This window comes from Silene latifolia, chromosome 1 (assembly GCF_048544455.1).
Source record: "Silene latifolia isolate original U9 population chromosome 1, ASM4854445v1, whole genome shotgun sequence".
In the NCBI taxonomy this organism is placed as follows: Eukaryota; Viridiplantae; Streptophyta; class Magnoliopsida; order Caryophyllales; family Caryophyllaceae; genus Silene; species Silene latifolia.
This window is the reverse complement of record NC_133526.1, coordinates 86,884,523-86,956,611: the sequence shown is the minus strand read 5'-3', so window position 1 is coordinate 86,956,611 and position 72,089 is coordinate 86,884,523. Positions and strand designations below refer to the sequence as shown.

Sequence of the window (72,089 nt, the reverse complement as noted above, 5' to 3'; positions counted from 1 at the left end):
AGATATATTGTCCTTTCTTGTTTGATGATTCTATGAATCATAGAAGGTGAGATGCAAGCCGGCTATGGTTGATAGAGTTTGGATTCCTGGATATTATGTGATTCACATGATAGTGTAGTATGAGTCGGTCTAGTATTCACATGCTAGGACTATGTGTTGTTATATTGTTGTTCACATGATAAGCACGATTGTCTAGCATCTATATGCTAAGGCTATGTGTTATTCACATTCATATTCTTATGTTTACATGTTATATTAATTATGACATTTCGTGGCTGGGAGAACTCGGAGTTACTCCCCACTGACTGTGGCTTTCGTATTTGTATAAAATGCGATCGACAGGTATGGTGATGCTTATATGGGGTTCATGGACGAGCTAGCGAGCAAAGTAACCTTGGGACTTACTTAGTTTTGGTCTTATTTGTAGAGACTCTTATACGAGTTTTTATGTCACATACATTTTAGGGACACATGTCTCCCTCTTTACATTTGGTTTTATAACTTTGCTATTCGCGACTTTAGCGATGGTTATGTTATGAAACTTCTATTTAGACCTTGTATGTTTTGACACCTTTCAATTTAGATATCTTTATAACAGGTTCAGGTTTTAAAAATTACAGGTTTTTACCCAAATGAACCTATTAGAAACATATTCATGCAGTTTTATTCTAGAATTACGTGTTTACTTTTCCGCAATGAATGAGGGTGTCACAGTTGGTATCAGAGCATATTTGCTCCCGACGCACGTTTGTGCACCCCCAATATAAATAACTTGACCTTAAAATAATAAACTTGAGAGATGGGTAGGATGGGTAGACTTAGGACCTTATGTTGTAGTCTCTTTGTGATTGCTATTTGTTAGGTGCTAACCAATGTTCTCTTTTGTAAGATGGCTCCTCCAAGATCCGTAGATAATGTAATCTTGCAAGCTCTTACTCAGATGTATGTGCTATCATTGTAAGAGACTTTGCATTGACTATCGTGAACTCAATCGTGTGACAATCAAGGACAAGTATCCTCTTCCAGGAATTGATGATCTCTTTGACCAATTAAGTGGTAGTTCTACTTTTTCCAAGATTGACCTTCGATCGGGTTATCATCAAATTCCGGTGCGTGAGTCCGATATTCCTAAGACTGCTTTCAGCACAAGATATGGTCATTTCGAATTTAAAGTGATGCCTTTCAGATTGACTAATGCTCCGGCTATCTTCATGGATCAAATGAATCGTACCTTTAGTGAGTACCTCGATAAGTGTGTGGTGGTGTTCATTGATGATATCTTGATTTTCTCAAAGAATGATGAAGAACATGCCCTACACCTCCGTATCATCTTAGACATCCTACATCGTCAAAAGTGGTATGCTAAGTTCTCGAAATGTGAATTTTGGTTGCATCAAGTAACTTTTCTTAGACATGTCATATCCAAAGATGGTGTTATGGTAGATCCTTCTACGATTGAGGCCATTGTTGATTGGAAGAGTCTGAAAATGTGACTGAGATTCGAAGCTTTCTCGGTTTGGCGAGTTATTACTGTCGATTCGTGAAAGATTTCTCTAAGTTAGCTATACCGATGACTCAATTGTTGAAGAAGGAGTCTAAGTATGTGTGGACCGATGAGTGTGAGAATGCCTTCTTAGAGTTGAAGACTAGGTAGACTACCACTCCGGTGTTGACCTTACCTGAGGATCGTGTGGACTACGATGTTTATTGTGATGCTTCAAAGCATGGCCTAGATTGTGTCTTGATGCAAAACCGAAGGGTTATTGCTTATGCTTCTCGACAACTGAGGGTTCACGAGGTGAACTATCCGACTCATAATCTTGAATTAGCCGCCGTGGTACATGCCTTGAAGACATGGAGGCATTACCTTATTGGAGTTCATTGCTGCATTTATACCGATCATAAGAGTTTGAGGTGTATCTTTACCCAGAAAGAATTGAATATGAGGCAAAGAAGATGGCTAGAGTTGGTGAATGATTATGATGCCGAGTTGATTTATCATGAAGGGAAAGCAAATGTGGTGGCCGATGCTTTGAGTAGGAAGACTAGTCACTCTGTGAGCACTATCCGTGTGTTACCTAATGAACTTACCACGGAATTTCAAAAGTTAGGGATAAGCCTTGTTGGGAAGGGCTTTGACTATCGTAGTGCCTTGAGTGCAGAACCCGACTTTTACCGTGAGATCCGTACTTGCCTACCTGAGGATGCTACTTTAAAGTCCATTCGAGCAAAAATCCAACTTGGGCAAGCTAAGGATTGTGTGGTGGATAGTGATGGATACCTTCGTTACCAAGGTAGGATGTATGTTCCGAGAGTAGCTGAGTTGAGGAAGAAGATCTTTGATGAAGCTCACCTTTCTCCTTACTCTATTCATCCTGGTGGTGACAAGATGTATAAAGACTTGAGATTACAGTTTTGGTGGCCTAGGATGAAGATTGATGTCCTCGAGTATGTTAGTAAGTGTCTTACCTGTCAGAAAGTGAAGATTGAGCATCAGAAACCCGGGGGTTTGCTACAACCTTTGGATGTTCCCCTTTAGAAATGGGAGTCCATCTCCATGGACTTTGTGATGGCTTTACCTAAGACTGCTAGCGGAAAAGATGCGGTTTGGGTGGTTGTAGATCGATTGACCAAATGTGCTAGGTTTATACCTATTAAGGAGACATGGAGATTAGATGTCCTAGTTGGTGCCTACGTGAAGGATATAGTACGCTACCATGGAGTGCCTAAGGATATAGTTTCAGATCGTGACCCGAGATTCTCGTTCCGTTTTCGGGATCGCTTTGCAAGAAGCCATGGGTAGTAAGCTCGATGAGTACCGCTTTTCATGCCGCTACGGATGGACAGACTGAGAGGACTATCCAGACTTTAGAGGACCTCCTCCGTGCTTGTGCTTTAGACTTCCACACTTCTTGGGAGAAGTGCTTACCTCTTGTTGAATTCTCCTACAACAATAGCTATCATACTTCTATCAAGATGTCACCTTATGAAGCTTTGTATGGTAGGAAGTGTCGTAATCCTGTCTGTTGGGATCAAGTCCAAGATTCTCATGTGTTGGGACCCGATTTGGTGACTGAGACCATCAATCAGGTTCAGATCATTCGAGAGCGTATGAAAGCCGCTCAAGACCGCAAGTAAATCGTATCGATGCCCGTCCTCGACCACTTGCCTTTGAGGTTGATGATCGAGTTTTCCTTAAGGTGTCACCTATGAAAGGGGTGAAACGTTTTGGTGTGAAAGGAAAGCTGAGTCCCAAATACATTGGACCTTTCCGTGTGCTTGAGAAGATTGGTCCCGTTGCTTACCGTTTAGAGTTGCCCCCGAATTTGAGCAAGGTTCATAATGTCTTCCATGTATCTCAGTTGAGGAAGTACATTAGTGATCTGAGCCATGTTATTCAAGAAGAAATCCCAGATTTGGAACCTAACTTGGCCTTAGAAGAAAGGCCGATCCGAATCCTCGAAAGGGCAAACAAGCAACTTAGAAACAAAGTGGTGCCCCTAGTTCGTATCCTTTGGCGTTGTGGAAATGTCGAAGAGGAAACTTGGGAGCCTGAATCTTCTATGTTAGCTAAATATCCCGAACTCTTCTCGTGAGGTACTTTCCGTTCCTTTATCTAATCCTTGTGAGTTTTAGCTATCCTTTCGAGTGTTCCTCTCCTTCCCTGGAATATTCTCCGCGTTAGTAGTCATTGCTTAGTTGTATAAGAGCCGTAGTTAGAGTTTAGTCATGATTAGTGGAGTCATTATCCTTATTGAAGAGTTTCGAACTAAAGGTTTTTGAAAATGTTTTAATGTTTTCCCACTGGTTTTAACGTCAATGAGTGTTAAGGCTCATTATTGGAGACGTCCGATAATTAGTTTTCTCAGTTGTTGGCGTAAAAATGTATTTTTGTTCTGATTTGGAATGTTGGTGTTCTCGGGCGACCGACGAGGACATTTTCGTTCCATTGAAAGGACACGTATATTTTCATAAGTTCATGTTTTGAAGATGTTGATTAATTGATTTAAAGAGAAAGACCTACATATATACAATGTTCCTTCTTCTAAGTTTCGGGGACGAAACTTCTTAAAAGGAGGGATGATTGTAACACCCCGTAAATTTGAAGACCTTTATTATATTTTAAAAGTAATATTTTAATCCATTTTAATTTAATATTAATTTATTTGAAATAATAATAATTTGATAAAATATAATTTTATTTTAGTTTGAAGTAATGTAATCACTTTTGATAGTTTAGAAATGTTTAAAAGTAATTTAAACTATATTTAAACATTTTACTTTGATAAAATAGATTTCTGATAAAATTCGTAATATTAGGATTTTCCCATTTCTTACGGTCGTTGGGTAAACGAGTTTGGATATTGGGCATATGAGTACTTAATCTTTTAGTAAAATAGTGTTTAAGAACTTTAATATTCTCGGAAATCGCGTTCGACGAATATTTCTAATTACCGTCGAAGCAAACTCAAAACGTAAACAATTGACCCACCTCTCCATGCCATTTGGACCGGCCCTATCCCCCCATTTGTCTCCTCTTTCAATTTTCATTTCCTCCATTCTCAATCTATCTCCTCCTTCTCTCAAACACCAAAAAACCTACCAAAAATCCTCCTTACAAACCCTAAATTCTTCATAAATCCTTCATTTCTCCACCAATTTGCATAAAACTTATATATTTGGAATCCTCTCTTCCATCTTCATCTACTAGTAAGCTTTATTTTCATTTCCCCCAATTTCGTTTTGGGTCTTATCTTTTTTGGGTTTCGAATTTAGGACTAATTTATGTGTTTTTGTTGTTCTTATAGGTGAAGAATATGAAGATGAGTTAGGAGACTCATATATTGTGGAAGATGATGCATAATTTCGGTCTATAGGATCTTTCTCAAGTTTATTTTGCTCTCTTTCTAGCTTAAGGTAACTATTCCGAGTTACTCGACGAAATAATGTCACATTAGTGTTGTTTGTGATGTTTGGATGAATTAATGGTTTGATTTTAAGTCAAAATCTTGTGCTTGAATCCATCAAGATGTGTGATAATTACATTCTTGTGGTTTCTATTAGGTATTATTGTTGTAACATGTATATTTAAGAGGAATTTGGGATGAAAAATTGGTAGAAATCGACTTTGGGAAAGTGCAGGAAATTGTCGTGCAAAAAGTCCGGTGGCAGGGGAAAACCGCAGGCTCCGGCACCCACCGCAGGCTCCGGCCGACACCGCAGGCTCCGGCCACTATCGCAGGCTGCGGTTTAAGCTTGACCAGTTTTCGTAAAATGGACATAAGTTCTTCGTTACTTGTTTGTTTGAGGCTTATGACCTACCGTTAGAACCGTAAGAGGATAAGCTATCATCTCCAATTGGTTTCACCTTATTTAGATATTTAGAACTCAAGTTATGACCGTTTGAAGTTGACCCTTGTTATAGCCGAGTACTAAACTTGTTGTTATAGATTGGGTTTTGAGTTTCTTGTTGGGTATGCATCTTAACCTTGGTTCTAACACTTGTGTATGGTGTGTTGAGACTCTTTTATCATGGGAGTACTAATTTACCGCGATGTGGGCCAAAATGGGCCAAGACTCTGAGCTGGGCCAATTTGACCAAATGAGTTTGGTCAAGCTAGGTTTAAACCGGTCAGGCTCGATTTGACCGATGACCCGTCGCGGGACTAGGGTCGAGGATTTATCTTTGAGTATGATTGTCTTTTCATATGTTGGTTGTTGGATGAATTGGTTGCCTTATACTTGAGTCTTCTTGCCTTGTTGCCATTTTAGCTTGTTCTCATGAATTATGAGATTAACTGTTCGCTGAGTTTTGGATTACTAATGAGATTGTGGATATTGTTGGATTGTCAGCTGAATTTATATTTTTGTAGTCTTTCACAAGGAAGGATGTTATCCTAGAGTCCTTGATTTGAGTATAAGTATTTATGTTGCCAGTTTGGACTCTTTGCCCCTCTTATGGTTAAGTGGGTGTCCTACTTGTCTTGTGTGGTGTTGGTATCTTAGACTATCGTCATAGATAGGCCCTTATAGTCTTTGACGAGTGTATGTTCACCGCTTAATAGCCTTTGTGTCTTAGCTTGGTGGGTTTATATCCAAGTTAGGGTATGACTTCCTGACGTACTCTTAGAAGTATGTAGTCAGCTTAAGTACTAGCTAACCCTTTGGTGGACTCCTTAGGGGTACTCATGTGTTGTTATCATGGGTCTTGGATGCGGTAGTTTTCCGCATGTCGCTAGGTCTGCGCAGATTTAGGACTAGAGTGTTTACCTTACCTCGTGGTATAGACTCGAGTTACAGAGTGACTATTGACTGTACTAGGAACGTATGCTTGTCTCTAGATATATTGTCCTTTCTTGTTTGATGATTCTATGAATCATAGAAGGTGAGATGCAAGCCGGCTATGGTTGATAGAGTTTGGATTCCTGGATATTATGTGATTCACATGATAGTGTAGTATGAGTCGGTCTAGTATTCACATGCTAGGACTATGTGTTGTTATATTGTTGTTCACATGATAAGCACGATTTTCTAGCATCTATATGCTAAGGCTATGTGTTATTCACATTCATATTCTTATGTTTACATGTTATATTAATTATGACATTTCGTGGCTGGGAGAACTCGGAGTTACTCCCCACTGACTGTGGCTTTCGTATTTGTATAAAATGCGATCGACAGGTATGGTGATGCTTATATGGGGTTCATGGACGAGCTAGCGAGCAAAGAAACCTTGGGACTTACTTAGTTTCCGTCTTATTTGTAGAGACTCTTATACGAGTTTTTATGTCACATACATTTTAGGGACATATGTCTCCCTCTTTACATTTGGTTGTATAACTTTGCTATTCGCGACTTTAGCGATGGTTATGTTATGAAACTTCTATTTAGACCTTGTATGTTTTGACACCTTTCAATTTGGATATCTTTATAACAGGTTCAGGTTTTAAAAATTACAGGTTTTTACCCAAATGAACCTATTACAAACATATCCATGTAGTTTTATTCTAGAATTACGTGTTTACTTTTCCGCAATGAATGAGGGTGTCACAGTTCTCACTAAGAGCTTGTCGACGGAATTTCTGCAAGACAATACAAGGTTCAGGAGTCCACCACTCATCGGTGACTCATCCCGAGTTCGCTCATGCGACACCAAGGTTGTCGATTCTTAATCCCTACATTCACACTCGCACTTACCTCACCAAAATGTTGCCATCTATATACTAACAATAACTATCAAGCATTAGATAACCGCATAACATGCATCAAGGGAATTAGATTATCATTTTCCAAGAGGTGTTAAAACACGCAAATTCATCCCTACACATATGAAATCTTATAGCATGCAAGAGTCTAGCAGTAACCATATCATTCATGCCATCATACCACATTCTCAATATCGTTCACCCTTACTTGTAACCACCCACGTAGTGACCAACCGAGGCAATAGGCACTAGTTTTGATATGAGGGCGCCCACTCATACAAAACCAATCTCCCATTGGACTCGTGTCGGGTTCATTTTTAATAGATACACCTAGTTCATTTTGGTTCATTCGTTTAGGTTCCAAAATCGTTGTTCTGATACCACTTTGTAACACCCCAACTATCCGGCCAAGATAATTGAAGCGTTACCGTCTCGGTTTCCCGAGGTAGTGAAATCGGAGATACCATCTAAGAACAATTTTATAAATAGAATATTTAATGGTTTACAACGAATAATGAATAACTAAATATTACAAGTCATGACTCCTAAGCTAATCTAATCAAAGATGTCTGACTCGGAGATCATCAAGCCTCGTCCCTTCTCCCGCATGCTACCAGAGCTAACCTGTACATAACTGCTCCCCATATGATCGGAAATATCATATGGATCAACACAGGCCACCCCGAAAATAGGTGATATTTACACGGACACAACAAACGTCAGTTTCAACGATAAATGCAAGACATGACATAATAAGGAAATATGCAACATGTTGTTTATATGAATGAGACACGAATGACTTAACCTCATACCGGTACCGGGACACGCCCATACGTACCCATAACCATCATACCGGTACCGGGACACGCCCAGACATACCGACCATCACACTAGGTACCGGGACACGCTGCGTACCGGGTCCGGAAGCCAACCGGATCCCCTGCCAGACGTCGTGTCTCAACCACACGCGTCCCTCCGTACTCAAGTCATTAATGTGCACATTCCCCTTGGAGTGGGAAGCTCCAAGGGGTGACCCGAGCTTAAGACGGTTTTCCAACCGTCTTATGTCTCCTCAACAATCAAAGACCACCATCAAAAATCTCCAACACAATCCATTCACAACTATACATAGAAAATGGAAAAGCCACATTAAGCATATGACTAACTCACGAATTCCATCCCACATATTATGAATAACAACCCTTCCAATACCCACATGACATACTAACCAATTCATGAATGCATATGACAAAGAAAAACATACAAACATGCTTATACAACATTGAAACCGAGTAGGATAACCTACATTTAAGCATAATCCTCAAGCTAATAGAAATCACCAAGTATCCATCTCATAAAATCGTCTCATCCAACATAAATCATGTAATAACTATCACAATTCACTCTATACTAAATTATAACATGAAATCCCTCATTATAAGTTACTAATTACTTATTTTACCTAATTAAATACTAATTAACCTCTCTTAGTAAACCCTGACTCGAATTTACTCATAAGACAAAGAAGAAAGGGTGAGATTTCTACTTACAAAGGTAGATCAGGGCATAGGAGGCATGTTCCACCATTAATCTAAGCTTGAAGGTTGAGGGAAAGGCATTTGGGGTGTTTTAGAGGGAAGGGAGAGGGTTTTAGTGTAAGAAGGAAGAAGAAGGAGAATGAATGGGATAAGGTTGGATAGAATGGAAATCCGGAAATATCATCTCTCGGGTATAGCTCAGCACACTCGACCGAGTGACCAGTTCACTCGACCGAGTGGCTCTCACTCGGTCGAGTGTACCCTCACTCGACCGAGTGCCGACTCACTTGGTCCACTTGAGGTATTACTCGGTCCACTGGAAGTCCACTAGGTCTAGTTTAGATCTTACTTGGTCTTATCTGAGTACGTGTGGGTTCCCTCACGCGTCCATAGGTCTAAGTACGGGTCCCACAAATACCGGGTATTACATCCTCTACATCCAATATACCCTGGACTGGTTCGAATCCACCACCCGAGCGCGTCACACCAGACCGCCTTTGGACTTACCATGAACCGCTTTGGTTGCCTCCATTAAGCCTCAGACGACATCGTCGGGTGATACGTGCATATTCTATACACTTTATCTGTGGTTCTGGCATGTATTTTTATGCATAATTGGTAGCTTAAGGTTGCTATTTCTCCCGAAACGGTTTACTTTGCATTTTCTATGATTTATTGTAGGAATGCGTGGAAGTAGGCTAAATCAAGCCAAATTCGTCCTCCGGAAGCAAGTTCAAGGAAGCCAAGAAGAAGGAGAGTCGCATTTACTCACCTTGGGATGCATGCAAGGAGTGAAGAGTTGATTGGAAGCAACAAGGAGCCATCGCTTTCAAGCATTTTGATCGATCGACAATGCTTTTGATCGATCGACCACCGGAGCTCGATCGAAGCTCTTGTTCGCATACTCATTCGATCGACCACTCGGCCTGTCGATCGACCGATTCAGTGATAATTATTTCTCCGTGTTAGACTTTCAAAAGCCCAACTTGTAATTAACTTTGGGTATCTTTTTATCGAGAGAACGCAAAGCAACTTTTAGGTTATGGTTTTCATTCGGAAAAAACTTAGTTTTGAGATCTAGCTTGAGACGGAAACCTTTGATTGAATACTTTGTCCTTGAAATTTGATTAGTAAGCTTTTTATGCAATTCTTCCTCTTTCTTATTTTTCCTTGTTATTTGATTCTTGTTTCATCAATTAATTTAAGCAATTGAATTTCTCTCTTTTGTTCTAGTTAGATTCCATCATGTTAAATTTGTTCTTTATTATTAATTTCGCAATTAGTGTAGTTATGATTATGTGTAGGTGATTCCTTTGATTGGGAACAAGGTGAGCCATGGTATTAAATTAGGATTGTTGTGTAGCATGAGTTCTTCCGTATTGGTCTTGTTATCTTTTGATAGATTTCTTTGCTAGATTGAAAGATTGGTAATTTAATTTATCGTTAGATTTAGAATTTCTCTTGGGTGAAAGCTTTGATAAATTCTAGAGAATTATTAGACCGTGAGGTTATTTGAGCCTTGATCGAAAGACTAGCTTATCTTCCCTGAGACCGTATTATAAGACTTCTGTTGCTTGACTGACCTGTTATTTGCCATGGTGAACCGAAGTTCCCGATCCTCTTTTTATCTTGTTAAGAATTTTCATTTTAGCAATTAGCCAGTTAATCAACCAAATTCAAAAACCCCCAAATTATCAGTTACTTTTGTAGACTGAAAAATAGCAAACAAAATCAACCTTGTCTCTCTGTGGTTCGACCCTTACTATCACTAGCTATAGTTTTAGTTTGGAACTATAAATTTAATTTTGGTACTAAACGACGGTATCAAATTTTGGCGCCGTTCTTGCGGGAGACGGTGTAATTCTGTTTGCTTTATTTTAGTTTATTTTTCTTGTCTCAAGGAACTTTTGTTCCTTGAGGCCGTTGCTTACCTTTGCTTCTAGTTTTGCTTTTGCACAGTTAGAAGACAGGTTTTTGAGAGGAAGACTTGAGTACTCTCACTTTGGAAACTATGGCTACGATATATGATAATTTTCAGCCAAAGAAGCACCACCTTCCAAAGGGGCGCCAGTTACCTACCCCTACTACCGGTAAATTCGAGTTTCGTTCCTCTTATATTGATTTAGTGGAACGGAATCAATTCGCGGGTCTGCCAGATGAAGATCCCTTGAAGCATATGGAAATTTTCACAGACTATTGCTGTTCCATACCTATACCGGATGGGGTAACTCAAGATGAAGTCAAGGGGTTCATGTTCTTGTACTCCTTGAAGGATTCAGCGCGAGATTGGTACCGCTACCTTGACAGGGTAGCAGCTGGAGTCACTGATTGGACATCTTTAGCACTAGCCTTCTACAAGAAGTACTTCCCGCTTTCAAAGACGGATGCCTTGAAGGGTAAAATCACGAGTTTTCAGCAAGGAGCCGACGAAGATTTTTGTGAAGCATGGGGACGTTTCAAAAGTTTGGTCCGAGCTGTCCCTCATCATGGTTTCCAGCAATGGTATCTTTGCAACCTATTTTACAATGCTTTATATGATGATTACAAGATCATCTTGGATGCAGCTGCTAATGGTAGGTTCCAAAATAATACCGGTCAAAGCAAGGGTTGGAACACTATCGAAGAGATGGCAGTCCATAAAGCTGAGTTTGGAAGTTCACGTGGAAAGTCACGAAAGCAAAGTGAAGAAATGACTGCTGTTGTGACACTTATGACTTCCATTTCTACCCGTCTCGAGAGGCTCGAAATTTCTGAAGCTTCCAAGGAGAAAGTTGAAATTCCTGTTCAAAACTCGGATGAGATCGAGAAGTTGAGAGAGATGGTCCAACTCCTTTTGGTTCAAGTGGCGAATATGGAAGCAGCCGGGATTGAGTCCTCACGGAATTTTGTGAAACAATTGGAGAATATGGAGGCTAAGCAAGCTGCTAATTCTTCAAGCAAATGTGAAGGGCCGGTTGAGACGATCAATGCCATCAATCTCAGAAGTGGCCTTTCTTATGAAAGTCCCGACAAGCCAAAGGAAGACTCGGGAAATGATGAAGAAGCTCGTTTAAATTCTGGTGCAAAAACGAGTCTGAATGCCAGTACTTCTAGTCGATCGACCAATATTCCCAGTCGATCGACTGAAGTGTCAGACAAAATAGTTTCTGGTCAGAAACTATTCACACCCAGCACATCCAATCGATCGACCAACATCCTCGATCGATCGACCGAGACACTGATGAAGTCAATTCTCGAAGAACATTCACGCCTGACTTACTTGGTCGATCGACCACTCATACGATCGATCGACCGGAACTCGAGCAGGATGCAAATCGGTCAACTAGTCCGCATGATTCTTCACTCATTGATGATTTGACGGGGTTTTAAACCTACGGAAGCCGAAGGTTTCGATCCTACGACGGTGTTACGATCCGTATCTGGAGCGTCCGAAGGCTACTAAGTGGAGCGTAAGTTTGGTAAGTTTCGGAGATGGTCAGAATCTCGAGGTAACGGTTCCTTTCATCGATTTAATTACCGGTACCCTCTTACGCTAAATTTATGAAAGATATTTTGAATCGTAAGAGAAATTTTCGTGATGATGGTAATGTTGCGTTTGTGGAGGAATGTAATGCTCTTTCACAAGTTAATGTGCCACCCAAATTAAAGGACCCGGGTAGTTTTTCAATTCCTTGCACTATAGGTAACCACGTAATTGGAAAGGCCCTTTGTGACTTAGGGGCCAGTGTTAGTGTCATGCCGTATTCTGTTTGCGAAAGGTTAAACATTGGTAGACTTAAGGTGACCGATATTACCGTTCAAATGGCAAATAGATCGACTCAGAGACCTATAGGTGTTCTAGAGGATGTACCCGTTCGAGTGGGTAAGTTTTTTATTCCTGTCGATTTCGTTGTTTTGGACATTGTAGAGGACAGTCAGATACCTATTATTTTAGGCAGACCGTTCCTACATACAGCTGGGGCTGTGATAGATGTCAAACGCGGAACCATCACCTTAGAGGTAGGGGATGACACCATTGAGTTGATCTTGCTCACAAGGCAACCGAACCGCTTGATGAGGATACGTGTTATTCCATTGATATTGTTGACAGGGTTGTTACTTGTAATTGGAGGGAATCCTTAGCCAAGGATCCCTTAGCTGATCTAACCCATTTAGATGAGTGTGCAGGTAATACAGTGGAGAATGCTGAGGAGCCAGATGCTTTGGTTGCCTCAATGGAGAGCTACGAGCTCAATGAAGAAGAAGATGAGATACTTTTGAGCCTGGCCAATGATAATTTGGTGAACACTTGCTACACCATTGAAGCTGATTCTGTCTATGTTGTAGAGGTAAAGGTGTCAGAGCGTAAGCCACTTCCTCCTAACCTTAAGTATGTTTTTCTAGATGATACGGAGCAATATCCAGCTATTGTTAGCTCTAAGCTTAACGATGACCAGCTGTCTGCTTTGATGTGTGTACTTAAGAAAAACAGGAAGGCTTTGGGTTACACTTTGGATGACATTAAGGGCATCAGCCCTGATGTCTGTAAGCACAGGATAGAGTTGGAAGAAGGCCACAAGCCTTATAGACAGGGTCAACGCAAGTTGAACCCGAAGATGCAGGAAGTTGTTATGGCTGAGGTGATGAAACTACTTGATGCAGGTATTATTTATACAGTTGGCAACTCCAAGTGGGTTAGCCCAGTTCAGGTGGTCCCGAAGAAAGGAGGGACTACCGTGGTTAAAAATGATAAAAATGAATTAATACCAACTCGAGTAGTGACGGGGTGGCGGATGTCATTGATTATAGACAGTTGAATGCCGCCACCAAGAAAGACCATTTCCCCCTCCCTTTTGTTGACCAAATGACTGAAAGACTTGCTTCTAACAAATTTTTCTGTTTTCTAGACGGATATTCAGGGTTCTTTCAGATCCCTATTCATCCGGACGATCAGAGTAAGACTACTTTTACCTGTCCACAGGGTGTTTTTGCGTATCGTAGAATGCCTTTCGGATTGTGTAACGCCCCTGCTACCTTTCAGAGGTGTATGATGGGGATTTTTTCTGATTATATAGAGAATATTATGGAAGTATTCATGGATGATTTCTCAGTTTATGGCAGTGACTTTGATCGTTGTTTAGCTAACCTTGATAAAGTCATGCAGCGTTGTATAGATGTTAATCTTGTTTTAAACTGGGAAAAGTGTCAGTTTATGGTCAATGAGGGAGTTGTGTTAGGGCATCTGATTTCTTATAAAGGTATACATGTTGACAAAGCAAAGGTACAGGTGATTGAGCAATTACCTCCTCCCGTGAATGTTAAAGGAGTGAGGAGTTTCCTTGGTCACGCTGGTTTCTATCGGCGTTTCATCAAGGATTTTTCAAAAATTGCTAAACCACTTACACAATTGCTCCTTAAGGATCTTTGTCTTTGAATTTCTTGATGAGTGCCATGTCGCTTTTAACGGGTTAAAGGAGGCCCTAGTTTCTGCGCCAATCATTCAATTACTTTGATTGGGACCTCCCATTTGAGATCATGTGTGATGCCAGCGATTATGCGATCGGTGCGGTTTTGGGACAGCGAAAGAATAAAGCTTTGAATGCCATATACTATGCGAGCCGAACTCTGGATGAGGCTCAAGTCAACTATTTTACCACTGAGAAAGAGTTTCTAGCTGTTGTTTTTGCCTTAGACAAATTTCGGTCTTATTTGTTAGGTTCTAAAGTTATTGTTTATACTGATCATGCAGCGTTGAAGACTCTCTTTATTAAGAAAGATGCGAAGCCGAGGCTTTTGAGGTGGATACTCCTTTTGCTGGAGTTTGATTTGGAGATCGAGAGATAAGAAAGGAGCGAGAGAATGTGGTAGTGACCACCTATCTCGTTTGCGGTGACAGAAAGGGAGGATTTGTTGCCTATTAATGATTCCTTTCCTGATGAGAGTTTGTTAGCTATTACTACTTCAGGGTCTTATCCACCTCCGTGGTTTGCTGATTTTGCTAACTTTCTGTGGGTAGGATACCACCCGAGCTTTCATGGCGCAGAAGAAGCGGTTTGCCTATGATGCTAGACAATATTTTTGGGATGATCCTTATGGTTTCAAGGAATGCGCAGACGGTCTCATCCGGAGATGCGTACCTCAGTGGGAGGTGAAGGATATCCTAGAGGCTTGCCACTCTTATGCTTATGGTGGTCATCACGGTCCGTCCGGGACCGTAGCTAAGCTACTCAACTGGTTTCTATTGGCCTACTTTACATGCCGATTGTCGCAGATTTTGTTCTTTGAGTGCGATGCTTGTCAAAGATCGGGAATATTTCCAAGAGACATGAGATGCCACAGGTAGGCATTCTTGAGGTTGAGATTTTCGATGTCTGGGGCATTGATTATCAAGGACCTTTTCCGAGCAGTCAAGGTAATAAATATATCCTCGTAGTTGTAGATTATGTATCCAAATGGGTAGAAGCTATTGCTACTCCCCATTGCAATGCAAAGGCCGTGATTAAATTGTTTAAAAAGATTATTTTCCCTCGTTTTGGTGTCCCTCGGGTTGTCATTAGCGATGGGGGAATGCATTTTAAAGAGAAACAACTTAGTGCTTTATTGACTAAATTCGGTGTCCAACATCGTAGAGGTTTGGGGTATCATCCCCAAACTAGTGGTTAGGTTGAGGTTTCTAACAGAGAATTGAAGGAAGTCTTAGCTAAAGTTGTTTCTAAATCACGGAAAGATTGGAGCCTTAAGTTGGATGATGTCTTATGGGATTATAGAACTGCGTTTAAAACGCCAATCGGGATGTCACCATACCGATTGATTTATGGTAAGACATGTCATTTACCTGTTGAGTTAGAGCGTAAGTCTTGGTGGGCTATTTGTGATTTGAATTTGGATCCTAACCTCTCTCGTGAGAAACGCATGACACAGTTGAATGAGCTAGAGGAATTTAGGCTGCTAGCCTATGACAATGCAAGGATCTACAAGGAGAAATCAAAGCGCTGGCACGACAAGAGAATCATCAAGCGCGAGTTCCATATTGGCGATAAGGTACTTCTTTTTAACGCTCGTATCCGTTTATTTCCTGGTAAGCTGAAATCCAGGTGGACCGGCCCCTATACGGTCACAGCCGTCACAAAGTTCGGATCAGTTGAATTGGAGACCTCTGCTGGAGAAAGGTTCAAGGTTAATGGCCAATATGTGAAGCACTATCATGGATCAGATGCATATGTTGGGAAAGTCGAGGTATTGTACTTCGACCCGCTATCAGATGATGAAAAGTGAGGTAAAAAGGTCGTGCGGGACCTCTTAAACCAGCGCTAACTGGGAGGCAACCCAGGTTGTAATTATTTTGTAATTTAGGACTTCTTTTTTTTGTTATTTCATTCATTTTGCATTTCAAGTTTTCTTGTTTTTGTTTTCTCTATTTTCTTTAAATTTGCAATTTCTTGGTTTGGAAAACTTGCGCGCCTTTGATAATTTTTGCAGGAATTCATTTTATGCAAAGTGCGTGAGTGGTTTACTGGATGTTGTGTGAGAAAGACGGGCAATTATGATGGCAGTTGAATTTTTTTGGCGAATTTAAAGTCTAAACGCGGCGTTTTGCGATCGATCGACTGTCCATTCGATCGATCGACCGACGAGGAGAGTCGAAGCTCTTTGTGCGAGGTAATCCGGTCGATCGACCGAGTAAAGTGGTCGATCGACCACTTCGCGGGTTCAGAATGAAGCTAATAAGGGAAGTCTTCATCCCTTACTCTTTTATTCTTTCATTTTCCCAAAATCAGAAAAGGCCAAACCCTATTTCCTCTCCCTTTTTCGCGTTTTCAACTTCAAATCCGTCTCACTCTCTTCCTTTCTTGCTTTAATCTTCAAGGAAATCATCAAGGTATGTTTCTAATCTTATCTTTATGACTTTTATTCGAGTTTTGCTGAAGTTCCATGCGAAATTTTCGAGTAATATACCCTTGAGACGAAAAATCGATTTGGGGAAATCGATTCTAGGGTTTGATTTCTTGTCATCCTTGTACTTTAATTGCTTAATCTACTCTTTCCCCCTTGTTTTTCAACGCAAATAAGCAGTTAGGACGTGTTTTAAGCCGTTTCCCCCAATTTATTCGAAACCCTAATTCGCTTCGTGTTTGATCTTGATTCGGGTTTCGGATATTGACATTGCTAAGGGGTTTTTCGTTGCTTATGGGCTGTTTTGCAGGTAACAACAATGACAAAGGGAAAAGAGCCAATGCAAGAGGGACAATCGAGCCAAGGGCCAGCTAAGCGGCAACGAGGACCGCCACTACTGATAGAAGCTACCACGGATAGTCTACCTGACTATCCGCAGGTTATCTTTGCTGATTCTAAGCAGCGTGCTAAGTTTTGTCTATTTGTTTCGAAGATGAAAGTCACAGCTACCCGGTTTCTCCATAAAGATACTTTGGAGAAATTAGGCTGTTACGAGTCGGTAGTGTCCCTGCTAAATGGGACGGGTATGACAGGTTTAGTGGACATGGCTGAGTTCACGTACTATGTTATGACCCTTGAATTCTTTTCCTCTTACGCTTTTGACTCCAAAGCCTTTGAGGCTGATGCGACCAAACCCCGCATTTCCTTTCGACTTTTTAATGTCAATTATTCTCGACACTTGCGATTTTGCGGGTTTTCTGGGTCTTTACTTCGAGGGCAGAACCTCGGACCCCTCTGACACTCACCGGGTCATGTGGTCTTGTATCGGTGACACTTACGGGTCGAGGAGGACGGGCACTTCCGTCCACTTGCCCCCTCTTCGTTATTTTCTACGGCTAATGGGTAATACCATTTTTTGCCGTAAAGAGTCTAATAATGTGAATAATATTGAGCTTTCGATTTTGGCGGGTTATCTGAACGTTGAGCGTCGGACAGCCCGCATCTATAACATTGCCTACTTGACTGCCGCTCACTTTCAGACTGTAAGTGAGGGCACCTTGACCACCATTGCCTGTGGCGGATTGGTGACACGTATCGCCAACCGCCTCATTTTACTTTTCCCTCGACAGGAGGACCCCATCGACCCTGAGCTGCGTTTCATGGACCTCCGTTACGCGAGGGGTGTCTATTGGGTCAATAGACAGATGCGGTGGAAGATTGACTCTTTCATCTGTGACCGCATCCCTCCTTTGGTTACCCTCCCCCCCCCTCACTCTCGTTCGGGGGCGGCTCGCCGCCCCTGCCTAGTTACAGGCTTCCTCTGGTGGCGGCCACTCCTGCCGCTAGCACTTCGAGGAGGGCTCGTGCCTCCTCTTCACAGGCACCCCCTACCTCCACTACCACCCCTCCTGCTGGTACATCCACTTTTCTACCACCTACCCCTTTAGTTGTCCCTCCGGTCATGGACCAGAGGGCAATGTCACGTGTCTTGGGTGATTTGTGCAGGAGCTTCAACGAGCACAGATTGGACACGGCCATCGCCCTGTACCCGGTCTACGACGAGCTAGCTCGGGGGGGGGGGGGTGATGCTTCCACAGGGTGACTGGGCTCACCCTTCCTACTTTGTTCCCCCTGTGGGTGGCTACCCTCAGGCTGCCAGCAGACCTACTCCTACCACCACCACTACTGGTCCCTCCACTTCCAGGAGAGCCACTCCCTCCGTTTCCAGGAGAGCTACTCCTGCTGCTGCTGAGGAGGAGGAGGAGAGTGACTCGGGGTCCGACGAGGACAGAGACTCGACTACGAGGGTGGAGATTAGATCTTTGGTGACCTCCCGTTTTTAATTTGGTTTGGGGAGGTCGTATTTTGTGAGTTATTTTCCTTTCTCTTTTCGCTTCCTTTTACTTTTTATGCTTTTATTCTCCCATTTTTCTGCTGGTGATTTGCTGTTGACCACAATGGGGACATTGTGCGTTTTGGTTTGGGGAGGGTATTTGCATATGCCTTTTGTTTTGCATCTGCATTTGTTTTTTATTGCATTTCAGTCACATGTTTAGTGCATTTCTGTTGCATTTGTTTTTATTTTCACCATTCAAAAAAAAAATTGAAAAAATTCATAAAAACCAAAAATATCACGTTTACTTTTGCATATAGCTGAGTCGGATTGGAGTTATTAATGATGATTTTGCTCTATTAGTCAAATATGCCATTCCTTGCCTTTTCATTTTCATACCGCTTAGCAAGAATTAAAAGTGATCTCTCAAATTTTGTTATGGAATCCATTTCGGGCAATTAAACTTGACTCATTACTTTTGGCAAACTACTTATACCTTCTGAGATATAGAGCCTACAACCGGTGACATTTATGACCGGTTAATTTAGGATTGAGAGTAGTTACTCCCTTCATTTCATGTTTTGCACGTGTATGAGTTTTGATTGCTTATTGCCTATACGCATTGGTTTGTGGTCGGTATTGCATGTTTAGAGAACTATTGCATCCTCCCCTTTCTCATTTTACCCCATTAACTCCACTATAAGCCAAAATTGCCAGTTGCCCTCAACTACATCCCATACTCAGCCTACCATTGTGCCAAGCTAGGAAGTAGTAGAGGAATTTGTTGATTTAAGCTGTTTTGGTTCGCTCTTGTAATGTTGGAGCGGGTATTTTTGAGAAGTGATGGAATCAATTCAGCCTGAAAACAGAAAAAAGGGATTCAGAAAATGAAAAAAAAAGGGATGAGTTATTTACCTGGGCAGAATGCTCTGGAGTGTGCAGGGTGGTCGATCGACTGCCATCATTGGTCGATCGACCACCAGTTCAAAATTTAAAAAAAAAAAAAAAAGGAGTCTTGAAAATAATAAGGTCTTGGCTGAAATAAAAACACGCCTCATGTGCTTACCTCTTGATTTGGAGGCGTTCGTTTGGATTTTTGTGTTGCCTAGTCAATAAAGGCATGGTCTTTTTGTTGAGTTGGAAGAACGGGATACGGGTTCTAATGGTTCATTAGGTACTAGCTTGGCTCTTACCTTCACTCTTCCATAATTGTTTTGCCCCTTCTTTCCCACTTAGCCTCACATATCCAAATTTTGCAATAGTTCGGCATGTGATAGTCCTTGACGGTGGTTATGTGTATGTACGGTAAATAGAATCATTATTCATGCTAGTCAAGCATGCATGTTTTGTCGGTCGCAGTCTAGGTGAGAGACTGTATTTTTCTTCTCTCTCTTTTACATATAATCTTACCATTTGCTTTGCTAAGAGAAGAGTGATCCGGGAGAGTCCGATTGTATGAGTCTTGCAAGGTCGAACGCCCGATTTAATTCTATGATATGCATAAATTTGTTCGCTTGATTTAAGCTTTGCAGTAGTTGACTTTGGGCATTAAATGGTTTGGCATTGACTTGTAGTTAGCTCTGAAATGTACTCCGTTCCATTTAGTTTTTTATACGGGTCATAGTGCTTGCTTGGGGACAAGCAAGGTTTGGTTTGGGGAGATTTGATACGTGCATATTCTATACACTTTATCTGTGGTTCTGGCATGTATTTCTATGCATAATTGGTAGCTTAAGGCTGCTATTTCTCCCGAAACGGTTTACTTTGCATTTTCTATGATTTATTGTAGGAATGCGTGGAAGTAGGCTAAATCAAGCCAAATTCGTCCTCCGGAAGCAAGTTCAAGGAAGCCAAGAAGAAGGAGAGTCGCATTTACTCACCTTGGGATGCGTGCAAGGAGTGAAGAGTTGATTGGAAGCAACAAGGAGCCACTGCTCAGCATTTTGATCGATCGACAATGTTTTTGATCGATCGACCACCGGAGCTCGATCGGAAGCTACTTGTTCGCATACTCGATCGATCGACCACTCGGCCTGTCGATCGACCGATTCGAGTGATAATTATTTCTCCGTGTTAGACTTTCAAAAGCCCAACTTGTAATTAACTTTGGGTATCTTTTTATCAGTAGAACGCAGCAACTTTTAGGTTATGCTTTTCATTCTGGAAAAAACTTAGTTTTCAGATCTAGCTTGAGACGGAAACCTTTGATTCGAATACTTTGTCCTTGAAATTTGATTAGTAAGCTTTTTATGCAATTCTTCCTCTTTCTTATTTTTCCTTGTTATTTGATTCTTGTTTCATCAATTAATTTAAGCAATTGAATTTCTCTCTTTTGTTCTAGTTAGATTCCATCATGTTAAATTTGTTCTTTATTATTAATTTCGCAATTAGTGTAGTTATGATTATGTGTAGGTGATTCCTTTGATTGGGAACAAGGTGAGCCATGGTATTAAATTAGGATTGTTGTGTAGCATGAGTTCTTCCGTATTGGTCTTGTTATCTTTTGATAGATTTCTTTGCTAGATTGAAAGATTGGTAATTTGATTTATCGTTAGATTTAGAATTTCTCTTGGGTGAAAGCTTTGATAAATTCTAGGGAATTATTAGACCGTGAGGTTATTTGAGCCTTGATCGAAAGACTAGCTTATCTTCCCTGAGACCGTATTATAAGACTTCTGTTGCTTGACTTACCTGTTATTTGCCATGGTGAACCGAAGTTCCTGATCCTCTTTTTATCTTGTTAAGAATTTTCATTTTAGCAATTAGCCAGTTAATCAACCAAATTCAAAAACCCCCAAATTATCAGTTACTTTTGTAGACTGAAAAATAGCAAACAAAATCAACCTTGTCTCTCTGTGGTTCGACCCTTACTATCACTAGCTATAGTTTTAGTTTGGAACTATAAATTTAATTTTGGTACTAAACGACGGTATCATCGGGTCGCTGACGATCTTCTGTTGGACGGCCCTGTCTCAAAGCCGTGAGACCCTGTCGCTTCTCGCGAACATATTAGCTCTCCTTCGAGCTATAGGAGTTACATGCCTTATGGTGTACGTCCACCTTCAAGTCTTGGCCTGCTGAATCTCTGTGTCTAGCCCAAGTCTAACTTGACTCTGATACCACTTGTTGTGCAGAAGTGTGAATATCCCGTGTTGGACCTCTGCTGCGCCGGTGTCCACTGTCCATAATAGTACGATATTTTCCGCTTTGGGCTAAGCCCTCACGGATTTACTATTAAGCACCTTTCCAAAAGGCCTCGTACTATAATATTCACGGATCTTCCATCTTTATTCTACTGATGTGGGACATGGGTTTGCACCCTAACATTCTGTTTCGAGTTGACTACGGTCTCGATCGGGTAAAAAACTGATATATGGAAGAGTGAAATGGCTTAAAATTTCCTGCTCATGGTTTTTCTGGGTTGAAAATAGAACATGGAGGATGATGATGAAGAATGGGACCCACATCAATTTGACCCTTTACCTTACCTGTTGTCACATGTCAGAAATTGCACGAGTTTAGTATAAGTTAAATGAGTATATAGTTCAAATTATTTTGAGTTAAAATATAGTATGGATTAATATGAGAATGAAAAGTATAGTTTAGATTGTTCCTATCAATTAACCCTAAAGAAAATAAGAATTTTCATTTGATTACCTCAAACCAAACTAAAAACTCCTCAAAGAATAGTTTTGATAAAACCTTCTAATGAACCAAAGTCATGGTAAACTCGAATTGCATTTGAGGTTTTAAACCAAAAACACTTAATTAAACTTCAACTCAAACTCGAACCCAACATCCTTAACACACTTTAATTTAACTTAAAATACAAATATAACCGTCTGACGTTTTTGACAAGTCCACACAACACAACAACTCAAACTCGAACCCAACCTCATTTCGACACACTTTATTCAATTCAAATACAAGCTTAGAGCATCTCCAATGGTTGAGAAAAAGGACTTGCTTGCAATTTTAAGAAATTGCAAGCTAGTTGCTCAACCATTGGAGTAGTCTAAATAGATTAGCTTTGCTCAAAAAATTTTAAGCTAGTAGCTCCATGGAACTACTTGCTTAAATGGACCCACAAAAAGAACATAGCCATTAGGAAAATAGTGGTCTCATTTATACTGTTTTAATTTTATATTTAGAAATTTAAAATTGAATAAAAAAATAGGAGAGTGTGTTAGGTGGGTTACATCAAGTTAGTAGAAAATCGGCTTCACCGTTGGAGTAAGTTATAGCTTGAAATGATTGCAGCTCAAAAAAATGATATGGCAAAGGTAAGTTAGTTTGATACTAGCTTACCATTGTAGATGCTTTTATTGACTGATCTGTACAACCTTAACCGTCCGTCCGACTCATTTGACAGGTCTACATAACGGCAGATGAAAAGACAAGTTGCAGTTGCAGTCATCTCACTCCTCTCCTTTGTCGATCTTATATACTCTCTTTCCTATATCTCCACGACAACATAAAACTCTCAATTTCTGCATTCATCTCCTCATTCTTACTGTACATGTGACACAATTTAATTCCATCCATACCACTAATTTAAAAACACAATATTATTATTATTATTATTATTATTTTAATTTTAATTTTAATTAATTATAATAAAATTAAATTATAAAATGTCAACTTCAAATCCCAGAACTGTAGAAGAGATCTTCAAAGATTTCAGCACTCGTCGTTCTGCTATTGTTCGTGCTCTTTCTTCTGGTAATTTTACATTCTTTTCTATATTATTTTTTTTAAATAAAAAATATTGGTTTTTTTAGGTTACTGATTTTTGCGATTTGGGTTTCCTTTAATTTTCTTAATGTAGATGTTGACGAATTCTACGGCCTTTGCGATCCAGGTATGCCATACTTGATACTACCAGTTTTTTTATAAACAAATTATAGAATAAGACGACGGTCATTGGTTAAATACTCGTTTATTACTATTAATAAATGAGTCTTTTTATAAATAAAAGAACTGTCTCACATTATAAGACGGTATTACACAATAATCTCTTTTTTATGAGGTAAATTACTTGATGGGAAAGTGAATTTGCTATTTTAGCATTTACGAGTAATTTGTTATGAAATTGCTCAATTTTGTGTTTAATTTATTGTGTTTTTATTTTGACCTTTAATGCTGATAACTTTTGTTTCCATTGTTCAGTTTTTTTCCTTACATGTAATTATGTGTGGTTTTTCGGGTTTTATTTGTCGTCGGGTTCCTCACATCCTTTTATTTTGTTTTCAGAAGTAACTTGGCTAATCAAATTAACTAGAAACATTGGAAAAATTCGAGGTTTTTGGTAAAATATAGTCTTATACTCCGTATTTGTCATTGTGATGTGCAATTTAACTGTTGGTGAGTCAGAACTGGCTCAGGATCAATTGTTAGTGTTGAAGTCATTAGAATGTATGCTTGCTTTAGTTCTCTGATCAACATGTTATTGTGAACTGTAGCCAGAATGCCTAAGCTAAGCTGTTTGCGATAGTTCAAAGATAGTAGTCTAGTATCTAAGTAGAAACGTTTCGGAGAAATCAGTGCGCGGATGTAGAAAGTAAGATGAGTAAAGTTGAATTGTCTTAACAGATTTCGGTTGGTTCTTTACTCCTTTGTTTGGGTGGGTGGGGCACTGGGGCTTGGGGTTGTGATGTGTTAGGATACCTGAAGTTTTTTTTTTTTTTTTTTTTTTTTTTTTTTAAATGGTTGTCCATGGCCCTAGCTTATTTAAGAGTCTTGATATTGACATTTGTTTGTGTGGCTTTAATTTTTATTTCAAAATGGCGTGTATTTTTGCGCTGCTTTGTTTCTCAAGTTTATTTATGTGTTTTGATGACATTAGAGAAAGAGAACTTGTGCTTGTATGGACATCCGAATGAAACTTGGGAAGTTAATCTTCCTGCAGAGGAAGTCCCACCTGAGCTTCCGGAGCCAGCTCTTGGGATCAATTTTGCGAGAGATGGAATGAGTCGAAGGGATTGGCTTTCTCTGGTTGCTGTACATAGTGACTGTTGGTTGATGTCCGTGGCATTCTATTTTGGTGCCCGTCTTAATCGCAATGAGAGGTATATTGTTGTTGTCTTTATCATTTTTCTACTTAGAGACGTCATGCATCTCATAGACTTCATTTCAATTGTTGTGAGCTTTACATGATAACTGGTGCATCATCTGATGCTTTTTAGCTGCCTGGCTGAAGGTTTATGTTTTGTGGGATTTCCTGATTTCATGCATCTGCATTCTCTCTTTCCATATGCCATGCATCATCCCCATCCTTTCCCTAACTGTGCCTGGTGTTATAATGTGTATTTTGCTTTGGTGTTGCTGCTTGCTAGAAGTGTGATTTGCAACTTTAGTGATTCATTGCAAGAGCTTTCTATGGAATGTAGGTTTATAGTTCTTCTTGCAGAATAAGAAAACAAACTTGTTTGATAAGAGAGGAACAAGTAGCTGTTATAGAAGGAGAAGAGGTGAGGGATTAACCTGAAAATTTGTTTTATAGCGACTTGAGGAGACCGTTTCAGAGGCCCACCTTAATGATCTCTCAGATTTTTTATTTTATAGTTCCATTTTTAAGTTTGTGATGTTATAAGCGTGAATATTAGTCCGTCAAAGAAAATTGACAACCTTAGTCTATGTAATTTTATGGATGTCTACTATATCGTTTGCTTCTCGAGTACAAGCTGCACGACAGGCAAGTAAGCAAGTTTTGGCATAGAAATCTTACACCGTTTAGTTGACACTTGACAGAAAACCAAGTACTTTTACTTTGTTTTGTGATGCGTGAAGCATGGCATTGCAGTTGGTACTGATCTTCAGAATCTCCTGCTACAGAAACAATTATCATTGAAGGCGCTATATCTATACATGTTACTTTGACACGCCAACACCGTGTCGTGTCTGACACGTATATGTGTGTCAGATATATCAGTCTCAAATATATCTATCTGTCCCAACTCGATTTCCTTGAGGTCAATTTTTGGAGTTTTAGAAAAGTGATAATTTGCAAAGCCATTGATAATTTGCATAGAGTTTATTAAAGATATTTCCATATACCTTTACATAATGGCCGGGTTCGGCATCACAATCTTGGATTAGGACCATGACTATATTGACGACAACATTACTCTCGTGTCTCAAGGTATCCCATCTAAGGCGATGTAAGGAGGATCTGACTTGGATTTAAAACAAAAAGGCGTGTCTTAAGTCACGCTTATGTGCAATTTCGATATTTTCTCTTTCTTTTGTTACGCCTTTTCTTTTGCTTTTCTTGTACTTTTTTATTTTTAGCCCCCTCTAAAATACAAAAAAAATGACAGGTGTTGTGAGACAATTTTATCTTAAAGATACAAAATTGTTTGCAAAACCAGTGCGCGTAATGTGTATAAGGCATGCCACATGCACTGTCATCTCGTACCGTATTTGCGTGGGCCTCATCACCTTGAGTGCTTCTAACATTTCTAACACTTCTAAAACTAAGGGGTTGGATGTATGTTACAACCTAGGTAGCATCAAAACGGACACGGACACGGACACGGACACGGACATGGACACGACACGGACACGTGACACGGCATCCCATGAAATTTAGGACACGGGACACGTTCAATTTTATAATTATAAACGTTCAATTTTATTTTTATAAAAGTATTTGATATTAAATTTAAATAAGTGAAGTTAAAAATTGCCCTTAATTATAACTCATTTTCATTTACCATCCAAACGCATCCTCTAATCAATCTCTTTCGACAACTCATTTCTCGTTTAAAGAACATCATTCACCCCAAACAATGTCCAAATGTCATGGACACGCGTCGGACACGGCCCAATACCATGGACACGCGTCGGACACGTGCCCGAATAAATGTAGAAAGTTAGACACGGCTTTATAGGTGTCCGACACATTTCGGCGTGTGTCCGAGGAGTGTCGGTGTTTGACACAGTGTCCGACACGGGACGACTGATTAGGAGAAGTGTCCGTGCTACCTATGTTACAACTTACAACCTTACCCCAATTTAGAAACATAGAGAGCCTATTTGCAAATATATCATGTGTTGAGAGTTGTATTGTTGCTGCTGATTCGTAGTAACTGTGTGGCTAGTTGAATGAGGCATTTTTACCTTATTTTCGTAAGCATAATTAGTTTAATGAGTCATTTTACTTTATTCTGCTATGTTTTAAGTCTTCGGCTCCATTGAAATTGCAGAAGCTACTAGGATGACATGAGACTAAAATGTTTCTCCATTTTTGTTTCTGATGTTGATACTTGATACCTGCACTATAATTACAAATAAAAACTGTAACTAAATAAGATTAGTTGTGACTATGCTAGAAGACTGTAACCCATTCCACCAAATTGAATAAATGTAGACCTGTGTTACTCAGACTCGGCAGAGAAGTGTCGTATCCGACGCGTATCGGAGTGTCGGACACGTGATTCTAAAATTTAAGTGACACGGGGATGCGGTCAAACAAGTGTCTTGACCGACTTTAGAGACACCGATACGACACTTCGAAATTAAAAGCTTACAAATAAATAGTAAATATAGTTTATTAATATCGTTTTTTTTTTTTTACATGGGAAAGGACAAATTTATTTCAAAAGTCCCCACTTTTCAGTTTTCAATTGCATGTGAGTAATTTTATGGGGAAATAAAATAGATTAATAGACCATTAAATATGCACTGCCGCCTTTCTCTTCTTTTATATTTTAACATTTCCTCACATTTCTCTCTCTTCTTTAACCCTTTTCACCTTTCCCCAAGTTATTTCTTCATCTTTTCTCGCTCTCTCTTCTCCATCTTCCTTGAAATACTTCTGACTATCACTGTGCAAAAGTGTCGGGAGTCGTGTCGTACTGTGCAGTATCCCAGACGTGTCAGGTGTCGTGTCTGGTGAAGTGTCGTGTCGACACTCGACACGCCACCTACCTGGAGTGTCGAAGCTTCTCTGATGTAGACACGCTACATAAGTGGAAATCCTTAAAGTGGATATATTTAAAGACTTGGGCACGAAAATAGATTTTACCCGGCATCTAAATAAAATATTTCTTTTTGTCTCTTTATTCCGTTTCTATTTTGTTTTTGTTTTTGTTTTTGTTTTTATGAAGTCAGTGATATGGTATTTCATAAAGAGGGAATTACAACCTAACTCTTTCAAAAAGCTATGTGCTAATATCCTTCGCTTCTAGCAAGCACGGTGAGCAGCAAGCTCCTCCTTGTGACATCCATCAATGAAATGGTTAACACTATCAACATATATAACAGATTTAACAGTCCCTATACGTGCTTCAGGATCACGGTCAGTGCCATTACTCATACCAGATGCAGTAAATGGTAGCAGTGAGTGAACTTCTGAACCAATGTTTTCCCCAACCCCTTCCATTGTTCTTTGCTAAATGTCATCATAACTCATGCTAGGAAAGGCTGGAAAGAACAGCTTGTATGAAGTAGAGTAAGGACATTTTAAAAATAATTAAGAGCTGCCCCCTCTTTACACCTTCATACATAAGCAACATCTATTGGGAAATTGGAAGCCCTTTCTATGACTTTGCTGGATAATGAACACTGATTTGTTGGTGCAAAATTGAAATGATTGTATTGGAAGCTGCATGATAAAGTTAATTCACCATGGAGCCATTGGTTATCTATGATCTTACCTTGGATTTTTTTCAGATCAGAGTGCAGAGTTGTTAGTTGGGGTGGGAGTTGAGTAGCGGGGATATAGTGTTGTCAAAATTAGTTTAGAAAAGCGGGCTTAACTCTTAAGCTCAAAGGATGAGTGCGACACTTAGCCAAAACGTTTCGGGGTGCTTCCAATATGGCACTGCAAGATGTTCATTTTAAACAATGTAAAAATATGAATGTTTTGAGTTTTGACATGTATATTATGTTTTTGTTGTTTGATTAGTCACTAAATCGTGTTTGGTGACTTGTGCTGAAACATTTTATTGTTTCTTATCAGAAAGCGTTTATTCAGTATGATGAATGAACTGCCTACAGTTTTTGAAGTTGTAACAGAGAAGAAGCCTTTGAAAGACAAGCCTAGTGCGGATAGCGGTAGCAAATCCAGAGGTAGTGCAAAGGTGAGATAAATCACAGCAGTACCCTACATCTCATTTCTTCATGCATCTTGACTAGAATCTACAGTTACATCATGAAAAGAGTTTATTCATATGCTGTTTTCATGTCACATAAATTTTATTATGTAATGCGCCTCTTCTTGGTTACTACATAAACAATGGTAAAAAGCTTAAACTGTAAATTCGTCTCGTCTTAGAGTTATGCTATTTCATGAGTGACATTGTGTACTCCTCTAGTATTGAAAGAAAGAAAAAGAAAAACGGAAAAAAAATGGCATGGGCCCCTCGTGACTTGATTGTAGTTAGTAGTTACTCCCTCCATTCCACTACGTTCTTCCCATTTAATTTTTTGGGGTCAAAGTTCATAAACTTTGACCATTAATTCTGTAAAAAGTTGAAATTTTGTAACATGATTTTCATTTGTTATCAAAAGATCTTTATATAGCTATAATAATACACGGTCAAAGTACCATCTCGAAGACCGTGAAAAACTAAATGGTAAGAACATTATGGAATGGAGGGAGTATTAGATTTGGATTTTTCCCTGGTATACAAATTTACGATATTCACAGCTTTATTTAAATTAGGGTTAATTGACAAGAATAATCCAAGCTATTAGCCATCTTCTCGTAATAATCCAAACTTCTGTTTAACTCAAAATAATCCTTACTGTTACCCTCATTTTCTCATACTACTCTTAAGTCATTGTTAACCTGTTAAATCAGGTAAATTATCCTCCATAGCCAGTCATTTCCACATAACCTTACCTCCATTAACAACACCGCTCTAACCAACCATTCCCTTTCATCGCCCATTTACACACACCTTTTACAACACATCACGATCTCCGCCACACTGCGTCTCCCTTCAAGTTCCTCAGCGTTACCATCGTCTTCCCCAATTCCGTCATCCAAAATCATCAATTTTTTTTTTTTCTTCCCGAAATCAACATATAGAACCCAGAATCCATGATTGATGATGATTACACACGTATAATTACCTTAATAACAGCAATAGATTACAATCATGAAAATCTCAACGGTACAATCTCTTTTCTCACAGAATTATCAATCTTACATCTCAACACTTAACAAATTCTCGGGCACTATTTGTAATACTTTCGAAGAACTTGAATTAACAATCTTTTTTCAAGCGCACTTCCAACAACAGTCATTTACATGCCAAATCTTATGTATTTAGACTTAAGATTCAACAATTTTCAGGACAATTACTTGAATATTAATATACAGATTTTATTAGGCTTCTTTTTAGGAGAGAACTAAAAGAATCATAAGGATTTTAAGGGGTTTGTTGATGGGTTGATAATCTAAAGGAGAAGGAATTTATATTGGGGTTTGAAAGGAAATAGGGAAAAGAAAGGAGATTTGTTGATGGTTTGATGATTATAAAGGTTTGATATTGGTCACTGTGTTGTTGAAGTAGCGACGGAGACGGGATAATGGAGAGCTTGGAAGGAAGTGGGTGTGATTTTGTGGAATGAAGTTTGGAGGAGATCGGAGTGAGGTGGTGCAGATGTACTGGTGATGGTAATGACGGGGAGCTGGGGAGTATTGGTTTTAATAATTTTTTTTCTTTTTTAAAAATTGTGACCTGATAAAAAGGTAGAAGGTTACTCAGTGTATTTTGAGAAGATGAAGTTAATAGTACGGTTTATTCTGGGATTAATTGTAGTTGAGATTATTCTAAGAAGACCACCCATAGTTTGGATTATTCTTGTCAATTAACCCTTTAAATTATACAATATTAACGACTTATTAGCTCCATGATTGACCCACATTGTTTTTGTATTTTCTTTCTAGTTACTTTCGTCTTGTGTTAGAATAATTTTTTATGTTAAAAGCTTGGATCGAGGATAATCTATCAAGGGTTTAGTTGCTCACTCTTTATATCACCTTTCATACTTGTTTCGAGTACTTGACAGTTGAGGTTGGACACTAAATTTCAAGCCAAAAACATGTGGATTTTTATAAAAACAGCCAAAACCAACTCCTAGACATACCCTCGTGTCGGATAGCTCTAAATGACTCTGAGTAACATTGATTATGTGGATATATATAGTTCAAAAGACTCCTATCAAATGGAAGGAGGTGCTGTAAATTGTTTTTTTTTTTTTTGAGCCTGTTAAAATAGTCAGAGCTTTTGTGCATTATATAATGATGTACTCCAATATCTATGCTATTTGGTATCATTAGGTAGATACTTGAGTAATGGGGTTTGGAGAGTAATAACTTAGAGTGGCCCCATATTGTTTTTCCGTTTTAGCAATATATATTTGACATTGTGCAGAGATCAAGTGATGGACAAGTAAAAAGCAATCCAAAGATGGGAGATGAAGGGTTGGAGGATGACGAGGATGAGCAGGGAGAAACACTGTGCGGTAGTTGTGGTGGGAATTACAGTGCCGATGAATTCTGGATATGCTGCGACATTTGTGAGAAGTGGTTCCATGGCAAGTGTGTCAAGATTACTCCGGCTAAGGCCGAAAGCATTAAGCAATACAAATGCCCGTCTTGCACTCTCAAGAAGCCTCTTCGATCTACTCACTGAGTTGGAAAAAAAAAAAAAAGAAATCTGTCAATGGTTGACAAAGAATAGCGATACCTACCATTGAAGTTTGGGATTTTACCTAAAATGTTTCTGAGTTTATTCAAAGTGACGAGGTTTTTCCTGCAATTCCCCTTGTATTTTCTTGTAATCAGATAGTGTGGGTTTATTATTTTATGTAGTCGTAACTGTAACGAGATAGCTTTTCCTTCTGAGAAAACACTAGTCAGTTTGTCTTGTTAGATGCGATATATTTGGTCCCAATCCTGGAAGGCCTACTGGGTTGAATGAGGTCAGATGTGTGCAACCTTATCCATTCTAAAAACTACGTAGTTATATCACGATCCCTTATGGAAATTGTATTGACGATTGAGTTTACTACTCAACTTTACAATGAAAAAACGTGGATATATACAAGACGATTTGCTGTATTTCATTGTACACTAATTGATGAACACAAAATCTCACTTTAGATTGAGTGTGTCCGCCTAAAGTGAGATTTTGTGTTCATTGTATTGTAAAGTACAGAAAAAATTCTATTCCCTTGGCCCTGCCAATAGATTTTCCAATCACTTTGTGTATTTGTTCAACTTTCTTTAATAATTATTTGTCGTGCTTCAAGTTGTCAAGGTTTCAACGAAGAAAGAAATGGCAGTTGCAGAGCCAGTAAACCGTTAAATAATTGAACTCTCAAGTCTTCAAACAGGAAGCAGTGAACAGTACAATTTGAAAACAAAAATTAATGTTAATGCTAGTTATGCAAAATTATAAATCTGCTAATCTCTAGGCGATGACACTCAGCTTCTCATCATCAATGCCATGTTCGCGAGCCATGTACCAGACGCAAGATGAGAGCGGGGCAACCCAAAACAGTGGTGTCGGAATTGGAGCCTTCATTTCTTTTTCTTTATCAAGGTAAGGATAGCAAGATGAAATGGTGGCATCTTCCATACGATATATTCCCGTATCATGACCCCATTGGTTGTTAGGGTGCACATTATAGTCCTCACAGTTACTGATGTCATCAGTAAAGTATATGCAATTCGGGCTTACTCCTGGGGATGAACTAGCCTTTATGCAGAAAGATTGGTTCCAACCTATGAATATTGCTCGATCATTATCCAGACAAGTGACACGTTCTAGGAAACCGGGATTCACAACCCGAAACACATCAAATTGAAGGGTCTTGTGAGGCTCGCAACTAGTGTGAGAATAGGTGTACGCCTTTGGGATTTCATATTGCCTGACAATCAGTAAAAGCTCACCATTTTGCAGGGTCACTAGGTAATACTTTCTATTCCACCGCTTTCCCAACGCCTTCAAGGCCTCGTAGCCTTGTTTCTCAAAGGCTTGCTTGAGCTCCGACTCAAGCATCTCTTTGGTAATATGAAACACCATCTTAGACCTTCGGCCTCTGTCTCGTACAAGGTCATATGCCTGGATCCCACTGTTGTCAAACAAGGTATAAAACAGGTTTCGAAATTCATCGTACACCACTTGGTTATAGGGCATACCCGGAAAATAGTCTTCCTGTAGACCCGTCCAGCAATTAGGATCAAAGTTAAAATCAAACCCGTCAAAATCAGTATCTTGAGTGAAATTTCGAGAAATGGGACAGTAAGCGAGGCGTCTAATACAGTCCCCCTGGATGGCCATGACAAGACAGTCACAACCGCGAGGGTCAGCCCTCGAAAGTGCCAAGCTGGAGATATGCCAGGCCATGAACTCTGGCTCTACCATATAGTAGGGATCAAGCTCGTGGCTGTCCCAACAGGTTGAAGAATCAATGCTACGTACCTTGAATTTAAGGATGTTGTTCGTCTTAGGGTCTCGTTGAACTGCTAAGACAGAAGGTAGTGTCTCCAAAGAGGGCAGCTGTACGACATCGTTAAGAAAGGGGTTGGACAGGTAGACGGAGCAGTCTTTGGTGTCGACGAACCCCAACCAGCCCATGGTGGAGGCAATGCACTTGGCAGTGTCCGGAACTTTTAGGCTCTTTTTTCGGTTAAGCCTCAAAATTTTGTCATCAGCAAGGCTGTAGAAGCAGTCTAACTTTTGGCCCGTGTTCTCGTCGACCTCAGACGGAAGCATTAGCCAGGGTGATGCAGGGTTGTTAAGCCGATCAGCCACGGCAACTGAATTTTCAGCGATAGGACGTGATGCGCTGCATCGAAAACTACGAATTGCTGTCAATGTAGACGGAGTCTGTATAAAACAAGAAGTATGAGTAATGTTTTGAGATGAAAACAATGGCGATATTGCAAAACGAGTAGAAGGTTTTAGGGTTTCCATGATTGCTTGAATCTCCCTTTTACACCCCCTTTATTTATGTTTACTGTGTACATTTACAGCCGACAAGTTTGACTTGACCCGAGTGACCCGATTCGGACCCGAGAAAACCCGACCCGACAAAACCCGAGAATATTACAACCCAAAGCCAGCCCGGCCGGATTCAATGGCGACCCGAACCCCGACATGACCCGATGATCAGTGACCCGAACCCGACCTAAACCCGACCCAATATTGACCCGACCCGATACTCGACTCGACTGACCAGATTGCCACCTCTATGTACATCCTTCTACTACTAAGAGAATAAAAATTCTTTTAGTTTTTCCTCCAAAAAGCATCTAGCTAAATAAGGTAATAAATAAAATTTTCTTTCATTACATTATTATCTTTTCAATGAATATATTCTTATAAATAAACTCTAATTTTTTAAATAAATTCATAATTATGATATTTTCATTAAAATAAAATAAAATTGATATTAAATTATAAAGTATAAGTTGCTAAATTTTTCATTAATGCAATAATTATTATTATAGAGAATAACTTGACACATGCTTACTATTAGCTTCGTGACAAAAAACATTCACTAGAAAAAATTCACAACTTAATAAAACTTTTTATTAGTTTTCAATTTCAATTCTTTTGTTTCATATCAAAATACAATGGAGTGAACTGATAAATATGATAAATATTAATGAGGTGCAAATTTTAAAAGTATAAATCCTCCTATATACTAAGGTCTCGTTTGGTTGCTCGTTGGAATTCAACTCCACCGGAATATCGAATTCATGGAATTAAACTCCCACATGAAATTCATGTGAATTAACAAAATTCGTTTGTTTGCTGATGTACGAATTCAATTACACCGGAGTTTGCAATTATCTAGGGGACCTAGGTAATCCAACTCCTACATTATGGAGGAGTTGGAAACTCCTTGGAAAATGGAATGCCTACATTATGGCAAAAAAAAAAAAAAAGCAACCAAACAAGTCTCAATTTTGTAATTCATGGGATTTTCCAACTCCCATGATTTACAAGGGGCAACCAAACTAGGTCTAAGAGAATACAACTTCTCTAAAATTTTCCCTCCAAAGTGCTCGGTACTCAAAATTATATATGGAAAACAAATTAGATTTTCATTTATTAAACTAATATTTCATTTAAAATAATCTATACATAAAAACTGTATCTCCTATAATTAACTTCGTGACGAATTTTTTTTTTTTAAAAAAAAAAAATTGATGTAGTTAAAATATTTTCATAAAAAACACAATTCATGGAATTATTCAATTCTTTTGATTAATTTTAATATTAGTTATTTTTTATAAAAATTCGCGAGATATAAATCTAAAATCTATAACTAATACACTAAAAATTAAAAGGCCTATATTTACCGTGCATTTGCGCGAGATCTATACTAGTTATAATTAACTGCCCTTCTTGGGTAGTAGTTAGAGAGGGCAAACGATTAATTTGGACTAGAATTGGGTTGCAGGGTTTTCTATCCAGTTAGGATGCGGTGTTATCCGGGTAATTTGGACTTAGATCATCTTAGGTCAGATTGTTTTGGATCGGATCATTTACAGATTTTGGTTGGTTCGAGACTTTGGGTTAGTCATTTTCAATAATAGATTATTAATCGGAATTATTTTTTTCACCTACGGGTTACTTTTTTCCGCATATATTTTTTCACTAAATTTAACGATTCGAATTATGCCGATTATTACCTGCAACCATGCTTGTACAATCTTATTGTTAGAGGTGGTAATCGGGGTTAATCGGGCGGGGTTTGGGTCGGGTCAAGTGAAGTTGTATCGGGTTTGGGCTAGTTGATGTGTTGGGTCGAGCCGGTTCAATTGGAGATCATTATCGATTTATCACATTTTTTTTGAATTTATTATTTACCATTGGATGTCAATTGTCATGGATCCATCCATCCATCCAAATTTGTATACAGTTTCCTATTGACTCCTACTGACTACTGCACACACTAATACACTTATATGGGAGTATGGAGTAACTGAGAGTACTAATTACTCATCCCAACATGTGAACGAAGCAAGCATAAATGTGTTCGCAGATGCATCAGATCAGGTCCTTACTCATTCCAACTCACATTTTAGTAATATATTTGGTGCTATGACTTGTTTGGTCTTCAACCATCTTTGACCATTCATTTTTGGTAATATGTGGTCCTAAACTACATACATCTCCTAGCAACACAATTTGAGAACCGATTGATTAATCTCACAAACATACCTCGCGATTGGCCCGAACAGACTAAATTGTATCATTAGCCCCTAAAATCGATCAATACCATGATTAAGCAACATGAAATAACCTAAGAGATCAATGTGAGGCAATAAGCATATTTATATAAAATAAGAGTTCAGAATATGGGCAGGAAACTAGCTAGTAAATCATGAACTTGTTGATTATTAGTTGAAATCCGAAACCCGGCATATATATATGATATGTAAACTGTAAAGAGTGAAGAAGATATGAGACGAGGGAAAGCGAAACAGAGTGTCGGGAATAATTTTCGATCAGGAATCAAGGACTAATCTTAATATATAGAAAATTTTTAAAGGACTAATCTTAATCGCACCCCATTCACATGGATTTCCTAATTACTCTTCATCTTCATCTTCGGTTTCGGCTTCGTTTCCCTCTTCAACTTCAAACTCTCTTACCCAACCTTCACGTTTACATCTCTTTTCATGCACTTTAGTGTCTTTGATGTTGTCGAACTTGTTCCTACAATATTTGCAAGTCTTATCTGAACTTAATTTTGCATAACCGTGATGCTTTACTTCATAATGATCCTGTAATTTATCAAGCCGAAACCATTTCTTCTTTATCCTTGGTGACTCCTTGCAAAATCGGCATTCGGCCTTTTTCACAGTTTTCTTCGGCCAGTCATGCTTCTTGTGGCGGAAAACCGCCTCCTTGCCTTTCCCCTTAGCTCTTGCCTATAGAAAATGGCAAGGAAAAGATGAACCTAGTTAATATCTTTGTTACGTTTATTAAGTAGTCAAGCAACGGTTAAATTACAAGTACTATAACTAATATCATAAAAAGAAAAGACAATAACAAAATGTAGATTTGAAATGCCTTCGTAATGATATATATGTTGGAAATATAGGGGTTTTTATTGCCTTTGGAGTGTTTCCAATTGTCCCAAATTGGTGAGGAAAAGGAAGTTTTATGGGTTTATATATACCCACCCTCCTTACTATATCACTAGTGGGTCATGGGAGGCTTTTGTGGAAGCTTTGCGAGTGTCTTAATTAATTTCGCACTCGCATGCGCGCGCGTGCCGTCCGGATCCGGATTCGGGATTTGGCAATCGCCTGCGGCGGGCTGTGCCTATCTTTTTGGGCCGGAGCCGAGTTATGAATTGGGCTGTTTTTTTTGTTGTTTGTTGTGTTGAATAAGTCAATCAACATTTGTTAGGGGAGAGTCTTTCTCCCACTAACTCGGATTTGAGGCACGATTTGGGAGTCGGTTTTGGCTCCTCAGAATCGCTCCCGGTTTGCTATAAATTCGAGTCTTCAGCAGACTTCTAAATCACACAAAAACCCAACTCTCTTCTCTCTCGTCTTCTCTGCTCTCTCATCAAATTCGGGTACCGATATTTTCTTCGTTCCAAGTCTCACGATTCGAGTGGGCGGGGCTGCGTGGGGGACCGTAGTGTTAACCTTGGGAACTACCGGCACTAGCCGATCGCCACCACGGTCGTCATTCGGAGAAATAGTTTTCAAGGCAAGTGGTTTATGCCACGACACCGCATTCGGGTTTATTTCTCATCGCTTCTATTTTTTCGTCTGCGACTGGTATTTCTATTCTCCTTCATTTCGCATCTTTCGAATAACAATTTGAAAACTATTTAGTTCTTTGTAACTATGTACATTATGTCGAAAATTGCTCCTGAATTGGCGAAATTGGAGTCGTTAGACGGTCACAATTATAAGCGTTGGTCCCGTAAACTTTTGATGTATTTTGAGCGAGTTAGAAATTGATTATGTTTTACTTAATGACTAAACCTATCACCCCTACTGATGTTGAGATGACCCCTCCTCCGCAAAGATGTTAAGTCTAATGAAGAGGATATTGCGAAATTTGTAAAGGATAACAAAGCGCTAGGTGGCATATTCGAATAATATGACAAACACCCTTTTCGACTTATTTTTGTGAATAAGTCTCGCTAAGTTTATTTGGGAGTCTTTAGAAACTAAGTATGGGGTGATGATCGGGGGAAAAAGAAGTATGTTGTGGGAAAATGGTTGGGATTTCGGATGGTCGACGGAAACCTATCATGGATCAAGTCCATGTCTATGAAAACTTATGTCTTTGATGTTGTCAATGAGGGCATGAAACTTGATGATATTTTCGTAGCTAATGTTCTGCTAGAGAAATTCCCTCCCTCCCGGTCCGATTACCGAAACCAACTCAAACATAAAAAGAAAGACTGTCCCTTAAAGAACTTATAGGACATATGAGGACCGAGGAGGCTAATCGCCTTAAAGACCTTCCCGCTAGTCAATCGTGACTGTTCGCCGTTATTCTTTCTTTGTAAAAGCTAACTGGCCGAGTCCGGTGGTCCGTCTAATCCGAGAATTATAAGGGTAAGGGTAAGGCCAAGGTTGGTCGGGGTAAGAACCAGGGTCCTGCTAAGAAGAATGGTCCAGGGAAGCATACCAAACCGGTTCCTAAGATTGAGAAAGTCTGCTAAGGGTCCTATTGTCTGCTATGTGTGCGGAAAAGATGGTCACAAAGCCTACCAATGTTCGAGAAGAAATGCGAGGCCAATGTTTTGTGACTGATGATGTTATTGCGTTTGTGGTTGTGGAAGCTAATCGGTGGGTAATGTTCTTGAATGGGTCTTGATCTGGAGCTTCGAGACACCTATGTCTTTGATAGGGGTTTATTTGCCGAGTTCGAGGAAGTTCTTTGATGGGGAATGCGTCTACATGGGTAATTCTTCATCCGCAAAGATCACAGCAAAGGCAAGATCTTTCTCAAACTCACCTCGGGAAAACACTTGCTCTCAGTAATGTTTTGTTTGTACCCTCATTGCGTCGAAACCTTGTGTCTGGTGCCTTATTAAACAAAGCTGGTTTGAAACTTGTTTTTGAGGCTGACAAGGTGGTAATGTCGCGTAATGGGGAATTTGTGGGCAAGGGTTATCTTTCTGGGGGTCTTTTTGTATTGAACTCGATTCTCGCTATTAATAATATTGCATCTTCTTCTCGCTTATATCGCCGAGTCTATTGATATTTGGCATGGTAGGTTAGGTCATGTGAATGTGGATTATATTAAAAAACTTAGAACTATGAGTTTAATTCGGAGTTTGACGAGTCAAGAATTCTCTAAATGTGCTAGCTGTGTTGAGGCTAGGTTTACAAAGAAACCTAGTAAACCTGTGACTACTAGGAACACGAGTCTTCTTGAATTAATTCACACCGACCTAGCTGACTTCAAAAATGTTGCAAGTAGAGGTGGCAAGAATTATTATGTTACGTTTATAGATGACTGTTCTAGATACACCCGTGTCTATTTGCTTAAGACTAAAGATGAAGTTGAACACTCTTTTATAAACTTTAAGAATGAAGTTGAAAACCAACTTGTGAGAAAAATTAAAAGGGTAAGATCTCGATAGAGGTGGTGAGTATAAATCCAGTTATCTAGCCGACTTTTGTGTTGCAAACGGTTTAATACATGAGACTAGTCCACCTTATTTACCCCAATCCAATGGTGTAGCTGAACGTAAAAATAGAACCTTAAAAGAAATGATGAATGCTATGCTTTTAAGTTCTGGCCTATCTGACGATATGTGGGGGAAGCAATACTTTCGCTTGTCACATTCTTAACCGTGTACCTCATAAGAAAATTGACAAGACCCCTATGAGATTTGGAAGGGCTATCCTCCTAACCTAAGTTACCTTAGAGTATGGGGGTGTTTGGCTAAAGTGGGCTTACCTGATTTTAGAAGACCTACCGTTGGACCTAAGACCTATGATTGTGTGTTTATAGGTTATGCTCAAAATAGCTCTGCTTATAGATTTATGTCTTTGAGTGACCGTTTATATCTCGAGGCTAGAGATGCCGAATTCTTCGAGCATGTTTTTCCCTTTCGTAAAAACTGTTGTACCATCTCCTAGTTTATCTGTTGCATCTCATGATTTGTCTTCACATGCTAGTAGTAGTAGCACTTCTATTGATGTTCCTGTTGAACCTAGAAGAAGTAAAAGACCTAGATGCCCAAAGAACTTTGGTGATGATTATGATACAACTATGTTGTCTGAACTTGGATACACTGTTTGTGCTAGTGATGAGTTTGTTTCAGCCTTTTTAATAGAAGATGACCCAAAAACTTATAGTGAGGCAATGAAATCCATTGATGCTAATTTTTGGAAAGATGCTATTAAAAGTGAACTTGACTCTATTGTGTCAAATCAGACTTGGGAGTTGACTGATTTACCTAAAGGTAGTAAACCCATTACGAGTAAATGGATCTTTAAAAAGAAAATGAGACCTGACGGTACAATAGAGAGGTTCAAAGCTAGACTTGTAGTTAGAGGCTTTACACAAAAGAAGGGTATTGATTATTTTGATACTTACTCTCCTGTGACCAAAATTTCGACTATTAGGACTCTTGTCGCCTTAGCTGCTATTCATAACCTTGTTATACATCAGATGGATGTCAAAACTGCCTTTTTGAATGGTGAACTAAGGGAAGAGATCTAGATATCTCAACCTGAAGGTTTTGTGATTGAGGGTCAAGAGAGTAAAGTGTGTAAACTGAACAAGTCACTTTATGGACTGAAACAAGCACCTAAACAGTGGTATGAGAAATTTAACAACACTTTGATAAGTAATGGCTATGTGGTTAACAATTCTGATTCATGTGTTTATTCAAAAGTAATAGAATCTGATTGTGTGCTTATATGCCTTTAAGATAACAGCTTTAACGGCGTTTAAAAAGGACTTTAGCGGCATTTGTAAACGCCGCCAGAAGCTTTAACAGCATTTAGTCTTATGCCGCTAGATCCAATGTCGCTAAAAGTCATAGTGGCATTTATCAGTTACGCTGGTAAAAGTTAATATAAACGCTGCGAGATCCCGAATTCCGAGGCCACCATATAATTGCAATTTAATTGTATCCAATAAAAAAAAATCAAAAGTATTTTTCATTATTTTTTTTCTTGCAGCATTTTTTATTTATCATTTGTGCATGTGTTACTCTGTTCATCTTTCTTGGCATTGTTTTTCTGAATATAAAATGTAACTATTGAAAGAAAACAAAAAACTTATAAAATGACAACTGTACCATAGAGAAAAGAACTTTAATATATCAAATTGTCACTACAAAAGTCTAATATAGATATGAGTTCATTATATTAAAATCTAGTCAAAGTTAACAAAAATCAATTTGCTGGGGTTTATAAATGGCTAATATAAATAACATGTACTCCAACATTCACAAAAGCTTCAATTGACATCCATGCTCTGGTACCCTGATCTCACACCGCAACGGCCATTACTTGTAACTTGATTCTAATAAGGCTTTGTCAAAATCAAAATGTCATCCATCATCCTCCTTATACGTAAAATCCTGGGAAAAGGAAACCAAACACCAACTATAATATGTATTTTTTTTTACAGATTTAAAGCTTACACGAGACACAATAATAAGCCAATATAAATTAAAGTCGATTTCCGCATTCCTACCGCACCTTTAAAAACCATGTTGAGAAGGCAATATGAGGAAATTAACAATTGTAAATATGTCACAGCAACCTAAAATCAAATATGCCCACCACCATACAGCAAGTCCGCTATTGGTTGAGTTAACTGATGGTGTTTTGTGTTTATTACACAACACCAATAACTAAGTAAACATGCCAAAGAACTCCAACAAGGCAACAACCTATTGGATGCTGTGAACAAACAAGCATACTCCACAAGCAAGCTAATATGTAACAATGTAAAATATCAAGATGAAGACTTACTTAAGGTTTTCTTGTGGTCATTTATAAGAACTAAAAGAAGGATTGCAGCTATGTTGTATTGTGATTGAGAATATCTCTACCAAATAAAGCCACGTATGCAAAACGTTTGGATCCAGCAGTGTGTGTAATAACTTGGCACCTACGACTCATTCGATTTTTGACACTGCGCTCATGTCCAGTATCTATTATAAAAAAAATTCTTTAACCAAATAAAGTTTGTAGAACACCAGCTGTAAGATTTTTGAACCAATTAAAGAACCTTAAACGAACGTTCAAATCATACCTTCCCTTTACTTGAACTCCAATAAGTCACTAGTGAAATCCATTGGTCCGGTGGTACGCTTCCAGGTTTAGCATTCAAAACTTTGCTTACATTTCCACGATTTGGTTCGTAAAAGTCATTTATCAGCTGAGCCTTGAAATTACTTCACTTTCTTCCCATTGATTGCAGCACATACTTTGCAGCCTTAACGTCTGGAATAATAAATTTCGACTGTACCAGTTTCAGAGAGCAAGAACAAACTAATAAGGAAAATAAATTTCGTATAAGTAATAATCATTTCTATTTATCATTCAGAAAAGCCACCTTAACAATTTGAAGTAGTTCATTCTTTTTCTTCTTTGGAACTAGTCTCCAATCCGGAGGATAGCTCAAAGAGCACAATGCAGGGTTCCTCGCCACAGTAAAAATGAAATGAGCAAGCTGAGAACATTCACCCCTCACCGGTTGCCAACATGTATTGCAGTTAACAGGCATCCTCTTATAGCTCAAAGAGCACAATGCAGGGTTCGTTCTTTTTCATATAAACTGACCGTCTTACAACTTAAAAGAGTTCTGATGATGATCAGCGTTTAATCCCAAACATGTTAAGATTCATACAGTCATGAATATTGTTTTCTCACTTGGACTTCATTTACATCTCCATTCTTGATCAATCACAAATGACTTGTGCCAAACTGACGAAGCAAATTCGAGAAGCAAATGACCGCCATCTCCTACAGTTGAACATTAATTATCCCTTTGACACAAAATTCGGCTGAAAGTAGAGCACAGGTAGAAAACAAGCAAACTCACTTACCCACATGAGTGATGCTCATCTATGTAGCTAAATATTATAGTTAGACAAAATCCAGATTTCACACCCTCGTGACAACCAAAGTTGAAATCAGGTCAATAAAACCAAACAAACCAATCTCAAATACACTACTGCAACTACAAGTATTTCTTTATTATTCATATTTTTGATTAATTACACCTTTATTATCCTCTAAGCACAAAATTCGACCAACCAAGTCTATCTGCTTATTATGTTTAATCTTTAGCCAAATTGGTACCAAAGTCAAAATCTAATCTAGATGATAGAGTGGGCATGAACTACTGTAATTAAATTGGACAATTGATAAAGTGGACATGAGGTATAAGATTAGGTTTTAGGTTTTAATTAATAATTGATAAAGTGGGCATGTACCAGGAGAAATTACTACATTATATCGAGAATAAGCCGCAATTAAACTAAACACAGAGAAATTGCGCTTCCTGAGGAACTTATTAATTTAACAACGGCCACAACAACTACGACGATAACAAAGACGACTACGACGACAACAACAACAAGAACAACATTATCAATTAAATTACAAAAGGATGAAAAAATTGACCTCAAACAGTACGCCGAGCATCGCCATTTGAATTTGGTGAACCTCCAGAATAATTAGGTTTACGATTCTGAACATTCAATTTCTGAGAAATTATCATAAATTTTGGGTAAAATTAAAGAATACTAAAATAAAGTGAGCGAATTAGGGAAATTAGGGTTAATTGGATAATTTTTTCCTCAAGTATCAAAATTTAATCATAAAAAAACATACCTTTTGTTTGCAGATGATGAATTTCCTTTGCTCTCTCACGTTGGATGAGTTAATTTGCAGAAAATGATGCTAGAGAGTAGAGAGGAGATAGAATATAATGTTGGCTTTTAGGTTAGAAGAGAGAATAAATTAGGCATTTTTTTAAGAGGTAAATTGATAAGGAAATTGATAAATGGGCGCCAGATAGAAAACTTGTGCGCGCAAAGTCGAAAATGATATAAGGCGGCATTTACATCAAATGTCATGTTAAATGCCACGAAAAGTACATTTTAGGTGGCATTTGTAATTTGTGCTGTTAGATAAATGCTGTCTAATAATGGACTTGTTGTAGTGACATGTTAATACTTGGTAATAATTTAGAGGTGATAATTAGAACCAAAGAATTTTTGTCATCACATTTTGAGATGAAGGACTTAGGAGAAGCTGATGTTATCCTAGGAGTTAAGGTCATCCGAAACCCCAATGGAATCTGTCTAAGTCAATCTCATTATGTTGAAAAAGTGTTGAAAAAGTTTAACTGCTTTGATGATGTGCCTGCTAGAACACCCTATGATCCTAGTGTACACTTGTGTAAAAACTTGGGCAAGAGTGTTTCCCAAGAAGAGTATGCTAAAATCCTAGGTAGTGTGATGTTTTTAATGAATCGTACTCGACCAGGATATTGCTTATGCGAGTTAGTAGATCGAGTCGTTATACACATAACCCTAGTAATGAACACTGGAATGCTCTTCGTCGTTTACTAAAATACCTAAAAGGAACAGTTGACTTATGTTTGCATTATAGTAAATTTCGCTTTGTGTTAGAGGGATATTGTGATGCGAACTGGGTTGCAGGTAACGATGAGATCTGTTCTACTAGTGGTTATGTCTTTACCATGGGTGGAGGTGCTATATCGTGGAAGTCCTCTAAACAGACTTGTATCGCACGCTCTACCATGGAATCTGAGTTCATAGCTCTTGAGTTGGCAGGACAAGAGGTGAATGGTTGAGAAACCTTTTAGGCGATATACCAGTGTGGGGCGGACGGCTAACACCGGTCTCTCTACACTGTGACTCGCAGGCTGCTATTGGTGTTGCAAAGAATAGTGTCTATAATTCAAAAAAGAGACATATTCGAATAAGGCACGCTGCAGTTAGACAACTCCAAGACAATGGAGTGATTGCTTTGGACTATGTGAAGTCCGAAAACAATCTTGCTGATCCCTTTACTAAAGGGCTGGCTAGGAGACTAGTCGTTGATACGTCGAGGGGAATGGGGCTTAAGTCCTTAGGTCAAGAGTGAGACTTGACTAAGTCTAAAGCTTCTATTCCTATGGCGTCGTATGATTCATAGCCTTAATGGTGGTGCTTTTGAGACGCACTTGATGGATCATACACCAGGTTGGACTTAGGTCCTTAATGACTCACGTGAGAAGTGCTGTTGAGAAGCACTTGAGCCACCTATGCAGGTGTGATGATCACAAGACTATGAGAAGTCATGTGAACATGTCCGCAATACCAAGTTAAACGCATTACTCTAAAAGAGCGCGTTGCACTTTGTGAACGATCTTAATCAAGGTATGATATGTGTTGTGGGGGTATCGATGAAGCTCGGCTAGGAATTCAAATCGCAAGATATTCTCTCGCTGTAAGTAAGTTGTTTCCTCATTTCACTAAAGTGTCAATTCAAATCGAAAGATATTGATACCTAAGTATCCAATCCTTCCTTTACCCAAGAATTTCTTTCTCTGTCTCTGGCGCCCCTAGTGGGGGATTGTTGGAAATATAGGGGCTTTTATTGCCTTTGGAGTGTTTCCAATTGTCCCACATTGGTGAGGAAAAGGAAGTTTTATGGGTTTATATATACCCACCCTCCTTACCATATCACTAGTGGGTCATGGGAGGCTTTTGTGGAAGCTTTGCGAGGTGCTTAATTCAGCTCGCACACACGCGCGCGCGCGTGCCCGTGCCCGAGCCCGGCCCGGCCCGGATTCGGGATTCGGGATTCGGGATTTGGCAATCGCCTGCGGCGGGCTGTGCCTATCTTTTTGGGCCGGAGCCGAGTTATGAATTGGGCTGTTTTTTTTGTTGTTTGTTGTGTTGAATAAGTCAGTCAACCTGACTGTTAGTGGGGAGAGTCTTTCTCCCACTAACTCGGATTTGAGGCACAGTTTCAGGAGTCGGTTTTGGCTCCTGTAACTGCTCCTGGTTTGCTATAAATTCGAGTCTTCAGCAGCTTCTAAATCACACAAAAACCCAACTCTCTTCTCTCTCGTCTTCTCTGCTCTCTCATCAAATTCTGGGTACTGATATTTTCTTCGTTCCAAGTCTTACAGTTCCGAGTGGGCGGAACTGCGTGGGAACTGTAGTGTTAACCTTGGGGAACTACCGGCACTAGCTGATCGCCACCACGGTCGTACCGGAGAAATAGTTTTCAAGGCAGTGGTTTATGCCACGACACTGCATTCGGGTTTATTTCTCATCGCTTCTATTTTTTCGTCTGCGACTGGTATTTCTATTCTCCTTCTGTTTCTGCATCTTTCGAATAACAATATAGAACTAAAAACAGTGATTCATATGAACAATGCAAGTTAAGGGAAGTAAGTGAAAGATCATGCTTGCCATTAGCCCTTGGTGTGATGGTGGCGCGCTACCCGCACCAACCGGGGAATATGAGGCAAAAGTATTGGAAGCCAAATTGCTAGGGCTCGAACCACTAAACGTGGGACGATTGGTGGGTTGCATTTCGACTTGAGTCGTATTAGGCGTTGATTGGCTACACCCCATTACTACAAGATATGTGAGGAAAGAAAGTTTTTGATTTGGGTTAGTAACTAGATAAGAAAGCTATAGAGAGTATATGAGAGGGATGCACTTAGTGAAAGAAGACTAAATGATTTAGTTTGAGATTGATGCATGTATGTATATATCAACGTTTATATAGGCATTACACCATTAAGCTTGTTGGTGGCTAGGTCCGTAATTTATCTAGTTTTCTAACGGGGCGTTTGTTTCGTGCACGAGTATGGGTTTGGAATCAGGAATTATATTCAGATGGTATAAGTTTGAAACTTGATTCCTCATACCTTGTGTTTGTTTTATTTTTGAGTGATATGGGTTTGAACCTCATTTAAAGTTAAAATGCGTAAATTAAAATATTATAAATAATAATTTTCTATATTAGAAAATCATGAAAATAGTTATCTAGTCAAATAAGTATATAAAAAATTGGATTTACAATAGGTTATAATTTATTTTTTTCATATTTTTATTCATTTTAGTTTGATACCCTTAGAGCAATAGCAATAGTAGTTCTTAATATTGGGGTTATCACTAATAACCTTGTTTTTAAAGTTCTTCTATTGCATTGAAAAGTTGTTCTTATTTTTAAAAATAAAGTTCTAAAATAAGAACCAAATTTTTAAATATGGGAATATGTATAACCAATAAATTAGCTTTGTAAAATGTGAAAAACACTTCAACATTGTCTATTTTTAAGTAAATTTCATTTAAGAAATTTTATATTAAGTTCTTCCATTGTAAACAAAAGTTCTTAAGTATTGAAATTGACGTAATATGACATGGCATAGAAAGAACTTTATATAAAGTTCTTCTATTGCTATTGTTCTTCTCATAGTCACCTCCTTTATTAGGTATGAGAAACTCATACCTCATGGGTTTGAGGTACGGGTATAAAACCATTGTATTTATCAAACAAACACTTGGTATGAGTTTGGCTCATTCCAAACTCATACCTCATACCTTTTTTTTTTTTTTTTTGTGAATCAAACACCCCTTAAGTGAGTCGGCCTCTCAATAATACAAGTACTACTTATTATGTATTCCGTAGTCCGTACATGGGTATAACCGAGTCAATTTGAGTTCGAGTTCGGGTGGGCTCAAAATCGGCTCATAACTCTCCGAGCTTAAAGATTTAAAGCTCGGAATAGGCCCGAGCTCGATTTAATTATTATTAATTGATCCAATTTTGAGGGTCACTTTAGTTTAGTGTAAGAATGTGAGATTTTTTTTTTTTTAGACCATTCGGGTTTAGTCTGAAGATTTGAGCTAGTAGGACCACTCGAACTAAAACCCTCTCTCATAAGTTTTAATCATCATCCTCCTCCTCTATCAATGGCTTCCGACCTCTTCGACATGTATTCTCAGCAACTTCTTATTCTTCAATCTCTACAAAACAACAAGAAGAATAAGAACATCCATCTTCATTTCTCCCCAATTTTTTATGGGAAAATCTAGGGTTTTCTGAGCGACAATCTATCTACATCTCCGCCAGAATCACAGCATCCCAGCGAGCGAATAGGTTTGACTTTAACTGCGAATGCTAATTCTGTCATTAATTTTTTCAAGTCACATGGTTTTCATGATTCTCATATTAGGAATGTTGTCTCTTGTGAACCTCGGATATTAACTTATAGTAGGATTGATAAAACCCTAATTCCTAAATTTAAGATTCTTCAAGATTTGGGTATTTCTGGTTCCGATTTAATTTCTGTTATTTCAGCTAGCCCCAGACTTATTCTCGGACATTTAGAGCCTGTACTTTAGGATTTGATGGTAATTCTCGGTACTCCTGACAATTTAGTTTCATTTTTTAAGAAACGGCGACCGTTTTTCGCAAGCACATTGTGTCTTGGTCATCTGCTTTCTAATGTGCGTTTGCTGGAAAAAGATTATGGCTTTTAGACCGACATTATAAGGTACCACATTGTTCGTCACGAAGGGGCCTATTTGAGGAACTCAGAGTTATTTAGAGAGACATTGATGGAATGTTTTGGCACGGCATTCACATCTTTGGGAGCCTTTCAACAGAGCTCATTGAGCCTAAGATTCGGTTGTTTAAGAGCTTTGGTTGGAACCAATCTCATATCATGACAATTATCAACAAGTTCCCTCATTTCTTAATCATATCTGAAGCAAGGCTTAGAAAATCTTTGGAGTTTCTCATGAATGAAATGGGTTATGAGCCTGCATTCTTGGCATGCCGTCCTGCCCTCTTCACATATAGCCTTGAAAAGAGACTTGCCTAGACAAAGAATCTTGGTCGTGTTGAGGGAGAAAGGCTTGATTGCAACTGCTTGCTCTTTATACAATGTCGCTACTTTGACCGAATCTAAGTTCTTCCATAAGTTTGTTCAGCCATTCAAGGATGATGTACCTGATCTCTATCAAGAATATTTTGCAATCAGAGGTTGTCAGACTAATGAAATGGAAATAGGTGCTGCTTGAAAGACGGGTAAAAGTTAATATCAAACTCTGAATTCATTTGTTTGCTTCATAAATGCTAGTCCCTCAATTCTACTTGGTTCTTTGCACTTGCAATTTCTCCTCACAGTTCTTAAAATGTAGAGAAAGTTAGAAACCAGTTAAGTGTAGCACCTAGCAAGTACTATTTATAAATATTATGTGGTTAAGGGTTATTCTAGACGTCTAGTTATGGAGATGGATTTTTATCTGTTAGTTCTTCAATTGTTGGCTTGTTGCGCCTTCTTGGGTACCATGATTTAGAATCTTAATTAAAATATCCGTTTCCAAAGATTGTTACCAACTTACCATGATTTAAGTTCTTAACATCAATATCATATGATTCATATCTATAGGCATTCATTCATCTGCCATCATTTTATTGTTCATGTGCTTGAACGAAGACTTATAAGCGGCTGGTAGACCTGATACCTCTAAATTGTCCTCTGTAAAATGCAAGGATAAAACAAAATTTGATCAATTCAGTATGGGTATTGACCGGGATGTAGTATTTGGGTCTTTGGTGGCTAGAGCAGAATTCTACTCTTTTTCCAGCATAGGCGCACTCTTATCTTTGGGGATGGTTATTTTTCGAGCTTCTTTGAGGGGTAAAGTGGATGATGGTATTATAATAGGATTTATTCAACAAAATTCGTCTTCTGTACTCCCTTTTATTGCACTGATGTCAATGAGTTGTGTTCATTTTAAAAAAAGAAAAGAAAAAAAGAGCCCTCACATGTTCTTTAAAATGTACTTCATACAATTGGAAGGGAGAGAATATTTGTTACTCCATGCTCATGTACTTAGGGTCCATTGTCCACTATTGCTTCTTCATTGCTTTGAGAATATATATTTTTTCTCAAAGAAATAAAATATCACCAGGAACATTGAGTTTGGAGGGGTGATTGATAGGAGTATGCTAACTGGAAATCTATCCTGCAGCATTGGTATCTTTGTCAAACATAGGAGTAAAAAAAACTACCTTTCGATTAATATAAGACTAACTATTTTGATTGGATGTCTTGTTGGACACTCTATTTTCCTCAAAAGTTCACTAATTTAACATATTTTTTTGATGCGTCACACTACCAACTTTAAACGTTGCATTAAATTTAACTTCCTGGTTAATAACTTCCAAAATTATTCTCTTCTTTCCCAATTTATACTGCTAACTTGTAGCTTGGAGAAGAGAGTAATGCCGAGACACAAGATTCTGGTGGCTTTGAAGGGACAGGTTTGATTGAGGGGGATCATTTTATCGGTGAAGTTATACGTTCTCCTGAAACTCTCTTCTTGAACAAGTCATGTTCATACTTTGGGCTTACAGGTAGCTAAAAGGAATGTTTTGATGCTTTCAAACCCAGATCTCAAAATCCCGTCTTTCACGAGCGTACCAACCATAAATAAATTGATTATCATTTTTTATGTGATGCTATTAAAGATGGTCTCATTACTCGTCTCATGTGTCTGCTACTGAACAACTTGCAGATTTGTTTATGAAGGCGCTCGGTGTTACTCGTCTCACGTACTTGCTTGGCAAGTTGGGCATCCTGAACCCGTATGCTCCAACTTGAGGGGGGTAACGAGATTACTAGTGTTTAGGCCCATCTTTCCTATATGTCTTATAAGCTTGATATAGTTGTAACCCTGCGTTGTACTGTGTTATTTATACGCTTATTAGATGAATGAGAAAGCAAGTCGTTTTGTTAGTACCAATTACGTATCTTAGCAATATGTCATGAGGTGGTCTAAAGTTGTTTGTGATGTTTTGGCACTTACCAAGACTGATTCTGATTCCATCCATAGGATGCTAATCTGCATTTGATTATTAGGGACCTAACACATCTGGAAGTCCAATTTTCTTGCTTGACTAGAGTCTAGAGTTTTATTTACCCACCAAAAGCATATTTATATTTCCAGTTTTTCTTCTAGTTCTTTTGTTATGCCTTTCACTTTTCCCAGTTATACCCAACTTTTATGTATTTATGTGTTAGCTTTCGTTAAAATCTGGAAATGGGGATCGTTACAAGACAAGCTCCAAGTGTCCTAGCCGCTTTAATCAGCAGCATACTTCAGATCACAGGTTTGAGCTTATGAAGCCACTTGAACTTTCAACAAGCTTAACGTTCCAGCTTGTTGGAGAACATATTGTAAATAGCTCTGGAATTCCAGTTGTTGCGATCAGTGCTCTTGAAGATTCTTCTGATGGCTGGATTGCCGTTGATTCTGCTGATTTTCAGCACAACATTGATGATAATTCCCCCGACGGGAATCATGCTACTTGTACATTCGAAGACATTATGGGCGAGTCTGCACCTGTAGAATTTAGTGATGCTGTGGAATTTAGCGATCATGCTCTAGAGACTTCTGGTGATTATGTTGATTTCGTAGCTCGCCATGATAGTGACATGGAGGATCAAGCAGATCAGAGGACTCTCCAACTGCTTGAAGGACTGTTCTCCTAGTCACATTGTCATAAAGGGAGTCAGAAGATTTGTGTTGGTACTGTCAAGACTCGAACTGAGGTCATGAGTAGCACAGACCTGGCTGGCTAACAAGTCATTCCCAGATCACTTCTGGTGTGATGATTTTTGGGTGTGCAGTTATTGGCTTCTTTCTGGTATTGCTAGTTGGGGTTGGGTCATTTCATGTTGGTCTCCCTAAGTTGGTTTATTTGGATTCCTTGGGGTCTTTCGAGTTGTACTTCGGATTAGGTTCATTTTGGGTTGGGTAATTTGGTTCAAGTCAATTTTGCCAAGGCTAACTACCATCCTGGTGACATTATCAGGGAAGCCAGCTGCCATTGACAAGTCTGACATTTGCATTGCTTGAAGACATAATAAATGTATGCTTTAAGAACCTGCTGCTGTTTCCTTCCAATCTCGAAGCAAAGGGAACAAAAGACAACTTGGAAATGGGTTAGGGTTACTTATGATCAAGTATTTAAACATTAGGCAACCTCACAATACTCTACTTGATCCCATAATCGTAATGGTGGGAATAATTTACAGGAATTAGAGCGATTTTAGTGTTTGACTCTCCATGACACCTCGATGGAAATGACTACGGTGATCAGCCTGCGTGCGTTAGGGGCAATGGTACGTATTTGAAAGGTGTTAGGCACCCAATGCTCGCCACGGAAAAACTCTACTGGTTGCTATAATAGATTTAGGATAAAGAATGATGTGGGAGAGGAAAAGCATTTGAGAAAGGATGTATTTACCAATTACCACTGGGTATGTGACGACTGTTTATTGTTGAGAGCAATGTGCTCAATCTTGTTGCTGGTTATTTACTTGTATGATTATACGGAGTAATTTTGTAAATCGAAGCTTCATTTTTCTCATTATTTTTAGCTGCCGTTTTTCTTTTATGAAACCCCTGTGGCCTGTGCTGTGTATAAGCTGAAATCTTGGAATAAATCGACCTGGGCTGTCAATTACTGTTGTGTACTTCCTTCCATACGAGCAATAGTTTGGTCCGCAGCTCTCTTAGGCCTATACTCGTACTCAGATAAAAAAAGAAACACAAATTCTTTCATATGATTATATGAATGTTCTCATAATGAGAGAGTATTCTAAGTTGTAACTATGTTACTCAAAAGGGAGCATTTTTCATGCTGTTGGTCGCCATATAACCTTGTGGTAGCCAACTTTCCTATTGTTTCATATTTATGCTAAGGTTTCATCTTGATCGATATTACCTGTTGATCAATTGGTAATTATTACTCAGTACAAATTACCTCACAAAAAAGTGGGTAAACAGTATATGGATAAAAACAGGTACGTAAGAAAAGAAAAAGACGAAGATAATTACAAAGTAATGTTCAAACTCACGAGCAATAGCGAAAGGATAGTCGTAAAACGGAAGTGGAAAAGGGAGGTAGTGGAATCTTTGAATAGGGAAATGTGTTTTTATCAGATTATCAGTAGTTTGAGTCTCATATGATTGGCTTAAAATATCCACACGTTTGTGTATTTATTTATGGAATTTGTTTTTGTCACTTGTCTAACATCCTCCTCATTATTAGTCAATACCTTTCTTAGGGCTCCTTCTAGCAAGGTGAGTATTCCATGGAGGTAGAAGCTTGAGTTTGAGAGATTCGGAGATTTTGGAATGGATACAAATTTCCTTGTTTGATAATTATAGTACTTCGATTTAATTATTTATCTTTCTAGTTTAGCAGTGTGTAAAGATAACACGGGATGAGAAGACATGTTATCCAAATACTATGCATGGATAACATTTCTGGGAGGGAAAGAGAGAGATGACTGAGACGAAATAGAGGAGAGAGAGTTTCTTTTCAAATCTTACATCGATAGAAAAACTTTTATTCATTTCAGAGCCTAAAGATTTAATCTCTATATGTCGTCTCATTCATTATCCTCTTGACTTTTTACTAACCGTGCAAGGAAAATTGTACCCTCCCTCAACCACCCTTCAATTCTCCTACAAGTAAATATCATTCAAACAAGTCTTTAGTTGCATAGTGCAATTTCCTCGAAATTTAATTAAGCTAATGTAAACGTCACTTGTCAAATATTGTTCCGACATAAAAGAGAAAGTCGTGTGTACAATCAAATAAAACGATAAGATAATAACTTATAGTACAGTATAGGGATTGGTGATTGGCTTAGTTAAGAAAAATCACATGTAGGTCTCCAATATTGGCGAAATAGAGAAGAGTGATCTAGCTTATAACCCAATGGGCTACTCCACCCATTGCCAATTGGTTTTGGGATAAAACCTCCTTAAACTTGAAAAGTAGACACTCTCTTCTTCACGACGGATGCGGCCGAGACCCATATGCGATCCAACATTAGTAAAGTTTTTGTCCATAAAATTTAGTAGGATTATGTTCAAAAGTTAAATTGATATTCATCAAAGGTGTTTGGATATGATTAGTATCTTTTGAAGATCTTACGTCTTAACCTTTGTTTCAATAGGAGAATTTGATTGGATTTTAATGGCTATATAACATTATTCAGTTAATCTTACACTTCCTTCATTCAACTCTACTCTACCACTTTATTTTTTTATAATTGCTAACACTTATTTTACGCGTTAAATATCGTTAACTACGTATTTGCAAAAATTATAAAAGTTAGATATTTTTAATGTACTCGTAAAGACGAATCAAACAAGATCCCACGTAAATTTATTTCCACTTATGTATTGAGAGAAATTTGCAATTAAATGTTTACTTGTAAATAGTGTACAAAAATGAAATTGGTAGAGTGGAGTTGAATGGAGAAATTACAAAACAGCTTAAAAAATAGCTGACTTTCTAAAAGAAGTATATAAACTTTCCTTGCAATTGTACTAATGTAAAAATTCGTAAAATGCTTAACATATGTAGAATACGAGAAAAAGGAACATACATCGGATGTACTACCTCAAATTTATTTGTTTTTTTGAGCATATGTGTATTTTTTTCCTAAACATATTATCTCAAACTTTATTTGTTTTCGAGCATGTGTATTTTTTTTTTGAGCTTATTAAAATTTATAAGTTAGATTTTATTATTTTTTTCGTTAAAACTCAAATTTAACTAAGTTTGTATGTAATGTTTTTGAGTTTTATTGTAATTTTTTGAGCTTAATGTTTGAGTGAATGAACTCAGAAACATTATAAAATTCATAATTTTTAAAACAAAACTTAAAAACTTTATTATAATGCTCAGAAACTATAAAACTTGTGGTAGTATATCAGATGTATAATCCACTTACTGGAAAAATACCTATAAAAATATTTTAGTTAAATCCCTCCCCGTATGTACAAGTATAACTCCATATTTAATAATGTCAATAAAATAAAATATTTAATTAGATTGTTTTATAAAATCATTGTATAATATCTTGCAATTTTACAGTAATTTATGCACCATATTTAATAATGTCAATTAAATAAAATATTTAATTATTTATAACTCGTTATACAATAAACAACATATATTGCTATCACAAATTCTCATTTGTGACAACACTTTTCGTTACAAGCTTGTGGCCTCTCACCTAATGCAAGTGGGAGAGTAAGTGGAAAAACAAGTGGGAGAGAGCTTGTGAGACGTCATAAACTTGTGACCGTCACAGGGAAAACTTATTGTATTACTATCAACTAGACCTGACAAAATAAACCCGGACCAGAAAAACCGATAGAAAATGTCTGAATTCATAACCAATCGAACATCCGATATTAGTAACCTGAATAGTACCCGAAACCCGACTCAATCCTAATCGAATCGAAACTGAATCGAATTCAATAATAATCGAATGATACCCAAATCTGAATATATCTGAATCGATACAAAGTGAACTAATAGACCCGAATTATAAATAATTATTTGCTAAGAAAAACCACATATTATTGGTGTTTTTTCATTAATTTTTTATTTATTAATGATATTATGAATTATTGTATTCAAAATGAAAAGTACTTCCTCCATTCAACTCCACTCTACCACTTTACTTTATCACGTTTGCCAAAGCGTGTTTTGCGCGGTAAATATCGTTAGCTACGTATTTGAAAAAATTATAAAAGTTAGATATTTTTAATGTACTCGTAAAGACGAATCAAACAAGATCCCACATGAATATATTTTCACTTAAGTATTGAGAGAAAATTGAAATTGAATGTATATTTGTGAATAGTGTAAAAAATTAAAAGTGGTAGAGTGGAGTTGAATGGAGGAAGTATATGGTACATTAGCTAGTTTTTTTAGCTTTAACTCCATAAAATGATGACCCAAATTTAAACTGGACTGATATTGACCTGACCCGAACCGCACCTGACTCGAAATAACACAAACCGATTAAAGTGGGTAATCGAAATGAACCCGACCAAAATTGAACTGAAACCGAAACTAAGGTCAACCCGATTTTAACCGAACTGATTTAATTCTCATTGTACGGATAGTGTCCCTCTAACAAAATGTAAGTGAATAGTGCAAGTGGGTGGGAAATGGATACCCCCACTTGCCCTCGTACTTACATTTTATGGGAAGTTCACTATCCATCTTTAACTTACGGATAGTGACCATCTACAATGAGACAGATTAATCTAATTATTTGTGTTTAACTATTTCTATACTACGTTAGTCAAAAAAAAAAAAAAAAAAAAAAAAAAAACTATTTCTATTCTCTAAAGAAAACTATTCGTGTACACTACAAAGGTTGATAAGTCAAAAAGGTTCTTGAGTTTGAGGTAATCCAGTACGGACCAACATATAAAATTACCTTTTTATCATTTTCAAAAGAACAATTAACCGCATGTGTCTGAAAGATGGCCCACTTAAGGGATCCAAGGTCAGTAAATTTAAGTGTGCTACTGTTGCGTAGACAGTATATTTAAGACTGATGTTAGATTTACGGCAGTCAATTTTCCCAATCCCTATTTCTTCCTCTTTTACTATTTCGTATAGTTCCTTCCAACCGCACACTGTTTATTTACTTAGTCCAGAATTAGTGTAGATCACCCTGTTATAGCATGATATTTTTTAGTTTTGTTTTATAAAGAGATATTCTTGTTAAATTAATTGCATAAATTAATTGTATCTTTAATGTTATAATGTACTCCCTCCGTTCAACTCCACTTCGCAAGTATGCTTTTTGCACGGATATTAAGGGATGGATTAAAAAAACTATAAAAAGTACATAGGGAAAGAGAATGATGGGGTTAAAAATGTTAAAAAAATATAAATGTGGGGTTTTATGGTGGATTAGTGTAGGGTATAGATGACATTTTTTGTAAATATGAAGTGTAAATAAGGATAACATGATCATTTTCTTGGCCTAAAAAGGAAACATATAAAGTGGAGTTGAATGGACGAAAAAGGAATACATGTAAAGTGGAGTTGAATGGAGGGAGAACTAATATAATCTTAGTAAGAGGTAGAAAATAAAAGTTATTACCATCAAAATACATTTAAGTTAAGTTATTTTTGTCTTAAACCATTATTACTTTACTATAAAAATTAACTCTATAATGCTATATCATTGCATGAAACTAATTTATGACATTAAATTACAATTAATTGATGTAAAAATGTAAAATCTAATTAAAACGCATATAAACCTTATAACAAAACAGGTAAAAACAGTATAACACGCGCTTAAAAGACGATTTACGAATAATTAGACTAATATTTTTTTTTATTTTAATAAAAAAATATATAAAAATTGTTACGTCCTTTAAAATATACACCATATTTAGAGTGTAACTGATGAAAGATAATATAAGAAATAGATTTACGTAATTTTAGGGTGGAAGTGATGACAATAATTATATTAAAGACTGCATTAAAAACGGGTTTGCGTAATTTTAGAGCGTAATGATGAAGAATAATATTTATGAAAATAAAAATGATTGCATAATAAACTTAGGAATGAAAAATAATTTTAGTGAGTACCAAAAAAAATACTCTACTATGGAGTACGCTATACGAGTCTACAACGTACGACGAGAGATAGTCGTATAAGATAAACTTTGCTGACGTACTTGAAAATAACACTTTGAACTGAATAAAAGGGGCGAATTTTGGCGCCAAAAATGAGTACGTAAGAGAGTGAGAGACGGGCCTACACAAATATTTTGGCGCCAAAGAAACAAGCATTGCATTGGAATAAAAAAGATTCCTTTTTTTTGGGGCAGAGGCTCATATCCTTTATGAAGAAGAATGGCTATTAACCTCAGGAGTTTAGTGCAATTACATTGATTAATGTGCCTAAACATATTGCATAGAAAGCTAATTAAAAAACCCCGATTTCGGCGTAAAAGTGAGGATTAATATTGTACTATGATGGACTATGTGTTAGTAAATTTGTGTATTTAAAAAAAAAAAAAAAAAAAAAATCGAGTACCGTCCGTATACAATTGTGAATTTGGGACTTTTATTTCCGGTTAGTCTCTATTGAGACGGATATTCGTCTTAACATCAAGACGGGTCAAGTATCATTCTACTTTTATTTTATTCTAATTACTTGATTCGTCTTAAGATTAAGACGTGTATACTCGTCTTAACTAAAAATTCGTGTTATTTTTAACTACAAATATTCAGAGTGAGAGAACGACTCAAACATTGGGGGGGTATATTGAGCACAAATAGGATCCTACAACCTGTTGTACAGTAGCATTATACAACAGGCCCATATATTATATATTAAACTATCTAAGCCCAATAAAAAAAAATTACGCATCTTTTTTTTCCCCTAATTCTGATTTCTCTTTAGTCTACAAACCCTCATATTTCCCTTCTCTAAATTTCACTTAAACGACATTCAACAAATCTACCTTCTCCATAATTCTAATTCTAAATTGATGAAAGGGAAGCAATTGACAGCATCATCAAGGAGGAAAAACGCATCTAACAATATTTCAATGAACGAGAAGCAATTTACATCATCATCAAGAAGAAAAAATGCATCTAACAATACTTTGAGGTAAATTTCTACACCAATCATACGAACTATTATTAAAAGACTAAGAGCTAAAAAATACAAGCACATTAGAATACAAGCTATTAAGATAAGAATACGAGTTAATGTAAAAAGAATACGAGTTTAAAAGGATCACGAACTTAAAAATATGAACACATAAGAATATAAGCTATTAAGACAAGAATACGAGCTAATGTAAGAAAAAATACGAGTTTAGAAGGATCACGAGCTGAAAAATACGAGCACATAAGAATACAGACTATGAATATAAGAATACGAGCTAATGTAAAAAGAATACGGGCTTAAAAGGATCACCAGCTTTAAAATATGAGCACATAAGAATATGAGCCATTAAGATAAGAATACGAGCTAATGTAAAAAGAATACGAGCTAATGTAAAAATAATACTAGCTTCAATTATTTTCATGCATTAGAAAATTCGGATAAAAAAATTCTTTCAAGTTGATGCTCACGAGTCAAGTGATATGATTTGTTCCGTATAGTCAATTAATTATAATAATTTAAGGGAGAAAATGATTCATTAACTGGATGATGGAGGAAGATGAAGAGGAGTTAGAAAAATATGGAAGCAGTCAGAGAGAGAGAAGAGGGGGGGGGGGGATTGGATTGAAAACTGAATTACGTTACCTTTTTTTTTGCAAAAGTATTTGAAAAAGACTAAAATAACCTTGGATGTACAATAACAGTTGTATAGTCTTGGAACTGTATATCGAGGGCATGTGTTTTAAGTTAAAGTTTGGTGGTTCTTGAGAGGATAGTTTGGATATGATTGAGTTTTTATATAATAACAATTACGGAGTGTCATGCTAATATTGGGATGACAGTATTTGAGGCTTTATATGAGAGGGAGTGTAGGACTCATGTTTGTTTGCTTAGATGATATTACTGAGTTAATGATAATAAGATCACAAATGATCCAGGATTTAGTAGCTTAAGTGCAAGTGATTCACCAAAAGATGAAACCGGCGCAAGATAAGAAAAAGAGGTATGAAGATTTAACTAGGTGGAATGTCGAGTTCCGGGTAGGGGAAAAGGCGCTACTGAAGGTATTTCCTATGAAGGGGTGATGAAATTTGTGAAAAGGAGCAAGTTAAACCAGAAATTTATAGAACCTTATGAGATCCTTGATAGAGTTGGAGAAGTCGCTTATTGTTTGGCTCTTCGTCAACACTTGATTAGATACACAAATACACAATGTATTCCATTGTTTCGCAGTTGAGAAAGGATTGATACGATCGTAATTGCTCTTTCATTAACACATTTTACTTAATTATGGACATTTTTACATAGATTTTCCATAGATTACCCTTCACCATGAACAAATAAAATCTCTCATCTCATGCTCTCAAAACTTAATCAAAACATTTCATCAAATTCTCCAAATCATATAAACCTACAAATCCAAGAAATAACAATAAACATCCGGTAAGTTAAACTTATGATAACATTCACTCTAAAGAAGAAATTCAAATACAACATGGCAGAAGAAACTAAATCTCTCACCTTTGTTTTGCACAGATGTCGACGGAATGTGTCTTGGACTCTTAAATAGTCTGCCAAATTTCTTTTAATATCAAACTAGTTTTTGTACCCGTGCAATGCACGGGCTAATTCTCGTATCAATGGATAGTAACGGTATTTTATCTCACTTAATTTTACGTATAACTTATCGACTCAATGACTCACATAATATACCCATTATAATCTTAATTTTGTACCAACTTTACTTCTAAGCTTATTTTTCTAATCATTTGTGTAATTTCTAAATATATGACTCCTTACAATTATAGGGAGTGATATACATAACACTTTTATACATTGTTGTCTCAACTTTTTTGTTTATTGAATTAAAAAAGTGGCCAATAAAAGTTAAAATTTGTACATACACATTACTTAGTTTATAGTGTCCAGACTTAGCTCTTTATTATGGTTTACCACAAGCGAGTGTCTCACATTAATAAAATAAGGAGAGAGTGGTAATGTTAACTCTTTTATCTTTTACTCATTTATCTTCACAACTTGACTATTAGTTTTATGGATAGACATTTCTATACAAAAAAAGATGGTTTATAGTGAAAGACCTAAATAATATATTTTAACTATTAGCAAAGAGCTAAGGGCATGTGACTTATGCGGAAAAAATTTTTAGAATCAATACGCATTTGATAAATATAACGATGAAATACAATTATTATATCTCTTGTTCTTGGTGAACTTTTATGCGAGCCATTTTAACAATTATTCCGATGAATTTCAAGAAAATAGGATACATATTTTTAAAATGTCACATTTTATATGTTCTAGTAATATACTCCGTGATACATTTAAGATTAGATTTGAGAGAAAAGTAAGATGATATCATAAGGAGCAAAATTTTAGAGGGGAACTCCAGTAACTATTATTAGTCGTAGAAAATGGGCATACTACATGTTTTATGGAATCACACAATAAAATGAAGATTTATGCATATACAATTCCAAACATACATGTTTCCTCTTCATTAATCCAAGATTGTAATAAAAACAATACTATTATACTCTGTAAGAACTATTAAATTTATGAATTAATGAAAAAAGAAAGTATACACAAATCATTTAGAAAAATATTTATCTGAAGTATTATGAATTACATAAGAATATATTGGATGTAAAACGAAAAATTATTTGATCGAAGGCTTAAAAGCATGGGAAATCGGAACACAAATTGGAGAATAAGTATCTGTTTTTAACCAATGATCATGCAAATATTTACTCCACTTATAACACTATTAAAATGTCAAATTGACATCTTTGCCTAAGAAATTTGATTTGTAACCTGTTAGACAAAATTAAAATAGAAGAGAAGTGTTACATGCTGAACTAAAGTGTATGAAAGAGTGAACAACAATATAGTACAATTTACAAACTTTTGGCAATTGTATTTCAATGGTTAGAATATATAATGTAAGCTGTCAACCACTTATTTGAGATTCATGCTATCATTTGATTTGCATTTACACACCAATATAGAAAAAGAGAAGCCGACAAAAATGAAAAAGCCATTCAAACTGATGCGACCGGTCGTTGTCTATCGTCAAACACATTTATATCCAACTACTAGCATAGCAAGTAAGTCGGAGTCAAACCCAAAGGACGGGGGTATTTGAATTGTTCAATCTAATTGTAGTTGCACTAGGTTTGTCATTTGAGTTGATGGTTCTAAACTAATGAAAGCAATAAATAGCAATAAAAGGTAAAACAAGCAACAAAGGAAATGATGTAAAGAAATGGTAAAAGACACTAGGGTGTCATGGGATCATATGGGAATCATGGTAAGATAACATAAATGAATCACATAGATGCAAACAATTATTATTGTTGGAATCAAGTGAGCTTATGTCTTACAATTCCTAGGAAGACTTAGGTCTCGGAGCCGAGTTGATCAAACCTTTACAACACCTACATCGACTTGGTTCTCCCTATTCAACTATATGTATGGTCTAACAAGCCTTAAGTTAGCTTATATCTTACAAGTCTTGTTGAAAAGATAAGAGAATCATGCTAGGTTGTCAATCAAGCATTTCATCAAACATAACATGTGAATAAGTTGAAAGTACAATAAGCAATCATTCATGTGAACTCATTAAGCATAGATCTATCCCATGATTATTCCCCTAATCCCCCACTAACCCTAGCTAGAAGACTACTCACTACTGTGGACAACGGGGGCCCACGGGGGCGCTTGGGAGGAGAGAACAAGCGTTTGCATTTGTTGGAGTCGCCACCAATTTTTATGGGAAATTGGAACCGTTCGAATACTTCGTGCCATGTCAAGACACAAAGTAGAGACATTAACACCAAGCAATCCTTACCCTTAGCATTCTATGTCTAGAATGACTCTCGTGGATGCCAATGAACACGGATGTTCACAGAGATCTGGAGTAAGGGGTGAGGGTACGTATTAGGAAGCTCTTTTGATCGAACACATAATCCCGCCCGCCTCGATAGCGGCCTCTACTAATGATTAGGGACATCATCTATACTCGATATATCGTCGATTATATGCATGCAATGCAACATCCAAGTTTTAATCCTAACATGTGAGAATTAGACTAAGTCGGTTAACAATTAATTTAGCATAGAATTGGGTCGAAGTAGGATTTAATGCTTAATTACATGTGAAGACACGTAAATAAATCATATAAATGCGATAAATACTACAATGATAGAAAATTACAATAAAAATTACAATAATTACATCGGGTTTCATTGATTTATGTCGAAAATACCTTTAAAACGGATAATTTGAGAAAAAAGAGTAAAAAAAAGAATTAACGAACGAATCAGTAGGCAATAATACGAGTAATAGTCAATTATACATAAACTAATTAAACAGGTCAAGCAACAATGGAGGTCAGAGACAGAATTCAACCTGGAACAGGCGCAGCATGACTGCGCCCTTTGGAAGAGGCGCATCAGTTGATGCGTCTGTTCCAAGGGTGAGTTCTAGCTGTGAAGCCGGAACTGCAAATCGTTAAAGTTAATTAATGAATTTAAGGATTGATTACGATATTCGACTCGAATGAAAGTGATTTAGGTTATTTACATGTGATTAAAGGTCATAAAAGCAATAAAACATGGATGAGACGGATGCAAACGAATTATTTACATGAATGAACGATTGATTAGTGACATAGGTGAACTAAATAGGTTAAACAAGATGAATTAATGACGAACTAATGACGAATATACAGATGGAAATATATCAAAGGTCGAATTCCAGAAACTCAATATGAACAAATCGAATTTCTACAACCCGGATTGAGTTTAATGACGAAACCCCGCAAATATTAGATTATAAGGGATTCAAGTCAAATCTAATGATTAAATAAACGTATCAATGATGTTAAATAATATACATGTGAAATTATTGTGATTGTATGTCAAAGAATTGAAGAACAAACGAAAACAAATAAAAGCAAACGAATCTACAGAGGACGAAGGAAGAAGAAAGGAAGCAGGAACTGCGGCAGCCTCACGAAGAGGCGCAGCAGGTACTGCGCTCCTTCGCAGAGGCGCAGCAGTTGCTGCGTCCTTTCTCGACGGTCATCTTCTGGTAATCCGTAAAAAGAGTTTTAAAGCATGGTTTTATAAATCGGTTTTAAGAAGTATTTTCGACATAAACCTTACATTAATTATACAAAAGGTAAATAACAATAAATAAAGAAGGATTTACACCCTCAGACTTACATGTTTGACGAAACGAGATTAACTAAGTTTACGATTAGTGATGCTCGACTCGAATGTAACGAAAGTGCCCTCGTAAGAGGAAAAACGATTAAGATTAATTAAGTTGATTGATGTGGAGTTGGTCAAATTGGTCGGTCATGCAAACGAGGCTGGTACTCAGAAGGATCCGAGCTTACGTGGTCGAATGTTCAAGCACGTAGACGCCAAAAAGTAAGAACAAAGGTCTAGAATGCAAAGGGAGAAGAGAAGGGCGGACACTCGCGTGAGAAGTATGAGGAGAGAAGGCTCCTATTTATACTAATCACGTGAAGTAATAGGGTTTTCGGAGAGACTTTGGAAGTGAATCTCGGAAAGATATGAAAAAGATACGAAAAATACGCAGAAAAGGACCTGGGAAGAGGCGCAGCAGTCACTGCGTCTCTTGGAAGAGGCGCAGCACCTGCTGCATCTGTTCCCAAGTGGTTTCCTCCTGCGGAAGAAAGATTTCCGTGTTTAACTTATAGAAGGACGGAATAATTTGGTTTTCCTTAATATTTTGTATGAATATTACGGGAAATTGTTTACCAAAGAATAAAAGATTGTGAAATAATTATAAAATATGGAATAGAAATATCCGGAACATTCCAGAACATTCCGACTCGGGATTTTACGATTATCAGAAAATGGAGACGGTTTTAAGCCCGGACTCCAAATGTACTCTAATTACTGCCAAAATGACCGTATCGGCACGTAGATGACAACTAAGAGGTAGACATTAGTGTTTGAGCAATCACTTGACGATAAACTTACGAGTTGTCACAAATCGTTTCGCGCACCAAACATGCGGCCCAATCATCACCTGGTTTGCGAGAGGTGCAGAAATGAGGTATCTACAGAGCCCCCACTTTGACCGAGGCTTGGACAAGGCGAAAGTCAAAGTATAGCCATCAGGTCAATCGAAGATTACAACCTGACGACTATGGCGACGCGAGGCGGCTCAAGGGGTCTGAGCCAAGGACCTGTCATCGGGAACATTTTAGAGTCTGTCGACTATCGGGGAGGGTCGTTTAAAGTCCATTAAACTACGTAAGGAGGCTTGCCAGCCATAAGAAGAGATCATACCTGAGACTTCTGGATGAAACGGGACTGAAGACGCTTCGGAAAAACTCTTTGGGGTCTGAATATAACTTGGTGTCTGAAAATACGAAGGCTTATAATGAGGAAAGACAGCAGGACACAGTCTGGAACTGCTGGGAGAAATCTTCTTGTGTTCAACTTCAAGCAAACTTCGGAAGAATACGGGGTCGATGTTGATCTCCATGTCTCGAGAAGGAAAGTCTATCCGCGTACTCTCGTTGGGGAACATAATCGGGAACTAATCTCCATGTCTTGAGAGGGAAAGTCTATCCGCTTACTCTTGTTGGGGAATATAATGAAGGCGTGTCGAAACACATGTGAAGAAATACCTGCTCGTTGTGACAAGCAAGGGTCTTGGGAGCGATAAATAACGTATGATAGTCTACTGTTGGCTTAGAAATGCGGGTCTGAACAAAGAATGATCGTCAAACGGATCAAAAAGATAAAATAGCATTGGGGAAGAGGCGCACCAAAGATGGGCCCACAAATAACGAACTCATAACGAATTTTTGAAAACTCGTATAGAGAGAACACCAGGAAGAGGCGCAACAAGAGCTACGTCTCTTGGAATAGGCGCAGCGCCTGTTGCGTCTGTTCCTGAGGGTGTGTTTTCTGCGTAAAAACGCGATAAACAGAGGGTTTGCAATTCATTTACTCGAAACACAAACCATCCCTTTCTCTCTCAAATCTTAACCATTTCCAACAAGGTTTGATCCAAAAGCTTGCATTAATCATGACTAATCGAGGTATGGGTCTTATTCTTGCATTAATCTTCTATATTTGCTCAATTTGGATCGAAAAAATTAGGGTTTTCAACCCAATTTATTCGAAAATTTTGGGCTTTTCCCCCAAATGCATTTGCCTTGTAAAATTGACATTAGAAATGGATAATTGGTAGTATAAGGAACATAAACATGTATTTGCTTCGAATTTTCATTGAGTTTTGAGCATTTGAGTGAAATTGAGACGGTTTCACAGCTAGACCGTAAATTGCTTCGAAAATAGCCTTAGTATTGCCCATTTGCAATGAAACTTGATATTTGGGATCCTTGGATGATGGGTAAACTTCCTACCATCTCGGAATTTTGGTTTGTGACGGCTTTTTTAGGACACTTTTCTAGGGCATAATCGCCGTTATAACGAAATGCTACCGAAATTTCGACTCGAACCCAGAACTAGGCTTCAACTTAGGCTTGACTTGACCCTAATTACCATATGAGTGATCGGGTTTGTGATAATATGGCCAAATATGGCGAGAAAGGAGCGATTTAAGGGCTTCTGAAGGCTCGAAAATCCCTTAACCAAGGCTCGTCGTCACGTGACGCGACCTAAATTTGCTTTAATATTGTAGGTGATGAGGCTTCTACTTTTGGGAGAGCTCCCATAGAGATAGACGCTACTATTATCAAGGAGGCTTTGGAGCAGGCTTTCACCGCCGCGGTGATGGCTGCTGGGGACGAGGTCCACGAGGAGGAGGCTGTTGAAGAGGAGGAGGCCCCGAGGCCGGCCAACGTCGGGCGAGGAGGTCGTAAGCTGAGGGGAGCGCCCGCGTGGACCTGGGAGAGTAGGCACTTGCTTTGGGCTGCAGAGGGTCACATGTCCTACATGACGGTGAAGAGCTTGTTAATTTTGAATCCATTACTCATCACTCACCTTCTTTCATTTCATTTGCTCATATCATTTCCAATTTTCATTCAAAACTAAAGATAGCCTTTGTTTCAAGTCACAATAGGAGGCCGGGAACATCAGGTCGTTCTCGAGTTACATGACGGTGATGGAGTGCTACGAACGGCTGTCGGCGGAGGAGCGCGCCATGATCGAGAGTGGAGCGTTTGGTGCCTTGGTGCAGGCCTGGAGGGATATCGCGAAGAGGAAGTTGCGGGCTAACCTTAGCCTGGTCCGCGCTTTCTTGGACCGATTCTGGGACACGACTTCCACTTTTCACATGCCTTTTGGTGAGGTGGGAGTCACTCTGGAGGACTACGGCATGATTTCTGGTCTTCCGTGTGGGTCTGACGCTGTTGAGTGGCCGGAGACTGCCACGAGGGTGGACTCGGCCGAGGCTAGGAGGTTGATCGGCTGGAACTTATCGCCGAAGGCTGTTACAGTGCCTGGTTTGGTGCCCAGTTCCTATGTCCGAGACTACTTTGCGGGGAAGACCCCGGCGCTGGTGACGATTTACGGGAGAGAGACGGCTCCTCCTCCCTGTCTTCGCCGGCGAGAGGGCCCGCTTGTGGCTTTGGTGGTTTCGTCTTCGATTTACCTCGGAGACAAGGGAGAGAGGCTGTCGACGAAGCTTCTTCCCTTCCTTTCTGACCTGAGCTCCCTAGGGCGTTGGGACTGGGTCACTGCTGGTTTTGCGGTTCCCATCCGCTTCATGAGGGCCATGGTTCGCCCTGAGTTGATGGAGAAGGGGACTTCTCCTGGTGCTGTCGGACCTGGACTACTGTTGGGAGGTATGAACCTTCATTTAGACTAAAATCAATTCTTTCTTCATCAAATTACGAAAGATCGTCACTGACTATCTTGATTTACAGGCGTGGGTGTACTCCTACTTTCCGAGCCTCTCGCCTAAGAGGACGGAGCCGCTGGAGAGAGCATATCCCGTCGTGAGGGATTGGGTGATGTGCAGGACGAGGAGCAAGCGTTCCTCTCACGGTGTTTACCGGCGGGACGTGAACGCTCTGCAGCTGGATAGCGTGAGCATCTCACTTATATTCATTTTGCTTCTTCATTGCTTTTAATCGATCATAAGAATGATTCCTTGTTTGTCTTGTCCCAGTAGGTGCCCAGGCCTTGGGCGGAGTACGCTGGGGCGTCTCCTTTTGTGGCTGAGGTCCTTCGACTTAGGAGCTCGAGCCTGCTGCTGTTGAGGACGCCGATGGGTCCTGTGTGGTACTTGGGCGAGCGCTTGGCTTGTCAGTGCTCCCGGGATGTGTTGACGGTTCCCATCGATCCTCCTAGGACGATGTTCAGGGAGCCTTCTGAGCCAGAGAGGGAGGCTGACTTGGCTGGCGTCGGTGGTGACGCCCTCCTTCTTCCTGGTGAGGACTACTCGGCGTTCCTCTATGGGAGGTTGGTGTACTGGCCGGTTGTGATGAGCATATTTTCTCTCTTTCTTTACTTGATTTTGAGAGTACGATGAAAGATCATCGATTAATGGGAAACATTTGACTTTGCAGGAGGTTGAGGCGGCGGGCATCGAGCCCCCAGAGTACCCCGAGACCCTCGAGTACACTGATGCGACTGGGAGGACGACGATCTCCGAGCTGCGTGACTTTGACGTGGCTGTGACGGATCTTGGCACGGACGATCGGCAAAGATCGATTCGGAGGGTGAGCCTCTAATTTACATAATTTTTGTGTAAGAACACATTTGGTTGAACTTATTCAATTATTGAGAACTTCTTTCTTGAAAATGTAGGTTGCGCCGTCTCGGTTTGTGGCATTATGGAGGGTGGCCAACCGGCTGCGAGCTACTGCCGTCGAGGCACTTGTCGGCGGTCGAGGTCGTCAGGTATGAACCTTGTGCCTATTCCATTTTTGAATTTTGATTTATCTTGTAATTGCTTGAAATGATTGACATGAGCCAATTTTGTTGTTTACAGGGGGACCGTGAGCTGGAGCGAGAGTTGGCCCAGTCTCGGGAGGAGACAGCTCGCTTGTTGAGGGAGCTCGAGGTTCGAGACGCCGAGATTGCTGCTCTCGCGGCAAGGGTTGCGGAGCTGGAGGGCGACCAACGGTAGTTTTGTTTAGTTTTTGTTTGTATTTTTGCACACTTGTACATTTTGGACCTTCATTTTGAACATTTTGGACTTTGCTTGGGACTCGAGCCCCCAGTTTGCTGTACATTTCCCTTTTTGGTTGTATATATGACGGCTAGAGTGCCTTTGCTGTTGGGTTGTGTTGCTTGTACCTGCAGGTTAGCTTTGAATAGGTTTGGTAGATGACGGTTTACGCCGTCATGCTGCCGAAATTTACATAGAAATCACGCAAAACATACATTTGTATATACATATGGCCTGAATTAGCGCAAAACGAACGAGTCAAGAGAATGCAAAAATGCAAAAGAAAATGAAAAAATGCAAAAAATTTGCCGGAAATGACCGGACGGTAGGGAGGGTTACCCCCTAAAAAAAAGAAAAATAGAACCCTATAAGTTAGAAATGAAATGATTAAAAAGACTTAAAAGAAATATAAAAATGAAATGAATATATAAATTTTGAAATGAATTAAATTGGAATTGAAAATTATTTCCTAAAATGAATTACGAAAATTATTTCCTAAAAATATTTCCTAAAATGAAAAAGTACAAGTGTGGTAAAATGACGAAAATGTTGATATCGCCTCGAGATGCGTGCCCGCGGAATTAGGAAACACGAAATATGGTAATTTCCACGTATTTACCAAAACAATAACCCGTAGGAATAGGAAATTAATCGTCACGGAATTAGGAAAGATCCAACGCGGAAAATCACAGAAACCTTGGTGAGGAAGAGGCGCAGCATGAGCTGCGTCCCTTTGAAGAGGCGCAGCACCGTTCCCAGATGTGTCTGCTCTGGCAGATTTTAGGAAACAGAAATTAGTATAAATAGAGACGTCGATAGAGCTTTTAATCACACAATTCTTCCATCTCTTCTTCGTCTTATTACATAAAATTCTCAATATAACCACTCATCATGAATACTTTGGAGATTCGCCTAAAGGAGTGGACCAACGAGTTTTCCAACATGGAGAAACATGACATGAGCGCCTATAATCTTGGATCATTGTTGAGTTTGAAGCTTATCAAGGTTGTCAAACCGTTCTTGGATGCTTGTCTTGATTACTGGGACCCGAATTATCATGTTTTTGCGTTCCCTGGAGGCGATATTTGCCCATTTCCTGAAGAAATTGCTGCGATTGGTGGGTGGGACCCTGAACACTTGCCTGTTATTCCTTCTACTTCGCAAGGGTATAAGAGCAAATTTAGAGACTTGCTTGGATTGACTAGACTTAAGGTGGACTGTCTAGTGACCTCGAAAGGAGTGCGAATGCTGGACTTCATTGACCGATTTATTAACAGGGCCGACCCCACCGTTTCTTATGTTGCTAGGCGAAAGGCATTTGGATTTTGCTTGTTGCATGTGTATGTCCTCCAAGGGCATGTTGATGAAGACTTGAGAGGTGATCCTCGTCTTTTGGGCCTTGTTGAGCAAATGGAGCTGCGCAGGAGCCCAGCTTGTTTATGCTTAGGAGAGATCTTGTTGGGTTTGGATAATAGGAAACCCAATCGTGACCTACCGTATTTGGGAAGTCCCGTTATCCTGCAGGTAAAAGAACATTTTCTTCTTTTTTTTTTTTTGCTTTTTTTTTTTTTTTTGTTGTCAAATACCCGCTTTTGGTAGGTCTGGCTTATGGAACGACTTCGATTGATCGAGCCCCCAGTTCATGTTCCTTCCTATCATGGTCGTTCGATTGCAATGAGGACCAGGTTGTGCATGGTGGACTTTACTCGAGCCTGCAATTACTGGAAGAATAAACTGAAGAGTGATGATGGCCCCTTGATTATGTGGATTGTACTATGGTGGCACCTCAAATCTGTCACTGGAGTGTCTTCTTTGGATTCTACCCGATTTGTGCGCATTCCTGGCTTGGAATTCATGGTGTGCATCTTCTCGGAAAGGCTGATGAGACAGGTTGGACTAAAACAGACGATCTAGAAGCTTGATACCGTCCCGCAGACCGTCGTGGCGCTTACTACAGAGAGCCGAAGGGAATGGGCTATTAAATGGGCCCAAAGAAACATGTGGTTCTTGAACTCTTCTGCTAATGCCTTTTGGGTGTCGGATTCTTATCTGCGATGGAGGAAGGCTACTACTCCGGAAGAGCGCGGGAGATTGAGGAAGCGCGAGCCTGTTGATTACAAGGTGCGCGAGGTGGAAAAGGAGAAAGAGAAGCATTTGACTGAGGGAGAGGAAGAAGCCGAGTTTCGAGTTGTTCATCCTTCGAAGAAACCGAAGACCTCTCCTGCCGTGGAAATGGTGATTGGCAAGAATGGTAAGGCTAGGCCTCGAGAAAGACCGTTGGTGATTAGGTCCGAAGTGGTGCAAGAGCGTCCGACTCGAGGTCGTGACAAGAAATATGACAAGAATGACAAGGGCAAGGGGAAAATGGAGGAATAGCCCTAGTTTTTATTATTATTTATTATTATTATTGTTGTTGTAATAAAAAGGTGGGATTTTTAGAATCCTAGCCTATTTTATTTATTATTTTATGGCGTATTATTATTAGAAAAAGAATGAAATAAAAAGGTTAAATGTTTATGAAACTGTTGTGATTTTCTATTTATTATTCTTGTCGAATTCCAAATGCAATGTAAATGTCCTTCTATTTACATTTTTAAAATTAATGGATTGTATCCGGTGAAGGATTGCCTACGTATTCATTAAAAAAATGAAATCAAACCCTTGCGCGTATTTCGAGTAAATGTAAAAGAATAATTGTTCTAAGCAAGAGCTTGTAATGAACTTAGAAAATAAGCATGAGCTTTTACTTACTCTGAAGGTGCAGTTTAGTTTATTCGATGATATGAGGATGGCAAATTTGTCAAAATGCAAGAGCAGAGTGACATTAGCTTATTTCAGCTTGGCCAGGGGCCGTTTATTTAGTGCCACAAGAGCGACACGTGAGGTTACGCGAGACGCGTTTTTGTTCCTATTATAGGCATAATACCGTTTATGTTGGTCAGGGTTTGTCGGGTTGGAAAACTCATTCCCATCTAGGTCTGTGATCCTAACCGCACCCCCTGGAAGTATTGATTTGACTAGGAATGGTCCGGCCCAATTAGGTTTGAATTTTTCCCGTGGGTCGACAGGTAAAAGAGCTCTAACCGATTTGAGTACTAAGTCTCCTTCTTTGATGTTCCTGGGCCTAACCCTTTTGTTGAAAGCGCGTTTGATACGTGCTTGATATGTTTGGACATTGTTTAAGGCGCGTAGCCTACGTTCATCCAGGAGGATGAGTTCTTCATATCTATCCCTCTTCCAGTCGGCTTCTGGGATTTGACTTTCGAGTAGGATGCGCAAAGATGGTATCTCTAACTCGACTGGTTGTACATCTTCCATGCCGTAAGTCAAATAGAAAGGGGTAGCCCCAGTGGGCATCCTAACAGATGTGCGATATCCCCACAAAGCAAAGGGTATCTTGCTCGGCCAATCTCAATAGTTGTCAATCATTTTCTTGAGACTTGTGACAACGTTCTTGTTTGCTGCCTCTACCGCGCCATTAGTCTGTGGTCTATATGGTGAAGAGTGGTGATGCCTAATTTTGTACTTGGCTAGCAATTGCTCCATCTTAGCTTGGAAATGTGATCCGTTATCACTAATGATCTCATGTGGGCAACCGTATCGACAGATGATGTTGTTTTGTATAAACTTTGCCACGTTTTTAGCCGTGAGACTAGTGTAGGAAGCCGCTTCTACCCATTTGGTGAAATAGACAATTGCCACTAGGATGAAACAAAGTGACCTCTGTTCAGTGGAGTTATCTTCCCGATTATGTCGATTCCCCAGGCAGAAAATGGCCAAGGAGATGTCATTGTATAGAGCAATGAAGGAGGGACATGTTGTACATTCCCGAAGATTTGGCAATTGTGGCAATGTCTTACGTATTTGATGCAATCGGATTCCATTGTGGTCCAATAATATCCCAAACGTGTGATTTTCTTTGCCATCATGGGCCCACTCATGTAAGGACCGCATTCTCCATCGTGGACTTCTTCCATCACTTTCCGCGCCT

The 72,089-nt window shown here is 38.6% G+C and overlaps 3 protein-coding genes, 1 long non-coding RNA gene and 1 other non-coding gene across 11 annotated transcripts; 2 read left to right on the top strand and 3 right to left on the bottom strand.

The window, feature by feature from the left end:
* Positions 1-11,127: 11,127 nt before the first annotated feature.
* Positions 11,128-11,236, bottom strand: LOC141621323 (small nucleolar RNA R71). Its single transcript, XR_012532232.1, has one exon. It is a non-coding gene; the product is annotated as a small nucleolar RNA R71 (small nucleolar RNA).
* Positions 11,237-22,854: 11,618 nt separating this feature from the next.
* On the top strand, positions 22,855-31,527 carry LOC141607572 (PHD finger protein ALFIN-LIKE 1-like). The gene is made up of 5 exons (XM_074426927.1): positions 22,855-23,171; positions 23,278-23,310; positions 24,295-24,517; positions 28,414-28,534; positions 30,839-31,527. Exons 1-5 carry the CDS (start codon positions 23,084-23,086, stop codon positions 31,097-31,099), a joined length of 726 nt encoding a protein of 241 aa, XP_074283028.1. The 5' UTR covers positions 22,855-23,083; the 3' UTR covers positions 31,100-31,527.
* A 208-nt stretch (positions 31,528-31,735) lies between these two features.
* Positions 31,736-33,428, bottom strand: LOC141607565 (uncharacterized). The gene is made up of 2 exons (XM_074426920.1): positions 32,894-33,428; positions 31,736-32,626 (listed from the first exon to the last, which is right to left on the bottom strand). Exons 1-2 carry the CDS (start codon positions 33,386-33,388, stop codon positions 31,880-31,882), a joined length of 1,242 nt encoding a protein of 413 aa, XP_074283021.1. The 5' UTR covers positions 33,389-33,428; the 3' UTR covers positions 31,736-31,879.
* Positions 33,429-40,723: 7,295 nt separating this feature from the next.
* On the bottom strand, positions 40,724-43,606 carry LOC141607553 (uncharacterized). Of its 5 annotated transcripts, none has more exons than XR_012526929.1 (4): positions 43,273-43,606; positions 41,687-43,129; positions 41,404-41,585; positions 40,724-41,006 (listed from the first exon to the last, which is right to left on the bottom strand). It is a non-coding gene; the product is annotated as an uncharacterized LOC141607553 (long non-coding RNA). The 5 variants fall into 5 exon arrangements; XR_012526926.1 differs by having other exon boundaries at positions 41,404-41,896; positions 41,990-43,129; XR_012526928.1 differs by having other exon boundaries at positions 41,404-42,399; positions 43,063-43,129; positions 43,273-43,494.
* Positions 43,607-47,266: 3,660 nt separating this feature from the next.
* LOC141607543 (uncharacterized) lies at positions 47,267-51,938 on the top strand. Of its 3 annotated transcripts, none has more exons than XR_012526922.1 (2): positions 47,267-48,504; positions 50,001-50,228. XR_012526922.1 is itself a non-coding variant. In XM_074426899.1 (2 exons), exon 2 carries the CDS (start codon positions 50,606-50,608, stop codon positions 50,975-50,977), a length of 372 nt encoding a protein of 123 aa, XP_074283000.1. In that variant the 5' UTR covers positions 47,275-48,504; positions 50,507-50,605; the 3' UTR covers positions 50,978-51,938. The 3 variants fall into 3 exon arrangements, 1 of the variants encoding a protein (XP_074283000.1); XR_012526921.1 differs by lacking the exon at positions 50,001-50,228 and adding an exon at positions 49,692-49,994; XM_074426899.1 differs by lacking the exon at positions 50,001-50,228 and adding an exon at positions 50,507-51,938 and having other exon boundaries at positions 47,275-48,504.
* The last annotated feature ends 20,151 nt before the right edge of the window (positions 51,939-72,089 follow it).

Excerpts from the sequence above, each read along its gene's own strand:
- LOC141607572 (XM_074426927.1), top strand. The coding sequence starts at position 23,084 with ATGTCAACTTCAAATCCCAGAACTGTAGAAGAGATCTTCAAAGATTTC. Across the intron at positions 23,172-23,277 it reads TGTTCGTGCTCTTTCTTCTG|ATGTTGACGAATTCTACGGC; the intron begins GTAATTTTACAT and ends TTCTTAATGTAG. Across the intron at positions 23,311-24,294 it reads CTACGGCCTTTGCGATCCAG|AGAAAGAGAACTTGTGCTTG; the intron begins GTATGCCATACT and ends TGATGACATTAG.
- LOC141607565 (XM_074426920.1), bottom strand. The coding sequence starts at position 33,388 with ATGGAAACCCTAAAACCTTCTACTCGTTTTGCAATATCGCCATTGTTT. Across the intron at positions 32,627-32,893 it reads ACAACATCCTTAAATTCAAG|GAAGACTATTTTCCGGGTAT; the intron begins GTACGTAGCATT and ends ACGGGTCTACAG.
- LOC141607543 (XM_074426899.1), top strand. The coding sequence starts at position 50,606 with ATGAAGCCACTTGAACTTTCAACAAGCTTAACGTTCCAGCTTGTTGGA.